The sequence below is a fragment of the Petromyzon marinus genome, chromosome 7 (genome assembly GCF_048934315.1).
Source record: "Petromyzon marinus isolate PM22_M1 ecotype Great Lakes invasive population chromosome 7, UKy_Petmar_22M1.pri1.0, whole genome shotgun sequence".
Lineage (NCBI taxonomy): Eukaryota > Metazoa > Chordata > Hyperoartia > Petromyzontiformes > Petromyzontidae > Petromyzon > Petromyzon marinus.
The window spans coordinates 5,412,838-5,484,926 of NC_133673.1; the positions used below are offsets into that span (position 1 = coordinate 5,412,838).

At 44.2% G+C, this 72,089-nt stretch overlaps 1 protein-coding gene and 1 pseudogene across 1 annotated transcript; both read right to left on the reverse strand.

Moving 5' to 3' along the window:
• Positions 1-1,915: 1,915 nt before the first annotated feature.
• Positions 1,916-1,993, reverse strand: LOC116940119 (U2 spliceosomal RNA; annotated as a pseudogene).
• A 30,519-nt stretch (positions 1,994-32,512) lies between these two features.
• Positions 32,513-33,597, reverse strand: LOC116940096 (P2Y purinoceptor 3-like). Its single transcript, XM_032949430.2, has one exon. The coding sequence runs from the start codon at positions 33,595-33,597 to the stop codon at positions 32,584-32,586; it is 1,014 nt and encodes a 337-aa protein (XP_032805321.2). The 3' UTR covers positions 32,513-32,583.
• Between the last annotated feature and the right edge of the window lie 38,492 nt (positions 33,598-72,089).

A 72,089-nucleotide genomic window follows, 5' to 3' on the forward strand; every position in this document is an offset into this window, starting at 1 on the left:
ATCTCTTCAGCTTATAAATCAGGTTGCGTGTACGTTCCCCATAAACCCATGTCCATCTGAGAAATACGACCCTTTCTCCGCCAGCCTGCTGTGTTGGGAGCCTGCCTCTTGGGATCGTAACTTGCAACGTTGGCAAACATGATTGATTATGAACGCAATTAAACAGGAAGGGTGGTATACATGGAACAGTACTAGAGGGACGCTTGCAGTGAACTATGTTAAAGTTATTAGGGTGCATGCAAATGCATGGTCCATGTTAATGTTACACATACACACCGCTCAAAGTGTTAGCAATGCCCTTAAAGCAAGATGCTATTGAACAGGGCTGTGCGATTCACCCCTCCCACGGCGATGAGATGAATTGTCGAGATTCAGTGCCGTGATTTGACTCGAGAATTTATTATCTCTTTTTTCGTGTGCTTAATTTATCTCTTTCCTAGTTTATGCAGTTTCGCTCGCGCCGTTAACCTAAATGCAACAGCTTTATCGTATACATTAATCAAAGAACGACAATAGTTACACACAATCCGAAGCATTCACAGTGATCCTTGTACATAATCGCGTACAATAATCAACGTTTTGCACGTGGCATGCTGATGGCCCTTGAGTGGAGCGCTGGTGCAGAGACAAAACAACCTGAGTTCAATTCCCAGCCACGGCCAGCTTGCTGAACTATAAAAAAACAAAGCAGATGATCGACACGGCTTTGATAGGCCTTCATCACAGCCCTCAGGCAGTGGTGGAAATTCCCTATTCCCATGGTGGGGACATAAGACAAATAGGAACATTTCCTGTTCAAAGCAAAGTCGGGGAGTCGACTCCACCCATCATCTTTTCAGAGGTCGATAAACTGAAGTATCGACAGTCTGGTCTACCTATGCCATGCGTGGTCGTTAGTCAAGAAGAGAGCAACCTCAGCGGTCTTTTGAACAGCGAGACGCTGGCTTTATTTTGAGAGTCACAATCTCAAGCAAATAAATGGATTCGTAATGTCCCCTTCACCAACTGCAGCATTTGGATTTCATTACAGCTGCGAGGCTTCCTGCAAGTTCACTAACAGCTAAATAAAAAAAAAATTACACTTGAATCAAAATATCATGTATGGTCGGTGCGTAACGGCCGTTTTGAAATAGTCGGCGTGTGCTTACGCGTACTTAAACGCCTGATATTGAACGTCGCCGAGTAACAAGGGTTATTCATTTGTACGCTGCCCGTAAAGCATTTGCAAAGCGATGGACGTTTAGATTTCGTTGATGTGGAGACCTTTTGGGTCTTTTCAGGAGCTAGGGGGTGTGTAATGAAAGTTGCTTTCAGCCATTCTCCCAAACCACTACGCAGTTCACAGGAAACACCTAAAGCGCTGCTAATCCACAACACCGAGATGTGTTGCGCAGCTGTGCAGTGGTAATTTATCAACTCAAACAAAACATGCCTCTCGTGGCTTCCCAGAGCTATAGAAACCACAGCACTTGCCGGTGTCACTTGAGTAGCATTAGTTGGAAGAGCCAAGAATCTGTGAGAGCTCCCTTCTTTTTGGTAATGGAATGTGAAGGTATTGATGCAAGACAGTGTTGCGAAAAAATATGGTAAGAATTCAACACGTGCACGGACGCACAAAGATCCCCCGTATAGCCTGAACAGGCTGTAGGGGCAAGTGCTGTTAGCGAGGAGCACATATTAAGGCCCGCACGGCACACGAGGGGGTGGGTGGCCAGCACAACGCCCGGCCGCCTTTGTCTTTCGAGTGGCGATGTTACATACGGCACCATGGACTCATTTGAGGCTGGGTCGACCTAGGGGAAGCCCAGGAGCGGTTCAGATAATTATGACTGGTGTTGACTGTGAGTGGAAATCAAACTCGGGTCGCTGGGCACATAGCGCATAACGCTAACCACTACACTGCCGCTCCCTACAGGTACAACAATGTGGTACATATCAGATATTAAACTGATACGAACAAATACTGGACTTGATCTGAGCCAAAAGGCTAATATGTACAAACACAACGATCGCCTCCTTGTATCCTAAAGACCACAGGAGCAAGTCCTTGTTAGCTAGCGTCTATCAAGGCCCACATGGTAATGAAAATGATGGTAGATATTCAACACGTCAGTTGACACACACACGCGTGTGCAACGAGAATGATCGCCTCTTTAGACTTAGAGATCACAGGCGCAAGTTATGTTAGTGAGCGCCTATTAAGGATGGTATGGCATACGAGAGGTGGTGAGGTCAGAAACACACCTGGCCATCTCTGTCTTGACAGTGCTCGTCACAATAAACATCCAACGTTGGGCCAACGTTGGGCCAACGTTGACACGTGGCTGGGAACCGTTGGGCCAACGTTGGCCACAACGTTCCGTGTTCACGGGGGTGTTTAGTATCCTCACCAGGCACTTTTAAATCTGCGGTAATGTAGACATCAACCTGGAGAAAACCCACACATTGCATGGAGAACACTCCAATTAAATGGTTTCTTTTCACAGACATATCATTGCTCAACAGATAAGCATCTCACACACGCGAAATCTGCATCTCTGTTTGATCGACCAAGCCCGTCCAGATTACATGCCCACCCCACCACGCGCAGCTGCGACTATTGCGGATATCAACACGGTTTTTTGTACGTTCACATAACAGCAAAGGGCACGCTTTGGAAATTTCCCACAAATTACAGGGGCAGAAGCTGGAATCGGACAATTGATTCCGAAGCAAGGTGAGATGTTACGCCACGCTTAGCACGAGTTTACCAGCTACCTACAAATACAGCATCGGATTAATCCAGCCTTCCACGGTTAACTTTGCTTATTTTACTCTGTGTGTGTGTGCGTGCCACGAACATGCAGATAAATGCCCCCAAATGTTGTGGTCACTCTCCTCAGCTGCATCTGTTTAACAAAATGTTTAAGGCACGGTTGACCTTGGTGTGCACCAATTTGTGTCTGGCAGACTGTTATAAACATCCACAGGTGAAATCAACAGTCCAGATAATGAAACGCATCGATCCATGCTCGTTTCAATGGTAGGTGAAGTTGGCTGTAGGTGAAATTGGCTGTAGGTGAAATTGGCTGTAGGTGAAATTGGCTGTAAGTGAAATTGGCTGTAGGTGAAATTGGCTGTAGGTGAAATTGGCTGTAGGTGAAATTGGCTGTAGGTGAAATTGGCTGTAGGTGAAATTGGCTGTAGGTGAAATTGGCTGTAGGTGAAATTGGCTGTAGGTGAAATTGGCTGTAGGTGAAATTGGCTGTAGGTGAAATTGGCTGTAGGTGAAATTGGCTGTAGGTGAAATTGGCTGTAGGTGAAATTGGCTGTAGGTGAAATTGGCTGTAGGTGAAATTGGCTGTAGGTGAAATTGGCTGTAGGTGAAATTGGCTGTAGGTGAAATTGGCTGTAGGTGAAATTGGCTGTAGGTGAAATTGGCTGTAGGTGAAATTGGCTGTAGGTGGAATTGGCTGTAGGTGAAATTGGCTGTAGGTGGAATTGGCTGTAGGTGAAATTGGCTGTAGGTGAAATTGGCTGTAGATGAAATTGGCTGTAGGTGAAATTGGCTGTAGGTGAAATTGGCTGTAGGTGAAATTGGCTGTAGGTGAAATTGGCTGTAGGTGAAATTGGCTGTAGGTGAAATTGGCTGTAGGTGAAATTGGCTGTAGGTGAAATTGGCTGTAGGTGAAATTGGCTGTAGGTGAAATTGGCTGTAGGTGAAATTGGCTGTAGGTGAAATTGGCTGTAGGTGAAATTGGCTGATTTAACTCTGCACTGCGGAGGCTCTCAAACCTTGGTACGCGTGCCGCTGGGCGGGATAGGGCACGTGAGACATTTCATGGAACCGAGAGGGCTTGTTTAAGCATTCAACATATACTCTGATCGCGCATACACAGACAGATCGGTTTACGCAGATAGTGTTCACCTGGCGAGATAAGGATAGTCTCATTTGCAAGAATTGACCTGGTTGATAGGGCTGGTTGGGTGTACACAACGAGCAAAACGTTGGGAACCACTGATGCATGGTGTTTAAATGCAAATGCCTCTTGGAGAGATGCTCTCACTCCACATGCAACGGATAGAGATGCAGTGAATGGCAAAACAACTCCTGCAGAACAGTGACCTGTACCAATACTAACAGATACTTAGTAGACTCAGAGTTATGTATGCAGGCACGTTGCACTTTTTTTCCCACCGTACGTAGCCAACCGTGCTAATCGGAGGTGTGGGGGGAAGGACAACAAACAAAAAGCGGTTCTAGAGAAATGCGTTTTCTAGCTATGTCTGTTTAATAGGCGAGACTGTTTTAAGAGCAACTCCGCTTGTGTGGGAGAGCACGTACGAAGGAAATGTGAAAAACACATCCAGCTTTTCTTTTTCAAATTCCCATGTCAGGTGTTTGAGCAGACTGAAGGTCCTTTGAACGCAAGTTCAGACCTATTCATCACTCGAGTAAATGTGCACATACACCCAAACATGGCAAACTGGGAAATCCAGGCGATAGCACTCATTTAAACGAAACTATTGTATTTTAAACAGGTAAATCCCACTGAGTTATTATCTCTGTTTACAGAGGCGACCCGGCCACACATAATAGCTCATCGAAAGTGGCTTTCATCATCACCACATGTGAGAATTTACAGTAGCGGACAAATAATCTAAACACACGTGTATAAATCTGGAGGGTATAACCGGAGGAACCCGGAGGGAAAAAACGACGTGACCACCACGGGGAGAGAGAAAGAGACCACGCGGACTCTGAATATGCAACAGGCATCGTCAGGGTCGGAATCGAATCCCCACGCCGTCCCACGTACCAGGCAAGGGATGCAGCGTCTCGCCATGTGCACCCTGCCGGGGGAAGTTAATTGATCTCTTCAAGAGAATAAACATTGATTTGGGTACAAATGCCAAAAAAAATAAACGAGTGGAAACCGTGCCACCAGCAAAAAAGCTTGTTCGAATCACAAATAACAACCACTCTTTGACCAAAACGTTTAAAAGTTATTTCCCATTGAGTAGCGCGCGGAGTGGGGCTCAGTTTGGTACAGCGACGAGGATGTGAATTTTAAATGTTGATGATAACTTTTGAGCTGCTACACCACTCAGGCCACTTTATTTGGCAGACACTTTGGTCGAAATCGTAAATTACGCTCGAGCAATGGAGCTTGCTTTTATCTTATATAAAATAACATTACTGAAGGGGCAATTTGGGGCTTTGAAACTAAATTCTAAATTTGAAGCTTTCGTGACTGGAAGGATTCATATTCTTTGTTTTTTTTCGGTAAAGTCACGTAGGTAAAATAAAATAAAACAACTAAATTAAATCACGACGTTTCGGAGGCAACACAAGCTTCCGTCTTCAGGTGGAAACCGTCACAGCAAAATAGCTGTATCAAGTGAAGAGAGCTCTAAGATACCCGAGATTATATACAGGTTAAGGGGGGGGGGGAGCCAGAAAGGGCCGTGGGGGGGGGCTAAGTTAAGCCGCCTTTTGTGATGCTGCAGGGGGTTAGGGGGACGGAGAGGCGATGGCGAGCGGTGATCGAAAATGAGAAAAACCAACTGGAAGAACTGGAAATGGCTATATAATTATGAGGCAGCTAAAGTTTGACTTGGTTGATGACATCTTTCCAATGATTGCTTAATTTAAAACCATCTTCTCGGTTGAAGTTGTGTCTATGTTTGCATATCTGGATGGCTTCATGGACAAATATTTGGTAGTATCTGGGAGGTTTGCAGAGTACTTTGGTATCGGAGGAAACAATATCATGCGAACCCGCTGTGTTGAAACAGTGATCAGCTATGGCCAAAGAATTCGTTCTGCCGTGTTTCAAATCTGATTTGTACTTGCGAATTCGGTCAGAAATATTTCGTTTCGTCTCCCTGATATAGCAGTCACCGCAGGTAGAACTCAATTTGTAAACACTGGGGTACTGTAAGTCAGGAATGACATCCTTTACGGATGGGATCAGATCACGGATTTTGTGTACTGTATTGAACCGGACCTGGATCTTGTGTTTGTTTAGAATTTTGGAAATATTTTTGGTAACACATGCTATGTATGGCAACGTGATGATTTTGATCGGAGTATCAGGTGGTTGTTTCTGTATGGTGGGAGAAACAGCTTGGCAGATAGTACGGTCAGAGTATCCGTTCATTTTGAGGGCCAGATGTACATGTTTTAATTGACTGGCCAGGTGGTGTTGGTCAGAAATACAATGAGCCCTATGGTATAGTGTTTGATGAGGGAATTATTTTGAGCCGGGTGATGGTGGGAATCAGGCTTCAAGTAGAAATCTGTGTGGGTGGTCTTCCTGTAAATAGAATCTGCCAAAGAGCCATCAGGCCTCCTCTCAAACAGAACATCCAAGAATATCAGCTTGCTATCTTTCTCCACTTCCATGGTGAATTTGATGGATGGGCGTCTGGAATTGATGTGGTCTAGGAAATAATTAAATGCTGGGAGGCCATGTGGCCAAAAAACGAAAGTGTCATCCACATATCTCTTCCACAGGGAAGGACGAAGGGTGGATGTCTGGATGGCATCTGATTCAAACTTCTCCATGAAAACATTGGCTATCACTGGTGACAAGGGGGGTACCCTTATTTTGTTTGTAGAAGGTACCATTCCAGGTAAAGTAAGTGTTGGTGACGCAGTGCCTAACCAGCGCAGGTACATCAGGGTTCAGGCCATGTTGGACCAAGTCTTCAATTATTGTTATGGTGTCAGGCACTGGGACCTTGGTGAACAAAGAGACCACATCAAAGCTGACGAAGATATCGTCAGTACAATGTCCTTGACCATAGAAACCAATTGGGTTGAGTTAAGTACTGCTGAGGTGGTCTTGCCAGTGAAGGGAAGCAGAGTATCTGATAAAAAACGGGCTAGCTTGTAGGTAAGAGAGTTGATCGTGGACACGATGGGCCGTAGTGGGGTACCTTCTTTATGGATCTTGGGAAGACCATAGAATCTGGGAGGCCTTGCAGCCGAGGGTTGTAGGGAGGGACGTTTGGTTGGTTCGATTATGGAAGTCGAACTAGTGATGATCTTGTTGGTTTTTGTCGTTAAGCTGTTAGTAGGATCACTTTTAATTTTGGAGAAACTCCCATTATTGAGTAGGTCCTGGATTTTGTTGTTGTATGAGGTTTTTTTATCCATGATAACAGTAGCATTGCCCTTGTCGGCCGAGAGGGTGACTGTATCATCTCTCTTTTTTAAATTCACGAGTTCAGAGCGTTCGTTTTTGCTAATGTTGCGAATGGGTTTCTTAGCATTCTTGAGAATAGTGGCTATTTCAGCTCTCGCAACGTCCGCTTGGATCTGTTCTATGCCTTTGAGGGCTACATCGACCTGAGAGACCACATCCTCTAGTGGTATATGTTTAGGGGTGACACTAAAGTTGCGGAATGGCTTACCTGGAAATATTGTTAATGCAATAGCAATTAATCAATTTAAGAGTAACGTAAAGACATTGCTTTCAGATAGTATGTGAATTAACTTGACACAAAGATAGCAGTTTCAAGCAGAGTTTATTATTTCAATGTATTTTCTTCTCATTTGTTCTGTATATTGTCTGTACTGCATTTTAGTTTTTACATGGTCTGCAATTTTTCACCGAGTAAATATCTCAAATACGCCTTTTTTGGTGTGGTATCAATGATAAATGATGATCAGGTGGTGGAAATTCCACATCCCTATTGTGTGGGGGGGGTCTTTCCATAGGACAACCACGGTTGACTTCTCCGCATTTGTATACTCATTTATCAACCTAAAAGGGACTATGGACTGGGTCATATCCACACCAGGATTTGAACTCGTAACCTTCCAAATGTGAACCCTACAGTCATTCCACTGCTGAGCCACCTGACCAGATGTTGCCATATCACAGTGTTACCTTGTGACACTGCACCAGTTGAGGCTTTTCCTCGGTCAAATTCAGGACCCAGTTTTAGTGGAAATCATTGAACACTGTTATTTCGTGGGCCACGGAGCACATTTCACAAACAACATCAGCTTTAAATTCCAACTCCTGCTTAGTGGAAACTCTCCATTGATAGACTGAGTCGAAGTGTTTTTATTCAAACTGGGAGTAGGGCAGCAGCTAATTTCCTTTGGCAATTTTCAGTCAACGGTGCCATTTTCACGTCTCTGTAGAAGGGCAAGTTTATCTACAACATAACATTCAGATAACATCACAGCGTTGCAGCGTTCCTTCTAAGCAGATGCATTCTGCGTGACACGATCTTTTAAATTAATTTCGAACAAGGACAAAGTGTCATCACACAACTACTGCATTAAGACTGTCTCGTCCACGTGACCACAGACGCTAATGTAACATTACAAATGTAAACAACTGAGTGTGGAGCAGGTAATGCAGTGATTTCGAGCCACGGCTAAAATCAGTGGCGAGTGATACCTGCATATATCCTGGGCACCCCCCTCCCCTTCCACCAAAATGATTCCAGTGTGGTGAAGTATGGTCAAGCAACCCCATAATCAATAGAGCACGGGGAGGCCTTCATCCAGCAGTGGATTCCCAAAAGTACGTGATTTATCACGTATTATTAATTTGAAAAAGGCACTCCAAAGAAAACCTTTAACAAGGCATTTTTGTAGGCTACCACAGCAGTTTGATTCACCAGCATGGGGAGATTACGGTAGTTTTACTGCAGCAGACGGCCGTTGAACGGTTTGCTATTGTAATTTAATGTTCCACCGATTCACTTTTCCATCACACATCTACAATGTAAATAACTGCATGTCTCTGGGCCTCTTGTATACATTCCTGATCCACAGGGCAGCCTTCTGGGCCTAAGCACAGTCTGCTGTGCACATGAGGAATTCTGGACCAGTCTACAAGCATCCGTATGAGACTTAAGGTCATTGCAAATTTTTATAATAATTTGGATTTCTATACAATGTACAGGAATAACTATGAGCATCAACTAGTGTTCAGGACACATCACATATTATAGAGACGAGCCACAGTGACCCGGCATATAATGCTAAACCAAATGAAAATAGGGTTAAAAATTTGATCCGTATTAAAATTAAAACACACCATAGGGCCTGACGTATACAATGCTATTCTAAACAGAGAAAGCTATCTAACATAGATCCACAATTAAATGTAGCCTCCCCGAAGAGTCTAAAACAGATGTACACTTTTATACAGTCATGGGGTTTGCATCCAGAAATAACTGCGGTGCGTTTAAAATTAATACCTGGGACATATCCTTAAGCGCATGTAACCTTCCACAATCACACACAACCTCCCCGAAAAGTCTAAAACAGATGTACACTCGTAGGCAAGAAGAACAGAGACATGTCAGTGGCCTAAAATAAAATAAAATTTTCGCTCCGGATGACCGCTGCAAAGTATTATCTGTATTTTGATTTAGTGTGCTGATCTTAAAGGTGCATTGAAAAATGTGATACTCCGACTGATGCTCCTGTTGTGGAGTGACTCGTGCAGCCAGCTATGGCTCTAGGGTTTGGTGTTACATGTTGTTTAAGTCGTTTATTGTGAAAATTCGGTCACAGTTCCTATGATCGCTGTTACATTGCTGTTATGGCTTTATTTTGGTGATGTCGAAAACTTTTTTGGTTTGGCCATGTTTGTTTGCTGTAGTACGGAGCTAGACTGATGGCCTTAATCTAAGTTGTCTTGTGGTTGTTGTTGTTGTTTGACTTGCATCCCACTGGGATTTTTTCACACAGCGTTGGTGGTGTACGGTGCTATTTCAGGAATATTTTGCTGGTTTTTCCTTGATTTTCTGTTTTGCACAAAGTCACAGTCACTTTAAGATGTTTTCTTGTTCATGGTTTTGTTTTTTGTTTGTTGCGGTTGCACCCGATTCAAGAGCCGAATGGCTCACAGGGCTATACCAAATAAATTAAACTGAAACGTCTGGACTTAAAACGTGGATAGGGATACGATTCTCACATTGAACCAACAAAGTCGCCACAACTCTATCGGTTTTTTTATTAAATCAAATTTACGAGGCTTTCTCGACACGTGGGGGTAGCAGCAGTTGTTCTGGAGCAAAGACAATATTGTTTTGCAAGACGAGCCGTTTCACTGGTTTTAATCGGGAAAATGACCCCCTCTCCCTATCTCGGGCATCCTCCATGCGAGAGTCGCGAAATGCTGACGTAAGAAACGCTGCAAATGCCGCTCGAGTGAAATTTCACCTTTCAAATAACCTGCGAGTGACTTTGTAGCGGAGAAACAGAAAAAGTATCAGCACTCCGACCAGCTTGGGCAAAGCTGGGTGGGACTCCCGTTTGACACCGTATTCACATTCATCAGCAAGTGTTGACTTTCAAAATAGCTCTGCTGAGCCACGTGGCATGAGTTTCACGACAGCAATTAGGCGGAACCAGGCTCTGACTTATACACAGCACAGCCCGTGTGTAAGTAAGGTGTTCTCACTGTTGTGACTGTAATGTTCTGAAGCAGATCGCAAAATCTTGTCATCAGGGTCACCTTTAGTTCGTTGGAAAAAAAAACGACATTCATGAATATCCAATGATTTGCATTTACTGTAGAGAGCTTTCGTTCATCATTGTCAACCACGGTGATTCCGCTGCTGGATGAAGGCCTCCTCAAGCTGTCGTGATCTCTCACGATCCTGCGATGTAATTACCCACCTGCACAGAAACTGAAGTTGTTCCTACATCTCCATTCTTTGGAGACCACTCCATCATTAAGCTTGACCATCTGACGTCATCCCTTGAGGTAACACATACAATCTTATCATAATTCCAGTGCTCTTCTTGGCTACAACATAGAGATTGTCGATTGTCAGTCATGCAGTTTTAAAGATAATACATGACTTTCATACAGGGGCGGAGGCAGGATTTTGACTTTGAGGGGGCAGACTTCAATATTCTGAGATATCCAGTGTAATGTTTTCCAATGGGCACCACAAATGTATAAAACAAATTTTATTGGATTTGAACACGGAGTTTATTAATAGGTCGGAGCCGCTGATGTGGCTAATAAGTTCGATAAGTTCTAAAGGCTGCCGCTCAAGCAGCCTGCAGGGCAGCACAAGGTGACAGCCTGCAGGGCAGCACACAAGGTGTCAGCCTGCAGGGCAGCACAAGGTGGCAGCCTGCAGGGCAGCACACAAGGTGGCAGCCTGCAGGGCAGCACGAGGTGGCAGCCTGCAGGGCAGCACACAAGGTGGCAGCCTGCAGGGCAGCACACAAGGTGGCAGCCTGCAGGGCAGCACGAGGTGACAGCCTGCAAGGCAGCACAAGGTGGCAGCCTGCAGGGCAGCACAAGGTGGCAGCACAAGGTGGCAGCCTGCAGGGCAGCACAAGGTGGCAGCCTGCAGGGCAGCACAAGGTGACAGCCTGCAGGGCAGCACAAGGTGGCAGCCTGCAGGGCAGCACAAGGTGGCAGCCTGCAGCATTTTGCAGCAGCCGGATATCCGGTTATCCCGATTACCGACTTTCCCAAAATTTCAGGGGGGGCAGAGCCCCCCCCAGCCCCCCCCCCCCCCGTGGCTCCTCCCTTGCTTTCATAGCAAAGTTTCCCAGAGTGTATAAATCTAACGTGATCGATTTGACTTGCTTGTGATGGTGTTTAGATATGCGGGTAGTTTTGAGCCAGTGATTAAAATTCCATTCCATGTTGCTGTGCAATTTTGTCAATCTCAGAACCCATTATACACAGCACAGCATCATACCAGATTAGGCAATGACTCGGGAACAGACGCCTCACAACTGCATTCAGACGCGTGCTCTTCAAACACTCGTGGCTTGAGTGAGAGCCGTCAACTTTGTCCTGAAGCCGTCAAACGAATCGGAGTGCATTGCATTAGCATTGTCTCGCAGCCCCGTGGTGTTGTGGGGAGGTTGGGAGGCGGAGGGTGATGGCTGGGGGGGGGGGGGTGATGTGACCCCCATCACTAATGATTACAATAATTTTTATTTCAACTTGTAATACACCACATAGTATTCTCTCGCTCTGAAAGACAGAGAAGGACTCGGACGAGCGGGAAGGTGGCCACGCGGTGAGCCGGTGCCAACAGTTGCCCAAGCTCTGCGGCCCCCGATATATCAAGGTGTTTCATCCAAATAATGAATTTGAATGCGAAGGTTCAGCCTCCCCTTCTAAATTCTCATAGCCAAGTAAAGAACATGTTGGTGCAATGTTTCACACCGGCGTCAATTAATCGATGGGGGTTGAATCCTTCCAACGTCTACACAGAGGGTGATGCACGTTACCCAAGAGCAGAGCAATGTATTACTCTTTCCGTTTACCCTTCGTCATTCGTTTATCATTTGTTCAAAATGTATTTAGCATTGTGTTGTGCCCTCCCACCCTGAGTAATTGTATGGAAATATGTTAACTACCTCGCCGGGTACACATGAGGTTGTGGGTTCGATCCCCACCTTGACGCTTGTATATTTTATAGTTTGCATGTTCTCACCGTGATCGCGTGGATGTTTCTGCGGGTGCTCCAGTTTTCCCCTCCACATTTACAAACATGCGTTTAGAGTATTTGGTTGCTATAAATTTCCACGTGAGAAGTCGCTTCGTTTGTTGCGAGGTCGCTTCTGAAAAAGAGCTATATAGCTCAGGGGGCCTTACCTGGTAAAATAAAAATAGGTTATAGTGTTTTCAACATGGTCATTATACAGGACTCTTGTCCAGCGTGACCATTTTGCAACACGGTTATGCTATTGGGCCAAGTCACATCTTACGTAACATCTAAGTTAAAACAAGAGTCAAACAACCTTGGTTATGTAATAGATACGGGATAAGTATGCACCGCAGTTATGTCTGCGTGCAAAACACACGACCCTATATGACACGTGACACAAAAAAAATTAAACGTCTTCTGAACCATAAAAGTGGCACCGATCGGAAGATAGGTTTTCGTTAACTGTGCAGCATTATGTCCACTTGTTAATGTTTCAGTAACAAAACAAATAAACATGTCGGTACCATAACAACACTCAATATTTTATGTCTGATGCGGGAGGAGTAGTCACGCAGCTGCACTACTGTGAACCCAGCCGACTGAATTCGATTCCTGACCATTGCTTATGCCAATCGCGAGTGATATCTGACATATGTATATCAATATATGAATTCTCAGGGCAAAAATTTATCTAAATTTAATGCAGGACAACATTTTTACGTGACGAGTTGTTTTTTTTTTACTGCTGTTTTGCAGTCATTGGCGAGTGGGCTAGGACCATTAACTCGCTACACTTGAGAATCCAGCTTCATCACAGGTTAGCTGCCTGGATTCGAACCCACGTGTGTTCAGCCAGTGCAAGCTCATGGCTCTGACCTCTACGCCACCTGGCCCATCCCCCTTTGTCAACACGAGGCAACGGCTCATTATTGCTCTGTAAATACCACCGTGGTTTTCCACATTATTTATTAAATAAAGAAAACCTGGGTTTGGTTGTATTCAATGAAAACCCTGAATGTATTAAAGTTATGATCTAGAGAACACTGGGGAACGTGATTTAACATTGGACAGAACTATCTTAAGAAGGCTGGCTCGGTGTTCTACCACGAGTATAATGAGCCACACTGCCACCTAAGCACATTTCACATCCACACTCCCATTTTAACATCACTTCAATGACAACAACCCTTTGATTATACACCGATTAAACACATTCGTTACTTAATTAAGTGCACTGCAAAATGTCATTTGGTGGTACACATATCTAAATTAGTATCTTACGCCTAATTAACATGCCATCATTTTTAGATTTACATTTCTTGGCTTGGTTTTCTTGATGAGTTTCCATGCACTTCGTTTTTGCTGCTGATGAACATGTTACATGAATTTTGATTTAAAGCTTTCGTGACTTGCAGGGATTCATATTCTTGGTTCTTTCGGTAAAGTCACGTAGAAGGGAAACAATAAAATAAAAAAAGATGAAAACAATAAAATAATAAAAATATAAAATATATATTAATTGTTTTATCGTTTCCCTTCTACGTGACTTTACCGAAAGAACCAAGAACACGTTACATGTTCTTGGTTTGATTGTTCTTGAATTTTATTGTGTTATTTTATTTTATTAATTTATTAATTTATTCTCATTCTACATGACTTTACCGAAAGAGTCAAAGAAGATGAATCCTTGCAGTCACGAAAGCTATAAATCGAAAAATGTTACATGAACATCGGGCTTTTTTCAGCAACTTGGTGGTGAGCCCACCTTTCCGACACTTTGTTTCTTGGCATTTCCCCCAAATTTCCTTTTTTTTGTCAAATTCAAATAATCGCTCTTCAGGAAAACATGAGCCACTTAAAGCCAATCAACTGTAATTCAGAGCATCCAAAAACATCAGCAACCATTGTCTATCCACTGCTGGATGGAGCCCTCCCCAACGCCACCTCCATCCCACTCCCTGCACATGGACTCATCTGATCGCTCCATCTCCACCGTGGCATTCCTCCTGGGTGTGTTTCTCTCCTTTGGCTGTGTTTCCATTACCACTCTCGCCCATAATTATCACTAGCTTCAGGATTATTGCCCTCGTGATCACCAATGCCACCATCAATAATAACAGTACTATTCACAACGAAATTATTATCACTGGCACGTGTTCCTCTTCATTGGTGGCCATTATCCAGTGGTGATGAGCCCAAGTTGCCCAAACACGAGTCATGTTGTTTCAAAGGGCAACTGTTGACTTCCCACGAAGCGGTACTTAATTTATCAACACGAATGTACCTGATCTGATCTATTCTTGTCAAAAGCCGTATATGTACTGCCTACATTACAGCAGCCACTTTGATGATTCCATTGGCCACAATTACTGGATCCTTACACATGTCAGCAATGAAACAGGAACGTGGAATTCCCATCACTGTCAAAGTGCTATAGACGCATATTATTACTTCAACATGCTCATCTGAGTGTGGGAAACACTTCAGTTTCACCGTTTCACGTTGTGACAGCTGAACTGCTGACTCCACGCAAGCTGGCTCAATGGGGAGTGTGTGCTGAAAACCAGGTTATCGAAACAACCTCATGAGAATTTACGAGCAGCATTGGCAGCTCTGGTGGGTGCTAACAAATGATGAAGTGATGAGTTCTCTTATCTGCTCTTTGGCTTGTACCACGTATTATAAGGCATGGTGTCTGACGTTTCGCTCCATGTACTGGGAGTTTGCAGAATGCTGCCACATTGTATATCTGGGGATGCTGGTGTAATGAATGGCTCGCACAGCAGACTTGCTAATCCAGATATGGCAGTGGAAATAAAGGGAAAGTGTCTGAAATCCGACGTTACTCTCCACGTGCTGGGAACTTGAAAACGTTTTAAGAATGTAGAGCGAAACGTCAGACATAATGCCGAAAACAGGGCAGAGAGTTAGTTAGACAGCACAACAGGATTAAGACATATTCATTGGCTGGGAGACCTCCTTACCTCCCACGATTAACAGCAATGGGGGAGAGCATCGCATCAAGCAGTAAGTACCACAACAATCAGGCATGAAAAGTTCATCTCACAGCGGATGCATTTCCATTGGAAACATTCCTCCTAAATGTTGCAAGTTGTTTTGTTGTTGTTGTTGTTGCGCTAAACACTGTGCAATTCTAGACAGCTTATTTGGTTACTGGGTCACAACTATTGGTTCATTATTTTCATGTTTTGTGCACTTAAGGCACAACAATAAAAGTGTTCCATGGAAACTTGGACGATGCGTGGACTGTGAATTGTGGTATGAAGACTATATTGCCGTGCACCAGCGAGAATGCGCGCTGCGCATGTACATGCCAATGTATATTCATTGATTCAGTTGCCTATTAGGTATAATTAAAATTACAGAATAAGTGCGGTTTGCTGGAAGCGCTCTGGTTAGATCACTCAAATAACAATCGTAACGTTGCAAGTTGGAATTCTGGTCAGTGGTTGTTGACCCAAACCTTTTTCACATCTGTTAAAAATAGCTTTATAGCTCATCGGATTTCTCCAGTATATATATAAATATTCTGATTCTGATTAAATCCATGAATGGTTTTTTTTCGGCAAGCCATCAGTGGTTGCCCTACAGCGAGACTCGTTCGCTGCAAGGCAATGTCGAATTGCAATTGCTGCATTCAGGATTTTCGCTGGAGATTAACACTGCCCCACACTCGCTTGAGCACAGACACGCCGACTTTGTATTCACATGAAACACATTGCATCGGGAGGGTGGTGCCGCGGGGTAATGGTTAGCACACTGGACTTGCAATCCATACGTTTGCTGTTTCCATCTCCTGGCGTGACAGGTGAGACAATAGGCGTGTGTATTAAATCCCACAATCTCGGTATAAATGGGGTAAACACCGCAGTTCGTGGATCGGCAGGTCGTGTGTGTCGTGGGGTAAAGTGTGGGCGACTCCCACTTCTTCCAAGGCGTCTTGCCGGTGTGGAAGAGTAGGCCAAATACCCTCTGGAGGGTCTCTCTAGAGCTGCCCCTCGTGGAGGTCCTTCCGCCAGCATTGGTGTGAGCGAGTAATTGCAGGGGCTGCGCCTCTACTGATTACATTATCTCTCCAGAGGGCTATCATTTTATCCACTTACATTCACACTTCAACGTGGCTCATTAAGGAATTCATATTAATATCGTAAGTCACATAAACAAGCCAAAATCATATACTTTATGTTGGCATGTGTTACAGTCTAGACTATGAGAGAGTAGCGAGCAGCTACCGGTGCTCTGACCCTGGCTGCTTTCCACTGCGCTAATACGCACATACCCAAGTGGTTGCATGTTTTACTGTGGTTGGAAAAATGGGTTTGGCATGGGAATATCATTTCCTTTGTACGTAATATCTTATCCTTGACCCGATTTGCACATGCGTAAATCATTTCAAGCCAGTGCAACTTGGCTTTCTGGAGGCAGTTACAAAAAAGAAATCATTCAGTTTTGAAAAAAAATGTGATCGGTACTGTCAAGACGTCAGCACCCACGTGGTGATAAAGACATGTTCAGCCACTGACAATGAATCATTTAAACACAACAACAAAACAGTCTTCATCTAAGAATAGGGTTTTTCCCCTTTTTGCTGGCAACAAAACTGAAACCTTTTTACAAGGATTCATGTCTGCATTAACCACAATACCTGCAGTCAAAATGCAAAAGGCTGTACGCCTTTTGGCGTCATCTGGTCGAGCACCAATTGGGTCGAGGCTCAAAAGAAAGCCGTCCCTTGGTGTGGACCAATCAGTTTCAAGGACAATGCATATATTATCATAGTATGTTTTTTGTTTGCATTTTGACTGCAAATATTGTGGTTAATGCAGACATGAATCCTCGTAAAAAAAGGTTTCAGTTTTGTTGCCAGAAAAAAGGGGAAAACCCCTATTCTTATATTTTGGTACTGGCAAAGGAGGTCTAATTAAGTCTTCATCTAATTCAGCCAAACCAAAACACGGTAATGAGAGAGAAAACATAAACACGTTGATTTAATTTGACTCTCGGGATTCCATCAGTGGGGTGCATCTACCCTATTCTAGTTCACCATGGCAATGCTCTTGAAAGTGACTTTACAAGTATGATGAAAAATAAGAGATTTTGGTTTTACCCATTCCGGCAAATAAAACAGGTTTGAACAAGTTCAATCACCAAATAGATACCTTTTGCGAGGCATCAAGTATGAATCAACCACACATACTTGTGACAAACATGCAAACGGACACCTGCTATCTATATGCATTGTATTTGAACCGGATTGGCCTCCAGTAGTGACAGCCTACTTTATGGCCTAGTCTCACGCAGCATTAGACCCGAGAACGCCAAAAGGCCAACAGTACAAAGACAATGCAAGCATCAGGACACTGAGAGCTCGGGTCGAGCAGCTACGTCTGTGGGGCTTTTCTGCAAGTATCCAAAATGATGGAAAATAACAAAAGGGTTTTACCCTTTCTGACAATGAAACAGGTGTTACGATGTCCAAACACCAAATAGACTTTACAAGTAATTTTGACATTATTAGTACAACGTAATAATTATTCTTAGCTCTTTCGGTAAAGTCACGAAGAAGGGAAAGAATAAAATAATCAAATATATATAAAACAATAAAAAAATTCTCACGACGTTTCGACCATAACACAAACGGTCGTCATCAGGTGTCTCGGTTCGCATTAATTTATTTATTTTTGAACGGTGTATTTTTTTTTTTATAAAAACCGTCAGCACCACGCGCAGCGATTTGGCAGTTTATTTAGAAGGACTAGTCCATCTATGTTCTGAAAAGAGGAGGGGGGAGACGAAAAATTAATGTATGCTGTCTGAAAGCCACTGTAAGCGTGAACAATCAATTAAGACCTGAAATGGTTTATCAAATCTTTCCAATGATTGCTAAGCCAGAATCCATCTTCTCGGTTGAAATTGTCTCTGTGTTTGTATATGTGGCTAGCCTCATGAACGAATCTCTCATGGTAGCCAGATGGCTTACAAATAACCTCTGTCTTGGAAAAGTCAATGTCATGTGAGCCTACTGAATTATAACAATGATCTGCCACGGCCGAGGTGTTGGTCCTACTGTGTGTAAGGTCTGCTTTGTGTTCACGAATGCGGTCCGAGACATGGCGTTTGGTTTCTCCAATGTAACTACTACCACAGAGGCAACTTAGTTTGTAGACACCAGGGTACTGTATGTCCGGAATCACATCTTTTACAGACGGAACCAGATCACGGATTTTATGTAATGTGTTGAAACGGACCTGGATCTTGTGTTTATTCAAGATTTTGGAGATCTTTTTTGTGATCCCCGCAATGTAGGGTAAAGTGATGGTTTTGAAAGGCTCCTCAAGAGGGTCCTTCTTCATGGTTTGAGTGATAGCTTTGCGGATTGTATAGTCGGAGTAACCATTAGCCTTAAGAGCTTGGTGTACATGCTTGAGTTCACTGCCTATGTGTTCCTGGCCGGATATGCATTGGGCTCTATGATACAGAGTCTTGATGAGAGAATTCTTATGTGATGGATGGTGGTGGGAATCCGGTTTCAGATAAGCATCCGTATGGGTAGCTTTCCTGTAGACAGAGTGGCTCATTGAACCATCAGGTCTCTTTTTCTACGCTGACGTTTTTTATAAATAAATAAATACACCGTAAAACATTTTTAATGCGAACCGACACACCTGATGACGACCGTTTGTGTTATGGTCGAAACGTCATGAGAATTTGTTATTTTTTATATATATTTTATGTTTTTATTCTTTCCCTTCTACGTGACTTTACCGAAAGAGCTAAGAATATGAATTACTGCAGTCACGAAAGCTTTAAATCAAAATTTAACGTAATAATGTGCAGCCCTTTATTAATCTACTGACGGATGATGGTTTCCCAGTGCCGTGTCGGCCATGAGGGTTGTTTGACCGTACTTCAACACGCTGGCCAATGTAATATGGTGAGACGTGTGGTGGCAGGCGCAGGACTGGTTCAGGTATCACTCGCCAATGATGCTAGCGCTGTGGCCAGGAACCGAACTCAGTTATCGGGTTCGTAGCGCTGCCACCCAGCAAACATGCAGTGTTGGATCATACATTCTACCAAAGTTGGTCTATGCCGACGACGGGATGTCTACGCCTAGTATGGGATACGTTTTGCTACAGCGGGATATCTACTTCGGGATCTTTATGTCTGGACGCTTTGATATATCGACCGACTCCACAGGAAGTGATTCCCACCTGCTGAAGCTTCATTTGCCAGGTCCAACGGGGATCGGAAGCCGCAACGTGTCAGTGGCTCGGCGGATTATTCGATACCTGGATCGTGCGAGGTGGTGGCACATTGGGGAGGCCTTCATCCAGCACCTCAATTGATCACGGCTGATGATGCGACCGTGTCAGTTTTTCGTCATTTCTTTCGGAGCAGAAGGTTGCACACAGACCAATATCTTACACACGTATGGCCCAAGCCTAACGACTGCAACACACACGGGCAACGAAGTGGGGGTGACGTCACCATGGTTCTTGCGCCAGGCTCAGTGCACTTTGAGGCCATCTGAAATGTCGAAGGCTCACTGGCAGGAGGTCACGGAACAGACGCCATGGGTTGACCCACCAACTCTGCTCCCCACTGTGCCAAACACACAGGCTTTAACCACAATGACTGACACACACTGGACATCTCTGAAGAAGAGCTTCATAGCTCATCGGATTCCTCCAATCTAAATAAAGATTCTCGTTCTGACACACACACACACACACCATTACATCATTGACTTTGAGGCAGATGGAACAAAACATATCCACAAAGTTTGTTAAGCCCTGCCCGCACTGGATCAACCATCAGTCCTTTGTGTAAACGCCGTGCTTATATTCAGCATAATGTGCGATGTTGCAGCCTTACAGAAAATACAGTATATGCGGTCATACATGAACATTTCCGCATCTTCAATGTGCGAATATTCACTCACAGTGAAGGCAACATCTGCTCTAAGATTAATTTTCCATACACCTTGCAATGGAGAATGTAAATACGAAAATAAATAATTCCTCTTTCCCATATCTGTCTCTCCACGTAAAATACAAAGGTGAAATTGTACACATCACATCAGCTGCACAGCCCTCTGGGAGTACATCTTATCTGCAGCATTGGCTCAAAACAAGCAAATGTTTAAGTGGTTTCAAAATCCAATGACTCATCAGCTGACCCAGGCGTGCATAAACTAATACTGGTTACCAGCTAAGCATTTTAGATGCACAGCTATAAAAACGTTACACAAATAATCATTAAGGACCATTGTGGACCATCTCCGGACTGCCCACGGAGTCCCCCGGGTGTATTACACGATTACGAACATCCTTTCTGGTCATGTCCCACTATTGCTGAGTTATATGAACATATCATGGGGGCATTCAATAAGATTAACAATACATCTGTAAAAAATGTGTGGAAACTACCATGTGGGGCCTAAGATAAATGGGACTGACTCGAGAACAGAATATTTTGTTAAGGACTTCCAATATAGCCGCCAGGAAAACCGTATTGGGTACGTGGAAGAATTACGGACCCCCCACCGATACTCAATGGCTGTATTCATTAGGGCCCAATCTCAGCACTCGAGCATCTGAGCTATAAGCTCAGAGACAAGGATGAAGAATACACCACGTGCATGGGGTCCATTCCTAAACCTTAGAATAGTCTTAAATACCAAAGCCCAGAGTGGCGATGACCTGCCCCCATCCCTCCCCCAAAGAAAATCCCCCCCCCCCCGCCTGCTCTAATGAGTCTGCTTTGCCTGATATCGTCGATGCCCCTGGTAATGCCATCCAGAACCTCAGGATGTTGCAATGTATGATGTGATGGAGGATGTGGAACTAAAAAAAGTATGTATAAAAAAAGGACCGCTGTGAAAAATGTTAATAACAATAAATAATGCCTCTTTACCCCAATGTTGTATCTCCCCATGAACAAAGGTACTTTTTAAACATCCCATCGACGTGCAAATAAGGTTGTTTCATTCGAAAAAAAATTGTCTGCATATCTCATAATGGGTGAGCTTTCCCTCTCTTCATCTCCCATTCGGTGTCTACGCTCTCGGTAACGCACGAGACATCAAGTCCTGGTGCTGGGGTTGCCCACACAACGTACGCAACTTAAGACTCAAAGACCCTGACGGCAACACAGCAAAACCACAGGCAGCTGTCATGACACACGAGGAATGCAAGCGGTCATTAGGCACAAACGTTTTTGTTTTGACTTATAGACAGCAGCTGTGCTTAACAGAATTAATTGAAAGATTGATCTTTGCCATGCAATTCAAGTTGCTGTTATTGACAACAGCTGCTTTGATGTATTTTTTGGGGTAAAAGTTTTACTTAAGAAAAGGCAGCTTCAGACAACATTCATCACGGTGTGATTATATTTGTCCTTAATGTGGATTGTACCGATTGCAAGTGGATTTGCCAGACAAGCAGAGTTAATACTTATGTCCTCTTAGTGTGAAGTCACTCCATGGCCTAACGAGCATGACGGCGTGGCTCATATTTGTTGGTGGCCCTTAGTCAGTGATGGATATTTCATATTCCCAAGGCAAGAGCCTGTCTGTCCACAGGACTACATATATTGGTGACTTGATGCAAAGTGGACGATATCATGTTGACCCCAGAAGGGTAATAGGATGACTGAACCCCCAACTGAGATTTTAACTCACAAACGGCCTGGAGGCTGAGCGGTAGAGCCGATTGTTTCCAATCAGAAGGTTGCGAGATGAAGTCCTCGTTTGGGGTTGACTCAGCAAATAATTCCTCAGGGATCGATAACATCAGTAATACTTTGGGCGGAAGCCAACAGTGGCTGTCCTATGGTTAAACCCACCTCCTGCCATAATAACGTGGAATTTCACCACTCGTTCAGGGCTGTGAAGAGGAGATGAGCCTCTCCGTATTGCTCATTTGTGCAACAAAAATCTCATTATCTTTTTTGACTACCAATTGAAAGTGAAGGAAACTCTCTGCCCCCTGGTGGTTCGGGTGAGGCGTCATTCGAAGTGGCACAACCCATGAACATGCGCCCGCATCTCAAACCACAGCAATGCTCAGTAGCAATAAAATTCAAGAGTTCCAAGCTATCAGGAATGTAAACTAGCTGGGTGGCGAGAAGACATACAAATGGAGCTTGCCAGCCCTGTATTGACAGAGCTGCCATCGGAAGTATGAGATTCAAGAGCTTCAAGCTATCACTAATGTAAACCAGCTCGGTGGCGAGAAGACATACAAATGGAGTTTGCCAGCCCTTTATTGACAGAGCTGCCATCGGAAGTCTGAGTATTTCCAAAGCAAATGCATCGCTTTGTGTGTGCAATATAAAACATCCACGCAAACGTGTGGATTGTTGTCTGTGGCAGAATTATTTACTGGGGCCAGGAATTTGATTTGTTCGACAATGCCAACACAATCTGTCTGCCTGGCCTCCATCCATAGCCCTCATCAAAGCCTCTGTCCACTCAGAGTCAGCCTCATTAATTCATATGCGATGCCATAACTGTTTTCTTTAGACTCCCGTGCCAACCATGTGTTTTTAAAAGGCACAACTATTGCACAACATTATATGGTTAGAGAGCGATGATTGTGATTAGTGAACCACTAAAGCAAGAAAAAAAGGGATTTATTGCTCACATGAGCATGGAGGAGTTACTCATCTTGTGTTGACAGCCTTGAGCCTGTGGTGGAAATTCCACATTCCACAAGGTCGGGGGTAATTCTGTCCGTAGGACAACCAATAACAAAGGGCTATGTATGTGCTTCCATGATTACATCTCTATATATATGCAAATGATGCATTTGACCACATCACCTATAATGCAACCAGTCTCGTCGTGAGATCTCGGAAGGTAAGCATAGTGGTGGCCCGACCAGTAAGTCACCAGCAAGTTGTCATTGGACCTGCGGGGCAACGTGGGGGGCAGCAGAGGGCAGTGCGACAACATCCAATGCTGTATTGTACTTCTATGCTCCCGCGTCTATGCTTTCCTCCTTCACTAAGTGGCCGTCCATAAATGACGTCACGCGATTTTGGACGATTTTTTACCCCCCCCCCCTCTGCCCTTCGTCACAAAAAGTCAGACCCCCCCTCAAATATGACGTCACAAAGCTCTGCCCCCCCCACCCCCCCAAAAAAAAACATGCTTCAAATCGCTTTAAACTATTGTCATTGTAGTGCGTATTTAATGTGGCGCTGCACTCTGATGTTGTAGGAGAAAACATTTGTTAAAAAGTCAATTTAATTAAGGAGAACGTGTTGTCGATATTTATTTAAAGTTGCGCATTTTGATGTGACGTCACATTTCTCACCCCCCCCCCCCCCATCGTCACAAATGTCTGACCCCCCCCTCCCCTCCCCAGGTGCGTGACGTCATTTATGGACGGCCCCTAACCGGCACTAACCCGCGTGGTGCAGTGAGGCCAAATAGCCTCTGTGAGCTGCATAGCCACGGGGAAGCTCTCATAGCCGGCAGGGTCCCAGAGATCTTCGCATCGCCTCCTTTTAAGCGCCCCGAGGTCAAGGCTCATTTCCTGGGCTCATCGGACTTTTTACCCGTGCAGCTGCCAGGCTTTTGAACGCTTTGCCTTTGCCAATGAGGCAATCAGAATCGTTAGAGATATTTAAGTCTGCCCTGAAATCTCGCCTCTTCAGACTGGCCTTTAACCACCGCGATCTGTCCCCTTTCCCCGGTTCTGTTCACGTCACGCTTCCCATGCACGGTGGCGTATTGGAATCTGCGCTCGAAACGCGCCTTACAAATGTAAAGTATGAAAATGATTTGTGTTAAGTTGCACGTTTGGAGGAACGCGCGTGAAATGAACAGCGACGTGGCTACACTGCACGGGGTCGTAGAGTGATCTAACGGGTGTGTGTTTCCAAATCGGAGTGGTTCAAAAAGTGGTAAAGTGTTGCTTTAACACGCAGGCTTTCACGACCAATATCATCCATGATACAGGTTTTTTTGGGTTAGATCGCATAAATATATAAATGTGTCATTAAACCCAAATGTGTCTGTCGCCTGATGAAGCTAGTTGTAATTACTGGCAAAACGTCGTACTCAGATTGTAAATGTTGTGGCTTGGCTCTTCAACACACCGGTGTGCTGTACTGGTGACGAATTGGCATGTTCTGTTTACGTGACAACCCTTACTAGTTGGCTGTGTCGGGTGGTGGCGGGTTTTAAGAACACATTTATATGTTTATGCGATCTAACCCAAAAAAAAACCTCTAAGTGTGTACAATATTAAAAAATAAGCATCAGCCCAATTCTTATCCTACACTATTTACTTTTCCACAATAAACCAACCAGGGACATCATTGAAACCCACTCAGGCTCAGCAATGTAAATTACAGTGGACTCTGGCACGGCCACTTACAACAACCCTCCTTCTTTATCCTCAACTTTCTGTGTAATTGAAAAATAGACCTGTCAGTTGAAAGGCTCTTGGCCAGACTTAGGTAAAATTGTTCATCAGTTGGCCACAGATAACTAAAGCAGGACTCCGGTAATCCATAATGCACGGTGATATGGGGGATCGATCAACAGATTTTTCAATCCGTGCTGGACTGCGCAGATTAGTCCCATGTTGTGTGAAAATGTTTTCTCGCCGACGCGGTGTGCAGTGGATTATGGGAGTAAAGAGTCACGTGACTCATTCACACAAAATTCGCAGATTACTGGGAAAGTACCGGCATTTAACCAGGAGTTAAGTTAATCCTCCGTAATTTCACCGTTTATAAGGTTCAGAGTTGTTGTAAGACCCAGATGAGGAAAGCCTGCCAAAAGGATCACTTAAAAAAATTTTTGGGGAGTCTATTTAGTCATATCCAAGTCTATAAAATACAAAATTATTTTCTACAAGACACATCACGTCAGCAAAGCTAAACTGTGCTGATGCATAACATAAGCTAATTATTATTGCAGACTGCGATGCATTTTCAATCCGCTGCATTTCACTGGTCTCTCTCCTGCTCTGTCATCCTCTCTGCAGCTCCGCATTCAAAACACTTCTCAGAGTTCGCATTGCACAAGAATCCAGCGGCCTCTTTGCAACAACCATTTTAAAATTATAAAATGTGATACCATTCTGACCGATTGTCGTAATCCATCGACACCACCGAAATGGTGTGCCGCGATGTCTTCAAGGGCATTATTGTCCCTGGCGACCTCTGGATTTTTGTGTCTGAAGGTTTTGGTGATGGCTCAACAAATAATTACAATGACACATCATATTTACATGTTTACCCAGAAAAAAGCCCCGATACCCTTTATCAGGAGAGTCCTTCTTTGCGATGTTTTGGCCAACACTAATAACACTGTACATTTTAAGGCATGGAATATGACGTCGTCACGTCATTCCTCAAAGAAACGTGAGGGCGACTGGAGGAATCAAACTGTCGGCTCCATGCACGCAGGCTCAGTGGTGAGTGCGCTGACCGCTAGGCAAATCCAGCCCCCATAACAGTAACGGAGCATAGTATTTCCACTCGAAGCAAATGGGAATACCACATTACCTACCTGTTTGTTAATACAGCCATTCTGTCAGCCAGCCCAGAAATACGCACTCCACTTCATTAATGCGCCTGGGGGACCCTTTTGCACACGCTACATAGGAAACGGCATTCTTTCGGAACGGCATAGCGGCGCGGTTTCAACCGGGATAAGACGTCGGTGAACATTCGCGGGGAGCGCAGGTAATGGCACGGCATCTCTGGACCACCCTGAAGCGCCTACGAGAGCGGTTTCACGTGGGTGAACTTGTCAACCTCGTTCCATGACAATTTCATGGGATTAAGCAGATTGCTGAAACCTCCACCAGGCTGCTGCACTCCACAGCCACGCTTTCAAATTGAGAACAGTGGGCTCTCTGTGCCGACTGTGCTGTGTTTTTCCTATTTGTCTCCCGCGTTCTTGCTTTTTTGGAGCACGAGATCACTTGTGGCAGATGATGAATGCTGAAAGAGAAAGCAGCTGGTATTTACTTATTTATAAGAATTAGAAAAAAAATCCTTCCACGCCCTCCCCCCCCCAGCTCCCTCTCGGTCCACCCAGCATCATAAACGGGTACATGTCAGCTAGTTGCTCGATAGGTTGTGTATGGTGGGGTAAAGCGTAGGTACTTTCACCTCGTCCGAGATGCCTGCCTGGTGTGGAAGGTTGGGCCGCTTTGAACTTTCCATAACGTTTAGTTGCGATTTTGTTGCACAGGGAGGGATGATGGACTGATTTGACCCGCGACTTGGAAATGAACTTGCAACGTTACTATGGTGAGAGAAGAATTAATAATAACTGCGACACCCTGGATGATTTGTATTATACTGTCAATCAGTTTTCATTGCACGTGCTAATATCCCCCTCAATGAAGTCGGCATCAGTGCACATTACGACGGAACGGGAACGTTACAGGGGACACAGAGTAACAAGAATGACAAAGAAACGCGTCACGTCCTCAGCGGCTCACACCGACTGAGCAAAGTAAATTGGAACCGCGCTCACTGTGTGCTGTAAACAATTCAATTTGCACGATAGAGCACTGCATACAAATCTTGTATGATGAACAGGCTCACCATAACCATCAGCGTTTATCAATCCACTGCTGATTAATTATAAAACTAGAAACTATTTTTTTTTATTTTACCATGTAAGACCTACTGAGCTATATCGCCCTTTTTCAGAAGCGACCTGGCCACGAATGATAAGCCCAATGAAGTGACTTCTTACGTGGACATTTATATCAGCCAAATACACTAAACGCATGTTTCTAAATGTGAAGGGAAAAATCGGAGGACCCTTAGAAAAATCCACGCGACCACACGGAGAACATGCAAACCACAAATATACAGGTGGAAGGGTCGGCATCGAACCCACGACCTCCTGTATATCAGGCGAGGTAGTTAACGTCTCCCCAAGGTGTGGCCATCACCTGGCACGCGTGCGCGAGCTGATTTCACCACTCCAATTCGTCGCTGGACCTCTTCTGACATGCGTTATATTCCTTGGTTGTGACTGTCATAATTTTTTTACCATCGGCCTTGCTGTATATATGAGCATACTAGCTTTACTACCCGGCTTCGCCCGGGACTTGGATTCTTGTCTTGGATTAATACACGGCCTACGCGGAAGGTGGGGGGGGGGGGGGGTGCGTGACGTCAGCAGGCACACTGCGTGACGCCGCCGCGTGCGGGTGACATCACAGATGTGACGTCACCGCTCACTGGCCGTGCAAAATATATCCATTATTGCGCCCCCCCCACCACCCAAAACACAAAAGTCTATTTTTATACTTTTTGCATTGTGTGCAGTCTGAAAGCTACCCACATGCCAAATTTCAAGTTTGTTGCATGTCGGGAAGTATGCTAAACATTTCGAACAGACACACATTCACAAATTTACCTTATATATATAGATATGACCAACAAACTATAGCACATTCCAAGAATAAAATAACATAAAAAAAACAATTTTCAAGGTCATCATCCGTTGTCCATCTGGAACTGGATCAATGTCTCCAAGATGCCGGGACCATCCCACACTGTTCCTGATGCCACGCTCCATCTCGCTCATCAACATGAGGCTGAGCTCATCTGCACGGTGGTCATCCTGATTACACTTATAAAGGAACGCTTTTTTATTTTGGTCGCCGAATCTCTCCACTGATTTCGGGCATTGCATGAAACGTCAATTAAATTGTTATCTATTGCAGGCAGTGGCGATGATGACAGTGGTTGAGGATTTTCAGCCTTGAATTACATATAAACACGTAACATGTTTGTTTTGGTTTTCATGAGTGCAGCGCGCTCTACCACTACGTCGCTGCATTTGATTTGAGCGCTCCATTATGAAAACGGTGACTTGAGTTGAATTCCTGGCCATAGCTGAGATCTGTATTGATATCAAAACTAGTACTGCCCTCCCACCCCCCACTACGGTGCTTTTTTTCTGGAAGATTTTTACTGGTTTTTCCTGGATATTTCTGTTGCGAAACGTCACTTTAAGATGTTCTTTGTTCGTGATTTGTTTGTTACGGTTGCACCCGAGTCAAGAGCCTCATGGCTCACAGGGTTATACCTAATACATTAAACTCAAACTGAAACATCACCATTCTATACGGTATACGGACCGGTGTGGTGAAGTATGGTCAAACAGCTCCTATGATTAACACGTATGGGAAGGCCTTTATGCAGCAATCAATTTACAATGGGTTGTGACTAATTAAACATGTTATAATAAGTAATGGCTTACATTCGTAATGATAGTTGAACACAAACGTGACGTGACAACCTACGTGTTTTATTTACTACTGCTACATTGACACATATTTGACTTAATCCAACCACAACTCATGGTGCATTGCATAACTGATGGTTAGTTTAAAATACACAACAATGGATTCACAGAATTTGTAGAACGTGATAAATAATATCCCTTTTTCTCTAAGTATAAAGCGGGAGTTTCCCTTCAATGGGGAGGCAATCATCTGCATCGTTGGTCCTGAACCAGTTATGAAATGGTAAGAGCCAGTCTACCCATGGAACAACCACTGTTTACTTCCCTCAATGTACTCCTAATACACATTTTGATATTGCCGCCATGGTGTAACGTTTAAATCACTGAGGTGGCTGGTCAAGTCCATCAATGAGGCAGTTCAGAATCAGAATATTTATTGACGCTGGAGGAATCCGAGTAGCTACAAAGTTATTTTTTTTTCACAGATGTCCAGAAGGGGTGGGTAAGAACGTTACAAGCAATGGCCAGGTTTGTTAAATCTCCCTGCCTCCATCCACCCAGCAATTGGGTACCGACAGTTAGCCGATTGGCAGGCGTCAGACCGGCACTCAATATCAGGGCAGAATCCCTCGAGAGAGAGGATATCTGAAGCTCCCCCTGATTGAGGCTCTAATGCCAACATTGACGTGAGAAATACTATAAACTAAACTAAAAACATTTTTTTTTTAAATCAGGTAAGGCCCACTGAGCTATATAACTCTTTTTTAGAAGCGACCTGGTAACAAATGATAGCTCAATGCAGTGGCCTATCGTGGGGGAAATTGATAGCAGCCAGATACTCTTAGCACATGTTGATTCTAAATGTGGAGGGAAAACCCGGAGGACCCGGAGAAAAATCCACGCCACAATAAGAAGAACATGGAAACACCAAATATACAGCAGGCGTCAGGAACGGGATTGGAACCACGGCCTCCTGCATACCAGGCGAGGTAGTTAACATCTCACCGGTGCCACCCCTTTACCAACCTGGGTTGTCATCTTAAAAAATATTTCCACACACCGGTGCACCACATTCAGTATTCGACACGGAACCTGATGCCCCAACCAAATACCAACGGGGCCAATTAGTTGGGTTCCACATTCATCGTAAATCTATTGCAAGAACCAACACCCAGTGCTGCTAGACATAACACATATTGGCCCGTAGCTTCTGCTCTTGTTAAGTGGTTTGACTTTTTCTACAGCAAAAAATGCTTGAGCTGCACTATTAAGCTCTCATGCAAGCTTCAAAAGAATGGCAAGGGTACATGTCACCAGTTGTACAACAAATAGAAATTGTAATGTGTGTACAGGCCACTATATATATTTTTTTACTTTACACAATCCTCTTAGAATGTTTTTTTAGTTCATTCTAGATTTGAAGTTTTCGTGACTGCAAGGATCCATACTCTTTGGTTCTTTCGGTAAAGTCACGTAGACGCAAAAATAAATAAATAAATATTGCGGCATCATCATGATGATTGCTTGTGTTGCAATCGAAACGTCGTGATTTATTTATCGTATTTATTTATATTTATTTTTTCACCTACGTGACTTTACCGAAAGAACCAAAGAGTATGTTTTTTAGTTTTCACTTTTTATAAAGCAGTTATACACACAGTTATCCAGAAATATCAGGCAAAGATTAGTACTCAGTGTATAGAGGCCTACTGGTTTGCAAAGCCTTGGATTGACTAAGATGTAAATATCAAATTCATCGTGGTTTAAAGTTAAGGCTTAATTTGTAATATTTGCGATGTATTTACTTGAGGATGAACTTTACCAATAATCACACATGGATCATTTGTGGTTTGATGTTGATGATAATCACTTTTGACCCAGGCTCAGGTCTAGTACCAAAACATCCCTATTGTGCTTTTTTAAATATATATATCAGTACAGGAAATTGCCCTTAAATCTAAGAGGCTTCGATTGCTGTCGGATCCAACATTGCGTAGGTCAAAGCCAAGTATCCATGTTTCTTAGTGAGATCGCAATGCTAAGTTACCATCACTCCCTCTGCACCAGCCAATCAGCTGCAACAGTTCAGCTAATCACCTGCGAGGTGATTTTAGCTTGTTGGCCAAATGTTGCGGAAGTTCCTCTTCTCCTACCAAGGAGAAGGGTGGCTTTGCAGCATTCATGCTTTCAATGACCATCGCCTTAAGAAAAGAAGTAATATGAGTGTGATTTTGCGTGCACTTATTGTGCGAGTATATGATCATGCATGCGCGTAATGGTTCTAGTGTGGTTCTTTGCATGGGGATGTCTTTATGTGGGTGTGAGAGTTTTCTCGTACGTGTGCGCAGCGGTTAGCGCGCTGTGCTACGAACTCGGTGGTTCGAGTTCGATTCCCGTTCACGACCAATAAGAGTGGCGAATATTTGAACAGGCCCTCGGGCTCCCCTAGGTCGACTCAGACTCAAATGAGTACCTGGTGTGGTGTGTAAGGATCGCTACTGGGGAGACAACAGCGGCCGGGCGTGGTGCTGCTGGCCACCCACACCATTGTGTACCGTTCTGGCCTTTATAGGTGCTCGCTAACAAAAATTGCCCCAAAAGTCTGTTAAAGGCTTTTGCCTGCACTTGTGTCATCAGTGATGGCGACCGCTTGTGTTGCGGTCGAAACATTGTGAGTTTTTTGGGTTTTTTTTCACTTGACTTTACCGAAAGAACCAAAGAATATTCATTTCTGCAGTCACGAAGTTTTAAGTCAATATGTGCTCGAAGTATTTGGCTGCTATGAATTTCCACATAATGAGCCATTTCGTTGAGCAATCATTTGTGGCCAGGTTGCCTCTGGAAAAGAGCTATAAACACTAGCTCAGTAGAGCCCTACCTGGTAAAATAAAAAAAATAGTTTTAGAAGTAGTTTTTAGTCTTATACCATTTATTTTGCATCAATCCCATATGGAACGGAAGTTATAGGACAAGATTTAGCTTACACAACGTCTAGAATTACATAAGTCATGTTGTACTAAGATCTGTTAATAAACATTAAAGAAGCATTCTTCACCCTATCATCTTTGAAAACCCTGACTTTGAAATCAGGGTTTTGTATTGATTCACAATGCAAAGTTAGTTTAACATGTAAGCTCTAGTGACCAATATTACCCATAAGAAATGTTTTTGGGTTAGATCACGTAAATATAAATGTGTCATTAAAACCGCTCGCAGCCGATACATCCATTTAGTAACATAAGTGGGTTTGCTTTCTAACACACCGGTGTGCTGAACTAGTAACTAATTGGCACATTTTGTTTACGTGACAAACCTTACTAATTGGCTGTGTCGGGTGGTGGCGGGTTAAACGACTCATTTATATTTACACGATCTAACCAAAAACACCTTTGTTATGGATAATACAGAGTTAGACTACATTAACTACTCGTAAAATTCAGATATGTGTGTGAGTACACACTGGTTTACTTATCTTTACAGAACGTATAGAAGTATAGGTACAAATAATGAAACCCTTTGATATGATATCTGATAAACAACCGATTATATATGACCCCGGTTAGTGATATGTTGCGCACTCGCAAGGCCGCCTAACACCACAAAGATATTTAGGTGTAAGACGAAGACAATAGCTACCGCTCGTAAGTGCAACACAAAGCTCACATCTTCTTTGGTTCTTTCGGTAAAGTCACGTAGAATGAGAATAAAATAATAAATTGATAAAATAAAATTTTATTTTATCAATTTATTATTTTTATCAATTTATTATTTTATTCTCATTTCTACGTGACTTTACCGAAAGAACCAAAGATGAATCCTTGCAGTCACGAAAGCTTTAAATCGAAACAAAGCTCACAGTAAAAGTACTTCATTGCTAGAATCAACACTGTGTTTTATCTCATTGCAGATGGTGCTTCGAGCGAGGGGGGGACCCTTTCACCTGGCCTGGATGTCTCAGGCTTGGTGTCTCGTCGCTCACGCGAGTCACTGTGCGCCTGAGAGTGAGCCCTGTTCACGAGGTAGAGCGCTGGATTGAAGCAGCAGTTGAAGCTCGCCAGGCACATCATGATGTCATGGATTTTCTCGTTCCCGCAGATCGTGAATCCCCAGAAGACGATCTTGTTGACGTGGTATGGCAAGTGGCAGATGGTGAAGATGATGGATACCAGCGAGATGGTGCGGACCGCCCTGCTCCGTTGAAACCTGGTCTCCTCCTGCGTGGCGATGGCGCCAGACATAGATTTCCTTAGTGCGTGTATCATGCAGCAGTTGAAGACCATGATGATGAAGAAAGGAACCATGAAGCCTAAGATGATAATGGTAATGCCGTACGCCGTGACGGTCGAGTCAAATATGACGAGACTGTAACACCTGGTCAGGTTGGTGTTGACATCGCTGTAGGTCCCTGCAAAATGAATAAAGGGCAGCGTTTCTGTCAGAGTGATGGCCCACACGATCACACAGAGGACCGCGGCCACTCTGAGCGTCTGCCATTGCCGAGAGGCGATGGGATGACAGATGCCGAGGTAGCGGTACAGGCTTATGGCGGTCAGGAACAAGATGCTGCCGTACATGTTGAAGGAGAACATGAACCTTACGAGACGGCACATCGTGTCTCCAAACACCCAGCTGTTGTTAACGATGAAGCTGTAGATCATGAGAATTAGGGACACGGCAAAGAAGAAGTCGGTCGTGGCCAGGTTGAGCATGTAGAGTGAGCTCGGGTTCCATTTCTTATCCTTGAAGAAAAGGCTCCAAAACACGAACGTGTTGAGAGTAAGTCCAAGCAGCACACAGATGGAGTAGAAGAATGGAAGTAGGGTTGATCGATAGGTGAAGCTTGTTACGCATGTGGTCTCATTCACAGAGCCCTGTGAATCAAGCATTATTGTCTTGCTGCTCGGCATTGCAGAGTATAAACTTGAGACCTGAGCCGTTTCAAATCGCTCAAATGATGGTTGAAGCTCTTGCATGCTGCTGCGCTACCTCTGAAAGAAAATAAATCGCAAGTGATGCACAGTTAAATACAAGTCACTGCAGAAAGTTCCACTGTTGCAACATGGGTTCCAAAGTCAGATTCATTCGAGAAACAATTCAAAGCATGTACGCACTTAACCGAGCGTTGGGCAGTGTTCATCGTCATCTATTGCCCTGCTGATCTGCCACAAACCACGCAGTGCTCACTTTATATCCCATATAGGGATGATGATGGGTCGACACCCAAATAGGATTTGATCTCACAATCTTTTAATTGTGAGGTGCATGCCGTGACCACGTTAGCTGAATGGATAATACTTCAGGAGTCGACACAGTGGAGGGTTTCATTGCCACAGCTCTCTGTGGATAAATGACCAAAGCCTCCCACGATGTTAAAGACTTTTTGACTTTACTCAACTTAATAAAAAAAACCTTTGCTAACGCCGTTTGTCAACATTTCAAATTTCAAAACAGTAATAACCATTCCTAGGTTTCACACTCTTGATTTACCCACATTTGAGACAATTATATGTAATGAGACTCATTGGGTTGTCATCTCCTTAAGAAAACGACATCGATTAATTATAATACCAAGAAGACTACAATTACCAAGGAGACCCCCATGCTAAAAGTGCACATTTTTAAAAAATATATTATTTGTTATTAATTATATTGTTTACAGGAAGGGCATGTTGGCACAATGTTTCAGGATTTTATCTTCAATTAAAATGAAACCTCAAGATAACTTACGTAAGGCATTATACCTTATGTGCTTGTGCGTGCAAGTAAAATCAAATAAAATATGAAAATCTCTCCCTGCTAAAAAAATAATAATAAAAATTCCATTAATTTACCCAGGAAAGCCACGCTAATTCTCCAAAAAAAATTTTTCAGGAGGGCCCTGAATTTCGATGGTTGTAGTGTTTGGCTTTGCGTGGGAGAAACTAAATCATCCAGAGAAAACCCATGGAGGTGATGGGGGTAACACTCAAAGCCCCACACAGGTACAATAATCAATTTCCGTATGCCAACTTCTGGTCACTTCGCAGCACAAGTCAGATGGTCATTTAATTACTAACCAAGCTCAACTCTGCTTAGCTTCCGAGATCTAGGGTGGTTGTGCCATCAAATGAGCACCAATGGCTTTAAGCTAGCAGTGGGATTGCCAAAATGCTATGGCGGTTACTAAGCTATCCGTAAGTCAACCACTCCCAACATCCCACAAAGTGATATGTATTTTATTGACCCTGATATGAGTATAGACTGATAACCCCTTGACTGGGCTTTAGACTGCCAAGATTCAGATTGTGAGCCAACAGCTCTCAGAATGTTGCCACCCAGCCATATTGAATGCCTAAATGTTGTTGGTATTATATAACACACATCTCAATGTCCTTAGCGATTGATAAGTACTATATACAGTTTATACGTTAAATTAACCCGCGTGTAAAACGTACCTTCATCTAGACCGGCACCTGTCTCAATCACACGCTTAATTCGTCCCGGGCGCTACGCTTCTTCGTGAACACTGCAGGCGGCTAAGAATGATCCAGGCATGTCGCTTTCAATCCAGCAATTATAGACACCGACCTCGGGCTACAAACCAGCACAACAAAGGCTAAATTAGACGGATTTACACCTGTTCCAATGGTTGTTTCCCCCCCCACCTCCTTGTTGCACAGAGGCTCCAGTTCTTTGGAGGTCGGTTTGATGCGGTTATTGACAGAACCACTGGCTGGAAACTCCCAGTTTAGGTTTACTGCCAATTAGGCTTTGATCTGCTGCCATGTGAAAAGGTGCATTCTGAAAATTGCTGACTTCACGAAGCGAGCGAAGCCGTTCGTTTGAAATTCCACATGAAAGCACATCTTGCTGATCGGAATTGTTGGGCATGTTTTATTTTCAATAAAAATGTTTATAAAGTGCAATGCATTCACATTTTATCACCTTATATTCAACATGATAGCAAGCTACTCAGGTCTCTATGTGACTCACAGCTGTGTTGACCGCAACACTACTGTAGTGGCAAAAATGTATTCTGTAAAAGTGGTTCTGATGAAATAGATGTTTCAACCTCCCAGCTCTGTAACAAAGACTGCACCAATGCATTCAACTACATTTACAATTATTTTCATCCCTTCCCAATCCACTACTGGATGAATAACTCCAAACACCGTGTCCGCCACGAGCAAATTGTGACGGTTGGAACTTATCCCGGCCCTAGATGTTCGTGAAATATCCCACAAATGCATTTGAGGCCGTATTGTGACTTGGTGGCCCCTGCCATAGATCCGTGGTATTTCCTCCACTGGCGCAGAGCCCGCGGTGGAAATGAGTACTTCTTCCTTGCTAGTTTTAGCAGGGAGGCACTTTGACTTTCGTGCCGTGGCGCAGCCAATGAAAACATCTCTTTACGAGAATGTTTTATGGACCAATCCCGTGGCTTTTGCTCGAGAATGGATCAGGATGTTTTGCTGATGAATATTTCAATGTCACGTTGATGTTGAATAAACGTAGCACACCGTCATTATGTATATATAGTACGTTACTTACAAGAGTTAAATAAAGCTTCGTAGTTTACGGGGGCAAGTTCCGTGATCGAGGATCTGTTGAGGCTGGAATGGCTTACCAAGGGATGGTGTGGTCAGAACCATGCCCAACTGCCGTTGTATCCCCATTACTAATGTTTACACACATCACGAGGTGCTCCTTTAAAGCCGGGGCTGAGTTAAACGAAGGAGAAGCCTAGGGCTGACTGGTTCATATGCCACTTGCCAGGAATCAAAACTCATTGCACGAACTACTGCAAAAGGCAAAGATCCCCCGTATAGCCTTAACAGAATGTTGGAGCAAGTGTTTATAGTGAGCACCTATGATGGCTGGCGTGGTACACGAGGGGGTGGGTGACCAGCACCACGCCCGACCGCCTTTGTCTCCCCAGTGGCGATGATTTTATATACCACTCCAGGTACTCATTTTAGGCTGAGTCGACCTAGGGGAGGCCCAGGACTGTTTCAGAAAATCGTCACTGGTGTTGGCCGTAACACACACACACACACTTGCACGTGTGTGTACGTATGTTGCATTCTTTTCGCAATTCCCATGCGGATATATTGCACTGGTTAGGCAAGAGCTGGCTTGGTGCTACTGGTAAATATAAAAGACTTCTTCCACAGAAATTCCTCATCTGATTTCTACCGCAGTGCAACAGCTAATTAGCAGTTGACAGTTTGTAAATATTCTTACAGGGAGACCGCTCATATGAGTCTTGCTGGCTCTTTATGTTTTAAAATGAAACACTATTTATAAAATATTTATATTGAAATCACCACAGTGCAGTGCTCAGACATGTTAAAAGCTCGGATTTGTTTTTAAAGGCATGAATTCATTAGACCGTAGTATATCATTGGATTGCTGCCATATAGAATGGTTAACACACTGGGCTGTATAAAGTGGGGATACCCACGTGTTCACCCACCGCGCGCAACCTGCAATTAGACTTGCATCGTCGCATTAACTGCCACGCTTGGGAATCGCACCGGTCACTGGGCAAAGTGTGGGCACGCCTACCTTCTACAAAATATCTGCCCACAGTGGAAGAGTAGGCCAGACACCCCCTACAGGAGTTCTCTAGAACTCCCTCGAGTAATAAAACTGCGGCTGGTGAACTAGGGGATGGCCTGAAGCAACAATATCTCAGCAGAATCATTCGCGTCAATTTGGAAAATACATATTTTGAAACAGATTTGTGTATTATAAGATTTGTACAAAACTAATACCCCATCGCGTAAAGAGAGAGTCCTTGCCTGTACAATTGGCAATCCACCAGTATTCATCCGAGCAAGCCTGGCTCTGTTAATGAGACACCTGCGTGCAGAGTTTGCTTGTCTCGAAACAATGACTGCTGAAATTATGCATTCCCTGGCGGCTTTGCGGCTGATGGGTTGCGGTAAAAAAAATGTTTTTATGTTTGTTATGTGGAGACAGATATGTTAAGTAGATTGTAGTCTGTTTTTGTTTTCATTAAGCAACACTGGGGGATAGAGTGTGCGAGGTTTGATAGCGACCTTTGAATAGCAATGGAATCAAGCAAAAGGAAGGAAGCAATGGCAGGATGTGGTGGCACCAATGGCACTGGTGCTGACGACCTCTTCACTTTGAGAATACGTTTGTAGTAGTGGGTTCGATTTAGGCGCTCACTAGAACTGGAGGCAACACGTTTATTAACCAACACAACAGGTAACTCTCATCGTTAACAGGATAACGACATAGGGTGGTAACCACCGTCCCTAACTTAGCTAACACACGGGGGGCACTATGTTACCGGACCAGGACAGCTCAACACGCTGCCGGGTCCACTAGCAGAGACCGAGAATCGTGGATGGCGGCTTCTTTCCCAGAGTCGATCCAGCGGAACAGCCACGCTCCCTCCCGGGACTAAGCTTCTCACCGCTCCTGCGTGGCCGGCTCCGCCCTTGGCCACGCCCCCTTCCAGATCCTTCCGGAGGGACCCTGGGTCCATATCACGTGACCCTCACACACCCATCATGAGGTCCCCTTGCCCCCTCATCCAGTCACGTGCCCTCTCGGGTTCACTCAGGACATCATGTCCTGACCCGACCTCAGTGACACCCGGACTCTAGTGAGCCATTCCGTGCCATGCTCACTCTGGTGCCATAGAGCGGCACCACGCATACAGTACAACTCTTCACTCGGTACTGTCGCTACACAGTAGTGACACCATTTATGTCGCTACACATTTATTAAATTATTGTGGCAGAGTAACAGAGATCGGTGCTTTGTTTTAAACAAATTGACAGTGTTGTCAATACTGGATACTGCACTTAAGCACATTATATCCACCAATGCTTCTAGATATAATTACTTATAATAATCCACGTAAAATAGTTACATAATTCCGCGTCAAACCTTTCCCCAATCATCTTATGAGCATTATGGCAGCGTTCATATGGCATCCTTTAACCATTAGCGGAAATTACACATTCCTGAAAGGGGACCAATCCCACGGCTGACTTTTCAACAAACTGGGTTAAACGTCTTTGGTTCTTTCGGTAAAGTCACGTAGAATGAGAATAAAATAATAAAATAAAACAATGAAATTCTTACGACGTTTCGGCCACAACACAAGTAGCTGTCCTCAGGTGAATAAACAGGACTGTCCAGGAGACAGCGATGTCTTCCGGACAGTCCTGTTTCTTCACCTGAGGAAGGCTACTTGTGTTGTGGCCGAAACGTCGTGAGAATTTCATTGTTTTATTTTATTCTTTTATTCTCATTCTACATGACTTTACCGAAAGAACCAAAGAAGATTAATCCTTGCAGTCACGAAAGCTTTAAATCGAAAAGTGGGTTAAAGTTGCTCAACCTCCAGTGGATGATGGGCTGAACTTTCCCCCGACTGGGATTTGATCTGACATCTAGTTCAGCGGTCGTAAAACCTTTTAAGGAAGAAGAGCCATTTTTTTTTGTCTTTGACCCAAATAGTTCGAGACCCGCATCACACGCAGAGCTACTTGTAGACAAACACCGCAGCAGGTATATAGCAGATGACAAACACATTCTGACTTAAATAAACAAAATAGGTGATGGAATAAACTGCGTCTATTTAGTTGTTTCCCCCTTAGTTGTTATTTAATACTATAGTTTGCACATGTTGCTGTCACCAAGACATGCTATCGTGACCCATTTCCTAGACATGCTATCGTGACCCATTTCCTGCCATATTTTATCAAATATTTTTTACGTTAAATTATGTTTAAGAGTTACCTTTTTTTAACAGCAGCATGCGGCTCGGAATCCGTAGCTTGATCTAGTCGAATGCTCTGCCACAGCGCCACCCAGCCACAATGTAAACATCACTCCCATCACGCAATTTCTTTAATGAAGCCTTTTAAAGTCTCCATTCGATCCTCATACTCGCAAACAACTCTTTCTAAAAGGCCAACGCGTAAAATAAATGTTCCTTCACCGATCATTTTGTCGTGAAAAATGTTGACGTAAACAACAGCACTCCATTTGTGATATAGCTCAACATGTCAGATCAAAGTGTCTCCCTACTCAAACGAGCACTGGGTGTTGCCAATCTCCATTGGTGGGCCCCGAGTCAGTTGATGGAAAATCTACCATCTCCAACGTGGTATCCGGTCTCTGTAGGACAACCACTGTTTACCTCTCACTAAGTGAGATTCATTTTTATTGGCCCTGGGGGGACCATGGACAGAGTTAGCCCCCGGCTGAGATTAGAGCTCGGAACCTGCTAACCATATTCTCTGGTTGTTCACTTGACACAGTTGATTTTGCTGTGACTGTTCCACCTGAAGACGGAAGCTTGTGTTGCCTCCGAAACGTCGTGATTTAATTTAGTTGTTTTATTTTATTTTACCTACGTGACTTTACCGAAAAAACCAAAGAATATGAATCCTTGCAGTCACGAAAGCTTCAAATCTAGAACCTGCTAACCGTCGACTCAGCACTCCAAGCACCGCACCGCCAGGCCACATTCAATAAGCTGCCGTTAGCTCTCCGTGTTGCCTGGCATGATGTTCGACATTTCGATCCACATCTTGGGAGCTTCTTCGGGAACTATAGTTCCAGGCATGTAGAGCGAAACGTCGGACATCGTGCCAAATAACATGCAGTACGTAAAAAAAAAACAATCACATCGAAGAGTTATGCTGCACGACCGTGAAAACCTGCGTATGATTAGGGCAGCATTCCAATGAACGTGTGATAGTACGGTGTAGATGGTTCAGTTGTCCTTGGTTCAGCTACAATCAACCGTGGCTGGGAATAGAGAGATGAAACGTTCATCGGTACTAACGTAAGGGTCCTGGTTACAGGAACCCACTGGCCTCTCTTTAAAATGTTGGCAGGAATGTAATATGAATTGCCTGCTAAAAAAAAAACCCTGAGCTGCCGTACATTCCGCTCCTATGTTCAGTCCAAGTTGAATATTTTTGGAATAACATTTTAATATTGTTCTCTTCATCATTTCCAACCCAGAATTCATAGACAAGCCGTGGTTATGTTACATGTGCAGTTGTACACACAATGTCTCATGTAGTGGACCGTGTATTTAACAGAGACTTGGAAGTGGCGATGCAGCCATTATTTTAGTGATATGTCCACCTCCAGAGGAATGATGTCTATAGGTCTATGAGTACATTTTGAACTTATCTCTGTGGAATTTTGAATGGTTTCTCAACGTGTTCATGGGTTTTCTCTGGATACTCTGGTTCATTCCAAAATGATAAACTACTCACAAAGGAATTGGTGAAATATCCCAGATTTAAAAAGTTCTGAACGTGCTACTGAGGCCTTCGTGGGTTAACATCAGCACCCAAGTCAACCACAATATGTAGTTTGATCACCACGTGCAAAATATAGTCAGGTCCTGCAATTTTGATATCAGGGCTATATGATATATTCAACCACCATTGAGTTGTGGCATAACCAACACGGTGGCTTGTAGCATAGTATTAACAAACCTTGATTCTAATCGTACCATGATTACAATCAAGCCTTGTTTAGCAGTGTGTTGTAATAATTATCACAACATACTACTCTATGGGACGTCTGGTAAAAAAAAAACATTACCATGCGGCAGAGTGTACAAAATTATTTGGCACGTGACGGGTACTGCAACATTCGACCATGTCCATCGAGCGCTTGCTGAGCTGCATGAGCTTCCGGTTGCTGAAGAAATACATTAAAGGTCACTCTCATTACACACAAAGTGCTTGCCACAAATGCACAAAAAGCAAACTCCGGTCATCCTCGCAGCGGCTTTAGGCGAAATATCGAACAAAGATGCTCACTGCATCGCCCGCTTTAAGATGCACTTCTACCACCGTCTGGAATGCTCTTCCTTCCGCTATTAGGAAGCCACTAGAGCTATCCACTTTTGAATCTAGATTGGCAACTCATTTCTTCAGAACTGTTTTTGTGTTTAGTTTGTTGTCCATCCCCTGCACCTCCGATTAGCACGGTCAGCTATGTACGGTGCACAAAAAGTTCAACATACATACAAACAATATAGAGATGTTAATCGATTATCATTTTGTAAAAAATGTTTATCTCTAAATCATTGTTCAATCGCGTTCAAGCTGTCAGTGAAACCATAATCATTAGGACAGAAAATCAAATCAACATTTCAAAAATGGTCAGATAACCAAATATCAAGTGATAGATGCCTTCTTCATGAAGCAAGCGTTGGCTAGAGCTCATTCCAGTTGGTGCTCCTTAGCCAGTGATGAAAATACCACCTTCCAATGGTCGGTTAAGTATATCCACAGCTCAATCACTAAAACAACTATATTAAGATTCTTAATGAGCTCATGCAAAAATGCAGCAGCTCGCCTTGCATCACGGACAATAGAAAGGGTTGTGCAGAGGAGAGCACATTTATATAAGTAAATGCAAATGTTTGGTGTGATGCCCGGGATGTTGGGACGTTTCGTAATGGCAGTATTTTTTTTATAGGGTTTGGACACGTAGCATTGATCAAATGTTGTCGTTTGCCAAAATGTACAGCCACCACCCTAGACTAATCTACACAAAAGACGCGCACGCACAGACGCAGCCAATATCTCCACACGAGAGGCTCAGCATTCATAATCCATTAATATATTGTTTAAAAAATATACATTTTAATATGTTATTGCAAATTCCCTCTTTTTATTATGCAAAGGATATTATGTTTTCCATTTTTTGAAGGAGAAAGAAACATCTACGAAATGATATTGTCAATTAGTCAATACGGCAGGTACTGTGCATTTAAAAAAAAGCGTCTTACGTTTATTAGAGAAAAGATTAGATGTATTTTGCTGTGTCGTGAGATTCTGTGTGCGGAACTACAGTAGTTTAATCGTGAGATGTGGTGTAAGTTATTAAAACTTTCCTTGATGCAAGGTCTCGTGACAAAACTGGTAAAAATTAGTACATGTAATCGGAAGAACATATGTGGTCAGATACAAATGTGTTGGATGTTGCATAGTAAGTTAGAGTCCATTGAGACTACAATTCCCTTGAGCAATGGCTATCTGTGAGAACATACTCGTAATTCTATTATTTTGGATGAGATCGTGTAGGCACAATGCTAATGTTTAACTCTAACCCACCACCGCCCAAAAGAGCCAATCAACTCAAGTTGGCATATGATGGGCAAATACGAAGGGATGTTGAAAAGCAAGAAAACAGTTTGATGATAACACATACCTGTCAACCCCTTATCAGTGCCTCCCTTATTACAGAGCAATTCAGACCTTATTGGTCACTGTGTGCAATTATGAATCCCAATGTTCATCCTACAGTCCCATCACAAGGGGGAAACACAAATAAATAGTCAATATATATTTTTTTGCCCGTATTGAAAGGGCTGTACGCATTGAATCTGAACATTCAATTTCCCTGTATAAGAATACGGGGTAAACCGTAAGGGTTGACAAGTATGATCAAATTTGTTGTGAAAGCCTACTCATACAATTATGGTTGTAACTATCGCAACTCTGTGCTCCCTAGCTAGTACCAGGCCAATTTCCGACAGCCTAAAATCGGTACTAGCTAAAGGGTTGAATTTCGCTGTCACCCCTAAACATATCCCAGTGGATGATATCATTGCCCAGGTCGACATAGCAAGATCTGAAATCGCTGCTATCCTCACAAATGCTAAAAAATCCATCAGCAAGGACGACCGTTTTGAAGTCGATCAATTAAAAAAGAGAGATGATATTGTCATCCTCTCAGCCGACAAGGGCAATGTCACTGTCATCATGGATAAAACCACATACAACAACAACATTCAGGACCTTCTTAATGATGACAGTTATACCAAAATCAACAGAGATCCTACCAACCACCTGGCCACGAAAACCAACAATATCATCGCTAATTTGACTTCCCTTGTCGAACCGACCAAGCAGCACTCTCTAAAACCTTCCGCTGCTAGACCACCCAGATTTTATGGGCTTCCAAAAATCCATAAAGAAGGTACTCCACTCCGTCCTATCGTATCCACTATTAACTCACCCACCTACAAACTGGCCCGATTTATGTCTGAGTCTTTGCAACCATTCACTGGTAAGACCACCTCATGTGTACTTAACTCAGCTCACTTGGTATCGTTAATTAATGACATCTCACTATCTTCAGGTGAATTGCTCGTTAGTTTCGACGTAGTTTCTTTGTTCACCAATGTACCTGTGCCTGACACCATTGCAATCATTGAAGATTTGGTTCAACAAGGATTGAATGCTGATGTACCGGCCCTGGTGAGATACTGCCTCACCAACTCTTACTTCACCTGGAATGGAACATTCTAGAAACAATTTCCAGGCACCCCAATGGGTTCTCCCTTATCTCCAGTTGTAGCCAATGTTTTTTGCATGGAAAATTTTGAGACAGACGCCATCCAGGCATCCACTCTACGTCCGTCCTTGTGGAAGAGGTACGTAGATGACACGTTCATCATCTGGCCACATGGCCGACTAGCTCTGAACCAATTCCTCAACCACATAAATTCCATACACCCAGCCATCAAAGTCGCCACTTAGGTGGAAAAGGATGGCAAGCTACCATTCCTGGGTGTTCTAATCGAAAAGAGACCAGATGGCTGAATGGGCCACTCTGTCTACAGGAAATCAACCCATACTGATGCCTACCTGATCCCTGACATGCAATACCCCGGCGTCTACAAACAAAGCTGTGTCTGTGGCAGTAGTTACATTGGGGAAACTAAGCGACATGTTTCGGATCGTGTTCGTAAGCATAAGACATATTTTAATCACCCGTGGCTGATCACTGTTTTAATGTGGTTGGCTCACACGAAATGTATTTCTCTAAGACGCAGGTACTTTGCAAGCCCACTGGCTATCAACAAAGATTCGTTCATGAAGCTATCCATATGTACAGACATAGACACAATTTCAACCGAGAAGATGGGTACAAACTCAGTAATCATTTGAAGGACGTTATCAACCAGTTTAAGTCATAACTGGCTGTGATGTTTCCATTTTGTCGCCTTCCGATGTTAGTTTTATTTTACTAAAGATGGGACAAGCAATTCCAGTTCTTGCGGTGCTGCCCCTGCATTGGGCATCCCACAAGTTGTTAATGTCTCCAGGGCTCATGCGTCTACCGTTCTCTTCATTCTCCGATTTCACATTCACATAACCATCTCCGCTTCTACCTCACCATGATACTTATGCCCCGCCAACGTCGTTGGGTGGTCCACATGCAAGTTTTTAATCCGATTTCACATTCACATAACCATCTCCGCTTGTACTGCCCCAGGGCTCTTGTGCCCCATCCACTTCGTTCTGACACTTGGACTACGCTTGCCTTCAGTGGCTTCCCTCCATTTCTTCCACCTGATGACAGTCGCTTGTGTTGCGATCGAAACGTCGTAGTTTTTTGTTTATTTATTATTTTTTGACCCTATTGACGTGACTTTACCGAAAGACCCAAATAATATGAATTCCTGCAGTCACGATAAGCTTTAAGTCGTGATCATAGATCGTGCTGATGAATCTATTTTAATGCTGAATTGCTCAGTTAAATCTCGCAACTCTTACCCGAATCTATTAGAAAACTCCAAAGTCAAGAAGACAGCGTGTCTCCCTGCTCAAATGGACGTAGGGCTGTACTCATTTATGATCGTGGAAACTGCACATGTCCATGTTAGGAGCCAGTCTCTCTGTATGTAAAAAAAAAAATTAAAACGTCAATGGACTTAAACATGACAGTGACATGGTTGGTTAATAACTGACTCCTATCTTCCTCTGTCATCTGTCTCTCCTCTCGAATAACTCTCTCGTCCAGTGCTCACTCTGCTCCCTTCCATGGTCTCTGCTCCAGCAAACAGGGCCTGCTGTTAAAGCCCCCCCACAGCCAAGCCCCATTCAGTGGGAGGTCGCTCGTTCTCACTCTGCTGGAACTCCTGTCCCCCCCAGCGGTCCGTGCTGTTGACTCCCTGCCCCTGTTAACGTCCATGCTCAAGACCTTCCCCTTCTTCTTTGCCTCAAGACTGACTTTTTTACCTGTCTAAAAATAAATATTCCCATTGTTTCCGTGCACTAAATAAAAGTTAAATTGTATTATTACTCACTTGGAGAATGCAAGTGGTAAAATAACGCAAGAGGAAACATTACAGACTGTAGTAATAATACTGTAGTAATAATACTGTAGTAATAATACAAAATAAGGGTACTCTGCCTTAGGCAGGCATGCCATGAAGCTACATGTAGAGCCTGAAAGTTACTTTAAAGAGAATGAATTTCAATCTCATGGCTCAATCGCAGACAATAATAAGCTGAGTATTGCATGGCTGTGCACAGGGATCGCAAGAACTCCTGGTATAAGCAGTGTCCATCTACAAAATCCAATAAAATAATTTGCCAAACATGCCAAGCAAAATAAATTGCCAATGAAAAAATATATACTGCAGCTTTTTTTAAAATCATAAATAATAGACTACAATATATTATATGAGCATTGAGAAGTATTAATATTCAATATTGGCCCTCAGATGCAGTGGCAGAAATTCGTAATTCCTACAATGGGGGTGAGTGTCATTTTCAGGACAATCGCCATTGATTTATCACACAGTAGTACTTATTTTATTGACAGTGTTTTATGGTTTTTTGTAGAGATTGGAACCCAACTGAAATTTAACTTGACGACTTTCTGAACGTCAGACAGGCATAGTGGTCGGTTTGTGGGGAATGCTAAATTGAATTATGCAAAGGCTCATATGCTGCTGGTTAGAATGAACCATATGGATAATCCATTTCTATTTAAATGAGACATCTATGGTGTTTCTCAGCGGATAATGAGTAGACATACCAAGGATTTTTACTGCTGCGTAGATGTTGCACTTTATAGCTCTCCCATGTGTTTTCGGACTGTACCACGTGTTGTTCGGAAAGGTGCCCAATGTGTTGCTAAGGTGGCCACCTTGGCACCACCGATTAACAACGATTGGTCACGTACGGTGCGAAAGAAGTTCAACATGCATACATACACCTGTACGGATTTGACCCAGTTAGGGGAGTTCACACTGATGATAATAGACTGAGACTGACTGAAAAATATGCCCGGCTTTGGTCGACAAAGGAAAATAAGGCAAGCCTTCTTTGCCCTCCACGTATTGTGAGCTTCAGTGCCTGGCGTGAAAATTCGGTCACCATGCCGAATGACACGCGGCACGACCCAGAGACACGTCAGCGAACGCGAGGGTTTCACTACATAGAAGAATATTACATTGCAGCCAAAAGAGGTTTATGTAATCGTGAGTCAACATATGGTGTTAATCTCCTCTCGACAAACTGTTCTCTTGTTTTTTTTTTTAAGGACTACAATACAGTCTACATGTGCTGCATGCAATTCTATGGTCACACAAAAATCACAAAAATCCTATCGACGGCATTTATTTTTTTCTTTTATTTTGAGGACGGATAGCAGCTGCTGCGATGACAGATTGACCACAGCACAACGGGAAATTGCTGCAATGTTGGTGACCCTTTACATCCAACCAAAGAGTTTGTTAAATATATCAATTGCTTATTTTGGTGAAAGAAATATTTAAAAAAAACAATTCACTCTATTTTAAATAAATACCAATGCCCAGGTATGCTAGTGTTGCTAATTGACAAGCGGTGCTATGTATTTTCTGTATTTATCAAATAATTTGCTTATTTATTTATCGCGCTATTAATTTATTTGCTTACTTCTTCATTTAAAAACGTGTTGTCAACTTTGTAACGTCCCGCAGCTGGCCAAAGGCCTCCCCCCGTGAATCCTCCTTCCATTCCTTCCCTGAGCTGCGCCTGTCCGGTCGTGACCTCTGAACTCTGTGATGTCTCTGCTGCTGCTGCTGTTGTTGCTTGCGTCTCTTTCCGCTCTCTTCCTCGGCTTCTCTTGCCCTCTAACCGGGTCTCCGCTCTGCGGTGAATTGTGTCTCGCAAACTCTCGACAGTTGTTCACGTGATGTGTCCTGGTCATTCAAGATTCAATTAGATGTATGTTGAACTTATTTCGCACCCGTGTTGAGGCAACGGTTGAATGTACACGGTTTTTTTTTAAGGATGACACGACTTTGTAAAAAAACACAACTACTATTTATTTTTATTATGAGACCTCCTTTGCCAGTAACAAGATATAGAAATCGGTTTTACCCTTTTAACTGGCATCATGTTTGCAATAACCACAACACAAGCAGTCAAAATGCAAACAAAAAAGACAACTCTGATAATAATATGCACTGCCCTGGAATTTGATTGGTTCACACCCGAGACGGCTTTTTCTTAGAGCCTAGTCTCCATTGGTGTTGAACCAGAAGACGCCAAAAGGCATACAACTCAAAAACAGCGCACTATCAGAGTATTGAGGGCTCGGGGTGAGCATTTATATTATGAGACCTCCTTTGCCAGTAACAAGATATAGAAATCGGTTTTACCCTTTTAACTGGCCCAAAAACTGACACCTTTATTCAAGGCATCATGTTTGCAATAACCACAACACAAGCGCTGTTTTTGAGTTGTATGCCTTTTGGCGTCTTCTGGTTCAACACCAATGGAGACTAGGCTCTAAGAAAAGCCGTCTCGGGTGTGAACCAATCAAATTCCAGGGCAGTGCATATTATTATCAGAGTTGTCTTTTTTGTTTGCATTTTGACTGCTTGTGTTGTGGTTATTGCAAACATGATGCCTTGAATAAAGGTGTCAGTTTTTGGGCCAGTTAAAAGGGTAAAACCGATTTCTACTATTTATTTATCCACTAAGTGGTACTCGTTTAACCACCCTTGGACAGGCGATAGGCTGAATCAACCCCCCTGTCCAGGATTTTACCACAAACTCTTCCAATGGCTGATCGGGAATTATGCGTACAACATTGTCTGGCGATAAGGATGTGGAATATCCACATCTTTCGACAGCCATTATAACCTTGAATGCAATTGAGCCGGCTGATACACTGATGTATCACAACACTCTGTGAACGATATTACTCATACCACAAGCACGTAAGGCATGCTGTTTTGTAAATAGTATTATTTATTTTAGTAAATAGTTTAAGCATTTAAAAACAGATATTAATCTTAACCATTTTGATTAAAAAGAACACCCTTCCTGCAATGCTTAGGGGGAAACACATGAGCAGAAGAAAAAATCACGTATAATGCACTGAGCTCAATATTATTATATCCAAACTAGATTTGAAGCTTGCGTGACTGCAGGAATTACTCTTTGGTTCTTTCGGTAAAGTCACGTAGACAGATAATAAATTAAATAATAATAGAATCCGACGTTTCGATTGCAACACAAGCAATCGTCATCAGGTAAGAATGAATGAGAAAAATACCTAGTAAAATTAGAAATATAGAGCAATACAACACAGAGAGTCGGCTAGCACAACAGTCAACACCCCACCAGGTTGATGACGTTCTTCCAAAGATTGCTACATTTGAGAGAGAGACAAAACACAGACACGGAGACACACAGACAGACACACAAGCAGAGAGAGATAACACAGAGGCACACAGAGAGAGACGCACACATAGACACACAGAGAAACAACGCCTCTGTGTCGAGGCCTCTCTGCTTGTGTCTGTCTATGTGTCTCCGTGTCTGTGTTTTGTCTCTCTCTCAAATTTAGCAATCTTTGGAAGAACTTTAATCAACCAGGTAGGGTGTTGACTGTTGTGTTAGCCGACTCTCTGTGTTGCATTGCATTATATTTCGATGATTACTAGTTTTGTTTTCTCATTCATTCTTACCTGATGACGATTGCTAGTGTTGCAATCGAAACGTCATATTCAATTATTATTATATCCCTTTGTCAATACTCTGCTTGAATGAAGGCCTCCACGTGTTCCGCACGGTTCAGGTAACACTCGCCACCAATGTTCGCCGTGACCGGGAATGAAACCTATGTTGCCGTGTTCTCATTGCAGTGTGCTAACCACTCCGCCACTGCTCCCCGCTCTCAACCACCGTGCCACCACTCCCCACTTTTAAATAGTGCACCCACCATAAGTAGAAACAAATTTGATGTTGGCAGCGCACATTGCTACGGACGCGCGAGTTTCGGTAAGGAAGCCAAGAGATGCAACGCGGTCGCTGGGATCTCTGGAGGTGAAGACGGAGGAATGGAACAAGGGCACTTGTGTGAGCGTGATGGATGGTGCCTATGCAGGCCCAGATGTGAGAGAGCTGTGTGTGCGTGATGAGGACATGAGCGATGAGGCGAGACGCTCTCGCATTGCCCGTCCCGAGCCAACTGTGGGATTAGGCAACTGAAAATGTATGCTGCTGTTGATGATTATGAGATTTTATATATATACTGTATCAACAAATACGTATTAATGAATAACTAAAATAACTAAAATATTAGACATTACGGTAGTAGATAGGAATGTATATATATATGGGCAGGTGACATTTATTGTTTTAATGTATCATCCAATTTTAACCGGACATTTATGTTATGTTTCACTATCATGGGATCTCAGTTCCACTGTGCATAATCTCATTCCACTCTTGGATGAAGGCCTCCTCAATTCGTCGCAATATCTCTCGGTTCTGTGATGTAACAATCCACCTAGCCCATGTGTACGTGAGTTGTTGTTCTTATAATTCTGAATTTAATTTAAATATTGCATTTTTGTCATGTTTTTTTTAAACAAGTTCTTAATGCAACACTTTTAAATGGCCAAGAATATCGAAGCTGCGAATATACTGCAGGAATCTACATCATGGGACCTCCTCTGCCAGAACCAAAACATGATAATAGGTTTTTCCCCTTTTTTCTTGCAACAAAACAGGTGTTAAGATGTTAACACACCAAACTGAAACCTTTTACAATGAATCATGTCAGCATTAACCACAATGCTTGTGGTCAGAATGCAAACAAAAAACATACTCTGATCATATATTGGCATTGTCCTTGAAACTGATTGGTCCACACCAGAGACAGCTTTCTTTTGAGCCTCGTCTCAAACGGTGTTAGACCAGAGGACGCCAATAGGTGTCCTCTGGTCTAACACCGGTCAAGTCACGTAAATACAAATAATAGATCACGACGTTTCGATCGCAACACAAGCAACCATCATCAGGTGATCTAACAGTTGTGTGGAAACCCTCCCCGTAGATGTGGCTCAATCTTGATTTGAAGCTTTCGTGACTGCAGGAATGCATTGATAGATCACGACGTTTCGCTCACAACACAAGCAACCGTCAATGACTTGTGTATATGACTCAAACCGTTGAAACGTTAACTTGGCTGGGATAATGATGATGATGATGATTTCTCTAAAGGAAGTTGTCTACCTTGCTCAAATGAGCATGGGACGGTACTTATCGTCATTGGCCAACCTGGGCCTGTGGTGTAATTTCTACATCTCTACGACAGGAGCCAGTCTCTCTGTTGGACGACAACTGGTATATTTGAGCGATCTTGGAAGGCCTCTTCAGCTGTCCACCCCGCAGCACCGGACACCACCCTTGGAAGGTCGGAGGCTCCTTGGATAAATTAGGCCTCATTGCATCGACCGCGGATGTATCTATGTATGTTGAACTTCTTTCGCACCGTACGTAGCCAACCGCCCTAATCGGAGGCGCAGGGAAAGGGTAACAAACTAAACACCAAAAAGCAGTTCTAAAGAAATTTGTTTTCAATCTAGATATTAAAGTGCATAGCTCCAATGGCGTCCTAATATCGGAAGAGCATTCCAGACGGCCCCAGAAGAGCACAGAGCCAGGAATTGAACTTGCAATGCTTCTTCACCACAGTGCCACCCAGCTGGATTCGTTGAATGACAGACTTGTGTATATTCTACTGGGCTTAAGTTCAGCACTTGGCCGGTTTAATTTTGTTGATGATTAATAATGGATTCTGTGCTAAAAGTCCTGGATCGCACTCATGAATGCGTGTGCGCTCCATCTCAGTGGCTTCTGCTTTTTCTCCACAGTTCGGAGCTTTCATCCACTTACTGTGGCTTGGCCGCTGAGTTAACGCTTCAACGTGTCTGCCTTTTTTTGAATTCCAAAGTGGGTAAACGATCCGGTTGAAATGGATGAAGAGTGCTTGTGTGAAAACGTGTTTCAAGAAAGACGTTTTTCTAAAAGGCAGACTTTCTTAATGAAATGGAAAAACCGCTTGGCATATTTTATGAAGTGTTAAGTAATGTTTATTGCTTTTCTCGTTATGGAATATTTTGGCTTATTTTTTCAATATGTATAATACTAATATATAATAGATATTTATAGTGTGAATTGTATAGATGAATCATCGCGTGTGGTGCATGTACATTATTACCGTGTATGTTATACACACACACTGATGTGAAATAATGTGTTTTAAATGGAAAATACAGTACTGTATAATCATTCACTTTTATATACACTATAGCACATTTCTAAAGTGTATATAAATGGAATTTCAATGTATATTTCCCACTGTGCAGAACAGTGAGCATATACGTATTGTATCGACAAAAAGACAGTGTCTTGCTGCTCAAATGAGTGATGGACAGTGCTCATCTCTAATAGCAATACAAAGTCAGTGGTGGAAATTCCACGATTCTTTGGCAAGTGTCAGTCTATCCACTGTTGACTTCGTGCAGAGCTTTAATTACTGGCCTTGGAGAAATGATGGGCTGTTATTTAGTGATATATACTACATTATACAATCACAAACGTATTGTTTCAACCGCATGTGTGAAATATCCATTTGTTGGCAGAGGTGCACAAACTTAACAACATTTGGCAATAACACTGTGGCCTTAAAATATATATTAGATGACGTTTCAGGCAATGGCACTTGTGCATAGTAAATAAATGTTGACGTTGTAGCTCAGGTGAGTTTAAATCCTAGGCATTGTTGGCTCCATCCAACACCATGGTCATCACCGAAACTCTACCAGTTAAAGAGACGTCAACAGTGATGTTGTTTTATAAATACCAGCCCTCTCCATAAAGAATATCCAGCACTGGCTAACGGAAGCCGACAGACGTGACAACCCCTCCTGCCCCATCAATATTTTAGCATCAAGGAAAATACCTGCTACTGTGAGAGAAAAAAAGTATTTAATCCCCTGCTGATTTTGTACGTTTGCCCACTGACAAAGAAATGATCAGTCTATAATTTTAATGGTAGGTTTATTTGAACAGTGAGAGACAGAATAACAACACAAAAATCCAGAAAAACGCATGTCAAAAATGTTATGAATTGATTGGCATTTTAATGAGGGAAAAAAGTATTTGACCCCTCTACAAAACATGACTTAGTACTTGGTGGCAAAACCCTTGTTGGCAATCACAGAGGTCAGACGTTTCTTGTAGTTGGCCACCAGGTTTGCACACATTTCAGGAGAGATTTTGTCCCACTCCTCTTTGCAGATCTTCTCCAAGTCATTACGGTTACGAAAGTGGCGTTTGGCAACTCGAACCTTCAGCTCCCTCCACAGATTTTTTATGGGATTAAGGTCTGGAGACTGGCTAGGCCACTCCAGGACCTTAATGTGCTTCTTCTTGAGCCACTCCTTTGTTGCCTTGGCCGTGTGTTTTGGGTCATTGTCATGCTGAAATACCCATCCACGACCCATTTTTAATGCCCTGGCTGAGGGAAGGAGGTTCTCACCCAAGATTTGACAGTACATGACCCCGTCCATCGTCCCTTTGATGCGGTGAAGTTGTCCTGTCCCCTTAGCAGAAAAACACCCCCAAAGCATAATGTTTCCAACTCCATGTTTGACGGTGGGGATGGTGTTCTTGGGGTCATGGGCTGCATTCCTCCTCCTCCAAAAACGGCGAGTTGCGTTGATGCCAAAGAGCTCCATTTTGGTCTCATCTGACCACAACACTTTCACCCAGTTGTCCTCTGAATCATTCAGATGTTCATTGGCAAACTTCAGACGGGCATGGAGAGCTCTGTGGTCTTGGCCATGGTGGAGAGTTTGGAATCTGATTGATTGATTGCTTCTGTGGACAGGTGTCTTTTATACAGGTGTAGTGTTGTAAGGACGAGCAGACTTCTTTAGGAGGCACACTCTGTTTATTGTATTATTTCCTTATACAACGCTTAACACACACAGAGGGATATTCGGTCCCCTCACCCGATACCCTAGGGAGGTACAGCCTCCGGACCTGGCGGGACTCACACGTCTACCGCTATCCTAGTCCTCCGGCTAGGACCTAGGGGAGGCTATCTGACCCACCGCTGGCCCGGTGGGTCCTGACCGCTGGGTATGCCGAGCCTTAGCCCTTAGAAGGGCTGGGAGGCTGGTCCAGGGTCCTAGCTAGGCTTCAGCCCAGTCTTCTGTCTTCGCGTAGGGAGAGAACTCCCCGAGGTCCGTTGGGTCACCCGTCTTATACTCCTTCGTGGCCAGGTAGAACCAATCATACATTCCCACGTGGAACCGTCTGATTGGTTCGTACCAAACCCTGGCCACGATCCGTTTCACCTCGACTGACCCCAACCGTTGTACCCAGGGGTAATGCTGCACTGCCCTGCGGGCAATGCAGGTTACGCAACAGCGCGTAGTTAACACCTCTACATCACCCCCTCCTTCGGAAACTCCAGCCGTCCCGGCTGCAACAATGGGAAACTCCGAAATTACCAACGGTAGAAGAATTGTGAGTGTGCCTCACGAACAACAAGAACAAGAACAATAAAACCCCTATAAATACCCCCCTTAACAACCTAACGTATGTACAAGGCACTAGACATGCCAAAAAAAACATTATAACAACCGGCGAGATTTCGCGCGCGTGTGTTTCGCGGGACCATCGTAGGAGATGGCAGGCTTTGTCGGCGGCACAAGGGAAGGAGGAGGATGAGCCAGAGCATCCGGTGGGCCTTTAGGCATCTCCACGAGGACACCTGCTGCTCCACGGTCCATTGAGGTCGAACGTGGCCTGCATGGAGCGTCATCTGCAGGAGGAATGACGCGCCTGCGCTGTGGGTTAGGCACCAACGGGGCAACATCTGGCTCGTCGGACGCGTCGCACACTCGGCCCCCGTGTCCTGTGTGTTGTGGAGGGATGCGTGGCGTGACGAAGGGTTTCAACCGAGAGGGGTGAACGCACCAGCGACGCCGTCCCCAGCTAATTTTAACACATTGGGGACGCAGGACTTCCACTACCTCAACCGGACCTCGCCATGGTCTGAGGAGTTTTGCCGATGTGGACACCGGCACCTGGGGGCAGTGGAGCCATGCCCTGTCTCCCGGTGCCCACCGATGCGTGTACGTCCGAGGGTCACGCAGTAGCAAATTCGCCCATTGGCGGGAAGCCGAATTTTCAATGGCGGCCTCCCGTGCCTCGGCCAACTTACGGAGGTTGAATCGCAAGTGGTCAACGAGCTTTGACTTTTGCGGTGGCTGTTCGATTTCCAGCCGAACGTCAGCGGGAGGAAAGGCATCCCTGCCGTACATTAGAAAGAACGGGGAAAATCCCGTCGCCGCGTGAGGTGCCATACGTTATGTGGCGAGGACCCCCGGAACCTGCAAGTCCCAATCGAGGTGGGATTCATCGACCTGATGGCATAAGATGAGAGTTCTATGCAGGCGCTCCACCATGCCATCGGTCTGGGGATAGTAGGGCGAAGTGCGCACTTTCTTAGTGCCCAACAGGCGGCACACATCACAGCAAGGCTCCCAAAAAATTTCCTCCCTGATCGGTCAGCAACCGTTCTGGTGCGCCATTGTCCAGGACGTAGCCCTGAACAAAGGCGTCCACAACGGCCGCCGCCGACTGGTTGGGGAGGGCCCAGGCCATAGGCCACCGTGTAAAATACTCCACCCCAACCAGAAGGTACTTATTACCCCGTGGCGTAGTAGGAAAAGGGCCCAAAATATCGAGAGCCACCAACTCATTTATACGAGAGACCGAAATGGGTTGCAGGGGTGGACATGCCGGTTTAGCCGGCGGTTTACGTTGCGCGCAATGGGTGCATCCCAGCAAAATGTCAGTGACGTCGCGCAGCATGCCCGGACAGAAAAATTGCAACCGCAACAACCCAATGGTCTTATGAACACCCAGGTGCAATAAACGCTCATGCGCCGCCCATACGGCCTTGCATCGCAATGCGGATGGCACAACGATTTTATGTTGACACGAGTCAGCATCCCTATGCATCAACAAGCCGTGCTTCACGACGAATGAATTAAATTTGCCCTGTCTTGGAGCCGCATTATTCGCGTGGCGACGCAACCTCAATAACGACATGTCCTCGCTCTGGTGCCGACCCCATTCGGCCAAAGTTAGCCCCAGCAAATCGTCACTGCACTGCCCTGGTGGCAATGCAGGTTACGCAACAGCGCGTAGTTAACACCTCTACACAGGTAACAAGCTGAGATTAAGAGCACTCCCTTTAAGAGTGTGCTCCTAATCTCAGCTCGTTACCTGTATAAAAGACACCTGGGAGCCAGAAATACTTATTTCCCTCATTAAAATGCAAATCAATTTATAACATTTTTGGCATGCGTTTTTCTGGATTTTGTTGTTGCTATTCTGTCTCTCACTGTTCAAATAAACCTACCATTAAAATTAAAGACTGATCATTTCTTTGTCAGTGGGCAAACGTACAAAATTAGCAGGGGATCAAATACTTTTTTCCCTCACTGTATGAGGACACATGCACGTGTGTGTGTGCAGCCTACATGTGGGGATCGGTAGTGTAGCGGTTAGCACGCTGTGCTACGAACCCGGTGACCCGAGTTCGTGTCCCGTTCACGGCCAACACTAGTTACGATCATCTGAACCGGTCCTGGGCCTCCCCTAGGTTGGACTCATCCTCAAGTGAGTACCTGGTGCGGTGTGTAAAAACATCGCCACTGGGGAGACAAAGGCGGCCGTGCGTGGTGCTGGCCACCCACCCCCTCGTGTGACGTGCCGGCCTTGATAGGTGCTCTCTTACAGCACTTGCCCCAACAGTCTGGTTCAGGCTATACGGGGGATCTTTGTCTTTGCTTTTTTTGCAGCCCACATGCACGCGCACTTTAATAACGTGAGCACGTGTGTCCGTGTCTCGTGAGTTACAACAGAAGCAAAGCTTGAGTTCTCTCCCCTTCAAACGGAGGGTCCAGCCCATCGCGCGCATGCATGAACAGCGTGACAGGAAACAGTCCAAAGCGAGCTGATCTGCCTCGATGGATGAACACACAATTAAAGCCATTTTACTCCAGCGAGCTTGCGCCGCGATGTTCGCATTGATGCGAAAGACAGCATTCATTCCGGATTGCGGGTTCTTCCAAAGCAAATAAAGACAGGGTGTCAAATGTGGAAACATTTCTTTTGGGTTTTTGTAAAGAGGCTATAAATCCCCCACTGCGGAGCCTCTGGCTGGGCTAACATAGCCGCAGGTGGTCATGGTGGAGGTGATGGTGGTGGTGGTGGTGGAAGTGGTCCTCACTTGGGAGAGTTTCTATGGCCCGCAGCCAATGCACAGCTGCAAAAGCAAGAAGGAGGGTGACGCCTCGAGAGGATGGGAGCGAGCGGGTTGCTGGGAACGCGGCAAACACAGGACGCTGTCAGGACGGGAAGACGAGCAGCCCCTGAGACGAGGGAGGCGAGGTTCTCTGCTTTTTCACGGCCACCGTGCGCACTCCAAGAAGAAAGCAGCTGTATGAACAATGCAGCGTGGCCGTGATCTCAAACCGCATCCGCGCTTGCCCGTCCTACAACACATACCGAAGCTACAACATCGTTCCATCAAAGTAGTCGTTAATTACGGGCAATGCCTTTCGTGCGCCACGTGTTGGACATTGCTGCCACGCTGCTTTCAGATCGACGATCGGCAACCGAAATAACAAGAAGAGCCATTTTTTGTTCAAGTTTTGTAAAACACTCGATATTTCAAGAGGCGGAAAGCACGTGAATGTTGAGACGGTCCTCAATAAAAGATGTCACGAAGCGGTCCTTAACGAGCCGAATGCTAATCTTTGGTTTTTTCGGTGAAGTCACGCAGGTAAAATAAATGAAAATAACTAAATTAAATCACGACGTTTCGGAGGCAACACAAGCTTCCGTCTTCAGGTGGAAACCGTCACAGCAAAATTGTTGTATCAAGTGAAGAGAGCGCTAAGATACCCGAGATTATATACAGGTTAAGGGGTGGGGGGGGGGAGGAGCCAGGAAGGGCCGTGGGGGGGGGGCTAAGTTAAGCCGCCTTTTGTTATGTTGCAGGGGGTTAGGGGGACGGAGAGGCGATGGCGAGCGGTGATCAAAAGTGAGCGCAGCCAACTGGAAGAAATGGAAATGGTTGTACAATTATAAGGCAGCTAAAGTTTGACTTGGTTGATGACATCTTTGCAATGATTGCTCAATTTAAAACCATCCTCTCGGTTGAAGTTGTGTCTATGTTTGTATATCTGGATGGCTTCATGGACAAATCTTTGGTAGTATCCGGGAGGTTTGTAGAGTACTTTGGTGTCGGAGAAAACAATATTATGAGTACCCGCTGTGTTGAAACAGTGATCATCTACGGCCAAATAATTTGTTCTGCCGTGTTTCAAATCTGATTTGTGCTCGCGAATTCGGTCAGAAATATTTCGTTTCGTCTCCCTGATATAGCAGTCACCACAGGTACAACTCAATTTGTAAACACTGAGGTACTGTAAGTCAGGAATGACATCCTTTATGGATGGGATCAGATCACGGATTTTGTATACTGTATTGAACCGGACCTGGATCTTGTGTTTGTTTAGAATTTTGGAAATCTTTTTGGTAACACCTGCTATGTATGGCAACGTGATGATTTTGATCGGAGTATCAGGTGGTTGTTTCTGTATGGTGGGAGAAACAGCTTGGCGGATAGTACGGTCAGAGTATCCATTCATCTTGAGGGCCAGATGTACATGTTTTAATTCACTGGCCAGGTGGTGTTGGTCAGAAATTCAATGAGCCCTATGGTATAGTGTTTTGATGACAGAATTCTTTTGAGCAGGGTGGTGGTGGGAATCAGGCTTCAAGTAGGAATCTGTGTGGGTGGTCTTCCTGTAAAAAGAATGTCCCAAAGAGCCATCAGGCCTCCTCTCAAACAGAACATCTAAGAATGGCAGCTTGCCATCTTTCTCCACTTCCATGGTGAATTTGATGGATTGGTGTCTGGAATTGATTAAGTCTAGGAAATGGTTCAATGCTGGGAGGCCATGTGGCAAAATGACGAAAGTGTCATCCACATATCTCTTCCACAGGGAAGGACGAAGGGTGGATGTCTGGATGGCGTCTGATTCAAACTTCTCCATGAAAACATTGGCTATCACTGGTGACAAGGGGAGAACCCATAGGGGTACCCTCGTTTTGTTTATAGAAGGTACCATTCCAGGTAAAGTAGGTGTTGGTGAGGCAGTGCCTAACCAGCGCAGGTACATCAGGGTTCAGTCCATGTTGGACCAAGTCTTCAATTATTGTCATGGTGTCAGGCACTGGTACATTGGTGAACAGAGAGACCACATCAAAGCTGATGAGGATATCGTCAGGAGACAGTACAATGTCCTTGACCATAGAAACCAATTGGGTTGAGTTAAGTACTGCTGAGGTGGTCTTGCCAGTGAAGGGAAGCAGAGTATCCGATAAAAAACGGGCTAGCTTGTAGGTAGGAGAGTTGATTGTAGACACGATGGGCCGTAGTGGGGTACCTTCTTTATGGATCTTGGGAAGACCATAGAATCTAGGAGGCCTTGCAGCCGAGGGTTGTAGGGAGGGACGTTTGGTTGGTACGATTATGGAAGTCGAACTAGTGATGATCTTGTTGGTTTTTGTCGTTAGGCTGTTAGTAGGATTACTTTAAATTTTGGAGTAACTTCCATCATTGAGTAGGTCCTGGATTTTGTTGTTGTATGAGTTTTTATCCATAATAACAGTAGCATTGCCCTTGTCGGCAGAGAGGATATCATCCCTCTTTTTCAAATTCACGAGTTCAGAGCGTTCGTTTTGCTAATGTTGCTAATGGGTTTCTTAGCATTCTTGAGAATAGTGGCTATTTCAGCTCTCGCAACGTCTGCTTGGATGTGTCCTATGCCTTTGAGAACTACATCGACCTGAGAGATCACATCCGCTACCGGTATATGTTTAGGGGTGACAGCGAAATTTAGCCCTTTAGCCAGTACCGTTTTCAGATTATCCGAAATCGGGATGTTACTCTGATTAATAACGATTTTCTTAACATCCAGCTTTGTGATGTGTGGTTCTGGTTTCTTCTTTGATAAAAGGTTGTATTTAGCGATCAGGTTAGCTTAGCATTTGGCTGACAGTGAATCAGCAAAGGCAGCAGTCATGTTGTCAACGTGGTTCCAATCAGAAGGGGACATGTTTTGTGTTAACATTAAATGTAAGAGAGTCGAATGCTGCTCCGCATCCACAGGTAGACAACTCCTGCTGATCGTCAACTGGACTCCCATGGTGAACTAGACTACCATGGTGAACTGGACTACCATGGTTACCATGGTGAACTGGACTCCCATGGTGAACTGGACTCCCATAGTGAACTAGACTCCCATAGTGAACTAGACTCCCATGGTGAACTGGACTACCATGGTGAACTAGACTCCCATGGTGAACTGGACTCCCATGGTGAACTGGACTACCATGGTGAACTGGACTCCCATGGTGAACTGGACTGCCATGGTGAACTGGACTCCCATGGTGAACTGGACTACCATGGTTACCATGGTGAACTGGACTACCATGGTGAACTAGACTCTCATGGTGAACTGGACTACCATGGTGAACTAGACTCCCATGGTGAACTGGACTCCCATGGTGAACTGGACTCCCATGGTTACCATGGTGAACTGGACTACCATGGTGAACTGGACTCCCATGGCGAACTGGACTCCCATGGCGAACGGGACTACCATGGTGAACTGGACTTCCATAGTGAACTGGACTTCCATGGTGAACTGGACTACCATGGTGAACTGGACTACCATGGTGAACTGGACTACCATGGTCAGGGGTCGGCAACTAATATAACAAGAGGAGCCAATTTTATTTTTTTAAACGTAATATTTGAAGAGCCACAATGTCGTCCTTTAAGGAGCCGCTGATTTGCCTCCCCCTGTTCTAAATACTGCAGCTGTTCTGCATCATTCAAAGATGAAATTACGTTTTATTATCCACTGCTGGATGAAGAATTGCCTCCCAATGCCGTCGCCATCCCTCAGTGCAGCGGTACGGTTCATGCCTTGTTCTGTGTTTTGCAAACAGCCGCGGCTCCTCGCCTCAGCTATTGCTCAGTGTCTTTTTTTTGTTAGCACGGACGCCTCGTAACTGAGTCCTCGGTTACGAACACGTGCACGCGCTCTGGTAAGACGTTACGGAGGAAACAGCGCATAGCGTTGTTGTCACATCGTTTTGCTGCGCTGTCATAAACCACGAGGTGACACGAACGGCGTGCATTGAGACTCCACCAGCCAGAGCATTTATGAGATTCCCAGAAATTTGACATGCTCCACTCAGGTGGAAATACTCAAATGTGAAATGAAACAGAATGCTGGCCAAATGTGTTCACTGCATTAAGATACACACACACGTGTTAAGATAATAAAGCTCCACGCGAACTAAAGTCGATGCATCTCCATGCTGCAAATGAAGAAAAGGCATTGGTCATCTCCATTGCTGGCTATAAGCTTGGGGTGGACATTCCAAAATGTTCTGACAGGGACAAGTCGACTGATTGGGCGCCATGGTGGTGAGATGTTAACTACCTCACTTGGTATACAGGAGGTGGTGGGTTCTATCCAGACCATGAGGCCTGTATATTTGGAGTTTGAATGTATCTCTCGCCGTGGTCACGTGGATTGAATGTATCTCTCGCCATGGTCACGTGGATTGAATGTATCTCTCGCCGTGGTCACGTGGATTTTCCTCCGGGTCCTCCGTTTTTATTTCCCTCCACATGTAGAAGCAACTTGCGTTCAGAGTATTTTGGCTTCTGATATAAATTCCACGTGGGAAGCCACTTCGTTGCTTCAAAAAAATAGCCATATAGTTCCGTTGGTTTTTACTTTGTAAAATAAAAAAGTCAAAAAATTAGAATAGTTGACTTGCATGTCAACTTTTGACTTCCCACAATGCTGTCCTCAACAATTGATCCTGGAGGACGACGGGCTGAGGTGACACCTAACCAGGATTTGAACGTCTTTGCAATTGCGAATTTATAGTCAACTATAGCCCGCCAGTCTAGACATTAGTTTGAGAAGATAAAATGGGTTAAATTTATGACTATTTTTCAGGAGGGTGCTGATGCATTGGCGGGGGTTTTATTTTGAAGTTCTTTCAGCCAATGTATGATGAGTGTTTACACAAGTGGGAGGAAACCGGAGCACCTGCAGAAACCCCACGCATGCAAGGGGACAACACGCTATCGCTGTACAGATGGAAATAGATGGGCAATGTGCCTTCTGCTGCCCAAGGATAGCACGTACAAAAAGGACGTGAAAAAGTCTATTCTTAGAGTCAATAGTGATACATAAGTAAGTAAAGACCAGAACTGGGCACACGATGTTTTATTAAGTAGAAAGCAGACATTTCAATGGTTCCAATGGGGAAAAAAATGTCTTTGCTATATTTTTTTAATCTGTGCTATATTTTCCATTTTGTCTCGAATGACAGTTAGAATGAAACTTTCAGCAGCCTCCACAAACATATGTTGTGTAATAACGGTTATTTGTAAAGCTTATGTTTGGACCTGATTTTAGAGAGCCCATCCAAACAATTCCTTGTGATTTGTGGTGTCAGACAATTCGAACATTAACGGACACGTGTGCGACTGCATAAATTTTGTTTCGGATACATCACGTACATAGAAACAAAACTATTATGCATAAGAGATTGGAGTCTTGACATGATTTGTGGCTATGCTTGCACCTCCGATTAGCATGGTTGGCTACGTACGGTGCGAAAGAAGTTCTACATACATCAAGTCGACGTTTGTCCACTGGCATCTTGTCCACACCACTGGTCATGACACGGTTTTGTTGCAACGTGCTACAACGTGCGCAAAAGCAGTGGCTGCATGGCTCAAAGACCCGAATGTTGAGGCCGGGCCAAGGCACCGAGACCCTGCATTTGAGCCCCAGAAGGCACCCAAGGCTAAACCGATGCATTGCGCGTCGTGCGTTTATTGTCTCAGCGACAGTAAGTTATGGCTGCAACATCGGCAAAGGAGACCACATGCGTACATTTGTATTCGACGTGAAGCGGTGGTTTGGCACGGCGGTGGTTCACGGACTGCGCTGGGAACCCGGAAACCTGGGTCCCGAGTGTGAGTTTCAGCTCATCCGAGCAACATTTGAACACGTCCTGGCAGCCTCTGCACCAATACGTTCACCAACCCAACACTGACCAGCTTGGTGAAGTATGGGTAGACAACCACCACAATTGACCTGGTATGGTAAGAGAAGCAAGAAAAAGGGCCGTCTTTCCTCTCCTTGCCTCTTGGTGTCCCTGTATATGTATTTCTGCTATCTTGTACCTCGTATTTGTTCACTCTGTCTATGCTGGTATGCTCAACCCAGAGGATGAACACGAAATTTAGCACTCTTCTGAAAGTCGTGGTCTGCCAGGCAAGTGTCTAACTGTGTCGTTGGCCGACTGGTTTTGCATCACGTAATTTTTTTCTTAGGTTTGTTGAATTCTCGTCTCTCATCTTCTTGTTGTATTTACCTCCGTGCAGTTTAATGCTCTCTATGTGTTGCGTTGATGTCACCCTATGTGCTCACTCGCTTGTGTTGCGGTCGAAACGTCGTGATTGATTTATTTTAATATAATTTTATGGTATTTCTACATACATGATCAAGTCTGTAAGACACCCACATGCAGATATAACGTTGTTGTCTGTAGCAGGCAGTAGAACAAGTGTTTGATCAATCTGTGCAGATTTGAGTGTCACCACTTAGTATACATAAGTTTTCTTGGGACACTGGGTTCCTCTGTTGAAAAATATCCCCATAAAACGATTGGCCAAACATCACAAGCAGGGAACTCCTGAAAAGAGTAGCATGCCTCAGCATGGTTTTCCTGGGGTATATAAATGATTTATATGCAACCAGGGAAATGATTCTCCTTTAAAGGACATCTTTCAACCATAGAAATCGCTTCACAACCGCGGATATTAAAAATTGAACTCCGCACAATCGTTTTCAGTTACAAATGGGCCAACCGTCAAAATGTATAGCTGCCTCGTGCAATAATTGTCTCGATATTTTCCAAAATGATAATTCCATGATTTGGGTAAACCGAGAGCATATATTATCCATACGTTTTACCCCAGGTGTCTTGGCAAACGGTCCTCTATAATTTAAAGAAATGAAAAGAAAGCTCTTCTCTGGCCAATTTTTCACTCCCTGGCTAAGTACCAAAACCAAAAAATCAAATGTTCTTTCGTAGAAGTGAGCAAGCTTCAAAGAGAGACATGTGTGTCTCAGTGGACCTATCCAATATAAATAAAAATGAATTAATTGTTGCTACGATAAAACATTACAAAAGAGCCGGCCTTCAGCTACCTGAGCTGGCCTCAGCGATTAACGTCCATGATGGAAAGCTCTGCTAATGGCTCGTGTCCCAGGGCAAGTGAAATGAGGGCGAAGTGGAGACAAAAATCCGAGGATCAAACACCACGTGAGATTTGCGAGCTACCAGTCCCCGGCCAGTGAGGATCATCAGCAATTCAGATGTGGACGAGCGAGGTTACACGGAATCACGGAAATAACGACAATGCCCCACACCGCGCACTTGTTAAATTAACGGTGTCGAGTCAAGTCAAATCCACTCCCATAGTTCTCGCCTTGTGTCCAGCCCCCATGCATATCCCCGAGTGCGTCTCTCATCATTTGCACAGAGCGTTAAGATTTTGATTAATGTTGTTAAATGGGGGGGGGTTCCCATAATGTAGAAGAGGCAAAAGCCCTCTCCATAGACGGGCTGTGGCAGCAGTGAAGATTGACAACTGCAATGAGAAGTCCAAATGAGAATACAACTGTCCTACAATTATTTCACTGCTGCCTGTTAGGATGGCCAATTGAATTCACAATCTTTGATGGCAGTTTAAACGATTATGCAGCCACCACCCACACGTTCAGCTTTGGAGCTGGTGGTCTCTGCAAGGCAAAGAGCAGTACCCGTGTTATGAGGCAGTGAGACTCAAGAGTGAATTTGAGCGGCCACAGCAGGTTCGGTATCCATCGGGTGTTCTTTATTTAAAATAATGCAAACGTCCTCTTAAAAACATCTTAAAATATAGCAGCGAGCTACCCAAGGTACCAGCTCGCCCATCCCCCAAGAAATGTCCTTAACCCCCCTTCCCCCCGCATTATATAAGCGGAGATCTCTCCCAAAATGAGTTACTCCTTTGTAGTAAAATCGTGGATGTCACTCTTTAATGCCGGCCCGAGAGAGGCACAGCGCGCGATGTAGCGACATCGCGGACATCACGAGGATGTTGGTGAGCACTGACTGGCAGTGCTGGATGGTACCACGCTCTGCGTGAAGTGCCGACCCCTACAGGATAGGGTGTGAGAGTGCCGGCCAAGGGATTGGGGTTACTAGAGGCCGTGGCACTCTGGTTGACCCCAGAGGACACGTGACCGGTTAAGTCTACACAGGGCCACAAAGTGGGGACTAGGGGTGGTCACGTGTCAGGGTCGAGATCCTGCTCGAGGATTCTAGAAGGTGGGCGTGGCTAAGGGCGGGGCCAGCCACGCCGCAGAGGATATAAGCCGGGTCCCCCAGAGGGACTGGCTGCTGTTGTTCATCCTGAAGAATCTACGTTCTACGTTCTACAGAGTCACCAACACGTGGACCTGGACCCAAGCTGTGGTCCTGTCCGTTGTAGCTAGTTACGGTGTGATTAGTGTAGTTAGCCTGGTGGTCCACCACCATAGGTTGTTATATTGTTAAGGGGCAGTTACCGCGTGTGTTGGTGTTAATAAATGTGTTGCCTCCAAGAAGTGCGTCAGCGACTCAGTTGAACTCGCTACACCTTTATTAAACCTCACGGTTCCCCAATTGCCTCATTCCCTGGGCTATCGCCACACCACCCAAGCCATCATCACGGACGTGCGTGCAACGTAGCCCAGCAAACCGACTCTCCCCTCCGAAGCACCCAACCCCCAGTCGTTTGGATCACAGGCGTGGCCACAGATCGCAACGCGTCCAATGGGCCCACGTGACAAGCACGCAAGGCACGATGGAAGGGCACGGCCTTCCTGCCGTTTTGTGAGCGCACCTTTGACGATTAATTAAATCGAAGTGATTCCAGGCTGCGCGCATTTTATTCTGTTGTGATCGGGTTTTCTCGTAACTTACGGAAAGTGTTGGCTTTCAAATGGTGAGGGATTGCAAATGAAAGGTTGAGCGTTAATAAGTAAATCATATTAAGAATGCTTTGACCACTGCCAATGAAATTGCTGCATATTTTGCATAGCGAGGTAAATGCATTGCTCCCATAGTATGGTATTGGACAGCAAAGTGTGTATATATGCCAACCCTTAGATTTAAATTAACACACAAAGCACAGCCTAGGAAAATATGAGATTCAAACATTTAATATCGTTTTTTCGTAATACCATGTCAATGTTAAATATGAAATAAGTCATGCAAAATAATGTGCTCAAAGTACCTTCCAGAAATATGTTCAGCAATCATTAAATTTTAGTCTATGATAATAAAAAAAACATGCTCTGATAATATATGCATATATTATCATATATATTATCAGAGTATGTTTTTCTTTGCATTCTGCCCACAAGCATTGTGGTTAATGCAGACATGATTCCTTGTAAAAGGTTTCAGTTTGGTGTTTTAACATCTGAACATCTGTTTTGTTGCCAGAAAAAAGGTAAAAACCTATGATCATATTTTTGTACTGGCAAAGGAGATCCCATGATGTAAATTTTAATCTACTTTGCAATCATTACCCCCAACTGCAAAACCTTGGCAGGACGCGCCTGAAAAGTAGACAAGTGACTCAGTGAGGCTGCCCTGGACAAACGAGCGTCGTAAAAATAAGAACACTGCCCGAAAATAAATGTACAATATAGGTCGGGTTAGGCATAGGGGGTGCAACGCCTCTCCAAAACTGGACACACTTATTAATTTATTTTCAATAGATTACAATTATGATGAAAAATACATTAATTATATGCACCCGCGATTCCTAATGTGAGGGACAAAGCGAACCCCAAATATAGAAGTCAAATATTCGGGGTTCGCAGAAGAAGGGTAAGTTCTGAATGTGTTGAGTTTTTAGTCTTTGTCGCGTGTGCACTATTGACAATGTGGGATCATGCGAAATGTTGTTCCAGCAATGACTTATCACAATTATAATTAATGTCTGTCAAGCTTTAAGCTCTGTAGCAGATGTGAGTGCAAGGCTACCACGATTTAAGCAATACGAGTTTCCAACATTGCTCATTACATAACACAAAATAATTACTGGTGTTGGTGTGGAGAATATATATATTTTTTTAAAGCACACAATGTCTCCTCCTAATATCCGTCTCTCCACACGTAACAAATAAAAGCAATTCTTATGCAACACCATGCGGCCCAAGTACCCTTCTGGGAGTGCATCATTTCATCAGCATTGATTGAACACACGCACAGTGTCTCCATTGGCAGGGTCAACGAGATGAGTGTTAGATCGCACGGCCATTGGCGGCCCTCTTGCGATCGTTGAGGTGTTTTTTTTTTGGGGGGGGGGGGTGTTCACGGTAAAGTGGGGGCCCGGCAGGATATGCAGGTTTGAATGGAGAAAGGCGAATTCACGACTGGGCTGGCTGCAAGGGGCTGGCTGGTCACGTGGTGCAGTCCCCCAGTGGACGAAGCTGCAAAGCCTCGCGCTGCACGCGATTTATTGACAAGAACAACAACAACAACAAACTCTGCACACGGTGGCGGTGGTGCAACGGGAGCCGGAATGATTGTTTCAGCTGTGGGGGGGGGTGGGGGGGGGGTTAGTGGTAACCTACTTTCATTTAATAGTTTCTTACCATTTTTTTTTAAAGAACGACGCTCAAGTTATTTTGAAATTGTATTGATATTCAACTAGAATCAGAATGAGATTTTTTTTAAATATATATACTGATGAATACGATGAGCTATAAAGGTGATTTCCATAGATGTCCAGTAGGGCCGGGTCAGTACGTTACAACAACAAAAAATGCAAAACACTTCATAATAAAGGTTTTTGGGTTAGATCGCGTTATTTATAAATGTGTCGTAACCCTCCACCACCCGACACGGCCAATCAGCAAAAAAATTGGGTGGCGGTTTTTTTCTTTTCAACGTTAGCACCACAGACAGCGACGGGCTTTGTTCAGACCGACGAGTCCATCTATGCTCGGAACGGAGGAGGGGGGAGAAACAGTCACGATGCGCTGTTATACTCCATGTTATAAACCATACCATTAACCGTGGTGTGAGAGGTATTAAGAGGCAATGCCAGCGAAAGAGCTGCGGTCTGAAGGTCCTCGTAAAATACAATTAATTAAGAACCGAAATGGTTTTAACATCTTTCCAATGGTTACTAAGCCAGAATTCATCTTCTCGGTTGAAATTGTCTCTGTGCTTGTATATGTGGATGGCCTCATGGATTTATTGTTTATGTGGCAGATGCTATATTGGATAGAAGGGACGTAACATCAGCATAAGACTAAAATAACACCAAATAAATATTAAATAATCTCAAACACAACTGTCGGCAGTGGCAGAACATGCTTGTCAACAAGGACAATCAATTGATTTTTGATAACGTTGAAGTGTTGTGTAAAACTAATTATTACTGGCAAAGACTAATTAGAGAATCCATTGAAATTGAGAGAAATAGAAATAACTTTAATCGCTCTGACAGCTACAGGCTTAGTGCGGCTTGGAAGCGTATTATTAAATAATACATATTACAATTCCTTATAGGGGAAACACATACTAATCAACGGATTACTAACGTAGCATATAATCACAATAACACACATTACAACTAGTTACTCATCTACAACTCATTACTAATCAGAACCATTGACTCATTACCAATCGATTATATAATTACAATACCCCCCCCCCTCCGCCTCAAATCACTGCACCTGAATGAGTTAAATGATGACGTCACCCTGCTGCTCTATTTAAGACCGGGAGCAAGTGAGGGCTTTACCATTCTGGCGAATTGCCCGATGATGCTGGATGTAATTACCAGCGAAACGTCGTACTCAAACTGAAAATGTTGTGGATTCACTCTTCAACACACCGGTGGGCTAAAGTAGTGAACTATTTGTCTTTTGTCAACGTGACACTTTTTTGCTGATTGGCCGTGTCGGGTGGTGGAGGGTTACGACACATTTATGAATAACGCAATCTAACCCAAAAACCTTTATTATGAATAATATTGGTCGCGAAAGCCTACGTGTTAAAATGCAAAACACGATAGGAGTGTCCAATATAGGAAAGGTAATCAAATCACTTCAAACATATACAAATAAAACTAAACCATGTTTTATCTTAACAGGTAAAGGCCACTGAGCTCTTCGCTTTTAATTACTTTCACTTTCTCATGCCACAGCTGGTGGAAATGTCTCCACGAATGAGAGCTCTACAGATCCCCCTCTCGAAGTATATATTGGCCTACTCTTCCACACTGGCCAAAAGTCTTGGAAGAGGTGTGAGTATCCACAATTTTACCCCACCATAGCTCTGGTTGAGCCCATGTACAGGAACACCTCGCACTTTCATCTGGTTAGGGACCAGAGCATGGACGAATGTCAAAGCAGACCCTTCATTTAGCTTGCACATTTATTTTGGCCGGTGAAAAACGTAAATGCAAATAACTACAGTAAATATACAAACGTACATGTGAATAACTACAGTAACTATATAACACATGCGTGCGAAACCTAAATAAACAGAAATAAAAGAAAAATAAAGAATAAAAAATAAACAAAATGAAACCTTGAAATATTTGTATTTTTGCATAAGTAAACACTGTAGTATTATACTGTCATCACAAAAATAACTATGAATTGTTTACAGTATAATCATAAAAATAAGTATTCATAACATATGAATAAACACAAATATAAGGGAAGCTCACTGAACGACTTCTATTCAAAGACAGCACGAAAAAGATGGCGCGTGGCACGAACGTCGTGGAAAGTTTGGGATGAAATCAGACAAAAGAGCAAAGCCACGTGGGCGAAATTTGAAATGTGGTCATAGTTGAAAACGGCCGAAAGAGCGAAGCGACGAAAGTCAAGTGGACGAAAGTCAAGGTATCGCTGTACGCTATGTATACTTCTTGCTGGACAGAGGCAGAGGCCGAGGATGAGAAACGTAAACATCATTTTCACTGCCACGCCTGGAGATTGCACCAAACCGATGATGACCTTCGGATTGCAAGTCCAGTGTGCTCTCCAATACGCACTGCCAACATCCCCATGGATATGAATTAAAAGCTAAATGCAGGAACGACGTTCGAAAATATATCACGGTGTGTATGCATGCATGCTGAACGTCTTTCCAAGCCAACCGTGCTAATTGGAGGTGCGGTGTCAGACTATTGTGCCACGTCGGCACATCGAATTGGGTGAAGTGAATATAACATGGACGATTGAATTGGGCTGTTTGCTGAATATTTTTTTGACGCTAAGCCAAGCACAGATATTTTAAAGTAAGTGGGAAAAAAGCTTGCATTGGTTATGCCAACGTGACATTTCAGTCCCTTCCGCTGCAAGGTGATTTTAAATGTTGACGCACAATCCCTAGCTTGGGTCCTGCCCCACGTTCACGTGAAGCATTGGAAACGTTTAAAGACTTTCAATGTGAACTTACCACACCCCACACAAAGTGCCATCATTGAGGATCCAGCTTCGGTGTGCCGTGTGTTTTTTCAATGAATTTTTTTTCATTTTCATATGCTATGTTTATTTTTTACTCTAAGCTAGTCCAATTAGGCACAACGTCCTCACGAATTGGACAACTTTCCTGCCATGTGTCAGCTGCACGCAAAATATAATTCTTGTAGCATGTGGCCGTGCAATGAAGTCTTCATCTCAGTGCTAAGATAATCACCGACTTTACGGAATAGCCAGAACCATCAGTGGCGGTCGGCCATGCTGTATAAGAGGAATAAAGGATGCTGCTCAATTCAGTTCCTGAAGAAGCTTCCAGCACGTGAAGCGAACCGTTGGACAACACGAGGTACAGCCTGAAAGCGCATCAAAGAGCTACACAGCCAATGCGGTCGTATTCCAATTTGATTCGACTAAATGTACTTTGGCCAATTTATTTGCAGAGCCAGATTTCATATTTTTTCGTGCAGCCATTAGTGACAGCACAGAGGCCATCAACTCCCTTTCGACTTGAGAACCCAATGTTATCACCGGCGACTGGCTGACTTTCAATTCAGGACGTCAATGGTGCTGGCTCAGCACTCTGAGCTCTAAGCCACATGGTCACCTCACTGAATACTCTCAGTAATGCTCATTGTTGGATTTCATGCCTGGAATTGACTACATCGCCTGGTATTGACTACATCGCCTGGTATTGACTACATCGCCTGGTATTGACTACATCGCCTGGAATTGATTACATCACCTGGTATTGACTACATCGCCTGGTAGTGATTACATCGCCTGGTATTGATTACATCGCCTGGTATTAACTACATCGCCTGGTATTGACTACATTGCCTGGTAGTGACTACATCGCCTGGTATTGACTACATCGCCTGGTATTGATTACATCGCCTGGTAGTGACTACATCGCCTGGTATTGACTACATCGCCTGGTATTGACTACATCACCTGGTAGTGACTACATCGCCTGGTATTGACTACGTCGCCTGGTATTGACTACGTCGCCTGGTATTGACTACATCGCCTGGTATTGACTACATCGCCTGGTATTGATTACATCGCCTGGTAGTGACTACATCGCCTGGAATTGATTACATCGCCTGGTATTGATTACATCGCCTGGTAGTGACTACGTCGCCTGGTATTGACTACATCGCCTGGTATTGACTACATCACCTGGTAGTGACTACATCGCCTGGTATTGATTACTTCACCTGGTATTGATTACATTGCCTGGAATTGACTACATCGCCTGGTATTGATTACATTGCCTGGTAGTGACTACATCGCCTGGTATTGACTACATCGCCTGGTATTGATTACTTCACCTGGTAGTGACTACTTCACCTGGTATTGACTACATCACCTGGTATTGATTACATCGCCTGGTATTGACTACATCGCCTGGTATTGACTACATCGCCTGGTATTGACTACGTCGCCTGGTATTGACTACATCGCTTGGTATTCAGGTGGTCGTTGGTTCGATCCCAACACTGACGCCTATTGTATGTTTGGAGTTTGCATATTCTCCCTGTGGTCGTGTGGAGTTTTCTCCGG

Bases quoted from the DNA above. Each gene is read 5' to 3' on its own strand.
- LOC116940096 (XM_032949430.2), bottom strand. From the start codon at position 33,597: ATGCCGAGCAGCAAGACAATAATGCTTGATTCACAGGGCTCTGTGAAT.